This window comes from Malania oleifera, chromosome 2 (genome assembly GCF_029873635.1).
Source record: "Malania oleifera isolate guangnan ecotype guangnan chromosome 2, ASM2987363v1, whole genome shotgun sequence".
NCBI lineage: Eukaryota > Viridiplantae > Streptophyta > Magnoliopsida > Santalales > Ximeniaceae > Malania > Malania oleifera.
In genome coordinates, this window is record NC_080418.1 from 88,048,163 (window position 1) to 88,120,251 (window position 72,089).

General features: G+C 37.0%; 4 protein-coding genes across 12 annotated transcripts; 3 read left to right on the forward strand and 1 right to left on the reverse strand.

The window, feature by feature from the left end:
* Window positions 1-14,458: 14,458 nt before the first annotated feature.
* LOC131148968 (uncharacterized) lies at window positions 14,459-18,604 on the forward strand. The gene is made up of 2 exons (XM_058098959.1): window positions 14,459-14,503; window positions 15,166-18,604. Exon 2 carries the CDS (start codon window positions 15,168-15,170, stop codon window positions 16,212-16,214), a length of 1,047 nt encoding a protein of 348 aa, XP_057954942.1. The 5' UTR covers window positions 14,459-14,503; window positions 15,166-15,167; the 3' UTR covers window positions 16,215-18,604.
* Window positions 18,605-33,294: 14,690 nt separating this feature from the next.
* On the forward strand, window positions 33,295-34,050 carry LOC131148277 (uncharacterized). Its single transcript, XM_058097997.1, has 2 exons — window positions 33,295-33,676; window positions 33,899-34,050. Exons 1-2 carry the CDS (start codon window positions 33,295-33,297, stop codon window positions 34,048-34,050), a joined length of 534 nt encoding a protein of 177 aa, XP_057953980.1.
* A 10,749-nt stretch (window positions 34,051-44,799) lies between these two features.
* LOC131149392 (phosphatidylglycerophosphate phosphatase 1, chloroplastic/mitochondrial) lies at window positions 44,800-65,199 on the forward strand. Of its 9 annotated transcripts, none has more exons than XM_058099817.1 (6): window positions 44,800-45,509; window positions 45,616-45,693; window positions 45,925-45,998; window positions 46,086-46,193; window positions 49,639-49,751; window positions 64,306-65,199. In XM_058099817.1, exons 1-6 carry the CDS (start codon window positions 44,849-44,851, stop codon window positions 64,313-64,315), a joined length of 1,044 nt encoding a protein of 347 aa, XP_057955800.1. In that variant the 5' UTR covers window positions 44,800-44,848; the 3' UTR covers window positions 64,316-65,199. The 9 variants fall into 9 exon arrangements, with proteins under 9 accessions (XP_057955800.1, XP_057955794.1, XP_057955798.1 ...); XM_058099811.1 differs by lacking the exon at window positions 64,306-65,199 and adding an exon at window positions 62,981-63,412 and having other exon boundaries at window positions 46,071-46,193; XM_058099815.1 differs by lacking the exon at window positions 64,306-65,199 and adding an exon at window positions 62,977-63,412.
* On the reverse strand, window positions 62,571-64,854 carry LOC131149395 (taxadiene 5-alpha hydroxylase). The gene has a single exon (XM_058099820.1). It carries the CDS (start codon window positions 64,852-64,854, stop codon window positions 63,835-63,837), a length of 1,020 nt encoding a protein of 339 aa, XP_057955803.1. The 3' UTR covers window positions 62,571-63,834.
* Window positions 65,200-72,089: the final 6,890 nt, after the last annotated feature.

Below are 72,089 nucleotides of genomic sequence, written 5' to 3' on the forward strand. Positions count from 1 at the left end.
TATATTTTTTGTGTGCTAAGCCTATCTTGCCTCTTTTCTTATGAATCACAATACGTGTGAGAGGCACAAGTTCAAATGGCTTTTCTTTCTTAACATTCATGCATAGTTTTCTCAGTTGTTGAAACCTATGGCCATCATATTAGCCATTTAACTTAGTTCAAAAAGATGAAGCTCTAAAAGATATGACTTGATGATTTGAGAGCTTGTGAAGCGAAGATAAATAAATACTCTTTGAAAATTTAAATCACTAATGGGTAAAGAAGAGTATTTAGGATAGACAGTACATTTTTCAAAATATTTTCGTGATCATAATCATGTCCAGGCTTGAGCAAAGAGCGTCTAGGAGAGTATAAATTTTTGAGTATAGCTCTTGGACAATGGTATGTATCCTTTAGATTTAATAATAATTGTGAAGTAAGAAAACATCTGGTTAGTAAAAGGAATGTCTTATGATGAACACTCAATATATATTAGTCATTTATGATCAATAGTGCTTCAACCTATAGTGATGGCTGCTATTTTTTCAAGGCATTTAAGATCAAGGATGAGTATAGAATTAAATGATATATAGTGTGATATGGATTCCCTAAACCACAAGCTTGTGCAATGGACAATGTATGCTTAACTTAAGATGTTTACATTTAAGTATGAGTTAAGCATTTTGAATTGTTTACCAAGCAAAAATGCTTTGTCCATTTTGAAACTGGATTTTATTCAATTTTTGTTTTGGCTTGGTTATCTTATGATTCTTAGTATGGCAATAGTGTATAGTGAATACATATACTAAGATTTGAAATTTTAAGCATGCACTACTTCCTGAGCCCACAGTCATCACACTCCAAAACCTAAACGCAAAGATGAATTAAGTGATCATGTGATTCTAGTTGGAATCCATTTTTCCTTACGTTCATGCAGGGTTTTCCTTCATGATAACCCATATTATTTCTTTGTCTATACTTCTGGCATTTCTAAGTTGAATATGCCCTTTCATTTTACATGATAAGTGAAATTTATATGTATGTGACAGATTATGCTTACTTGTTTTATTTTTATTTGATGACTTATGACTGTGAAACTTATAATATGAACCCTTTTTGAAAGATTTATTTCTTTTGACTCCTAAGGGTTTAATTGAACTAATCTTCTCACTTGCAACCTTGGATGTTGATTCAAAATCATTTTCCATTTTTCCTTCTAAGCAAGTGATTTTCAAGACCTTCCTAATTTTTCTCTTTTCTAGGATGGCATGATATTCTTTTAAATCTCCTAGTTGTTTAGCCAACCTTTTGTTTTCCTTTTTCAAGAATGTCTTCTGATTAGACACCCTAACTAGAAATTTGTGCATTTTAAATAAGGTCTTTTCAGTTCTATGGAGGAAGGCATGCTTTCAACAATAAATTTAATACATGATTCGTCATAAGATATATCATAATTATTACATGAATCATTGCACGCTTTATCAACAGGATTATCACAAGGAATATCAGATGATTCACCAAACAAATTGACACAAAAATTTTCACATGAATCATTGCATGCAACAACAGTAGTATTTTCACAAAAAAATCAACAAATGATTCTCTACATGATATTTTGCAACAATCAACATAAGAATCATCAACTGCATAACAAACTAAAATAGGATGTGAATCATATTCCTCCTTGTTGATTACTAGCTCATGATTTGCCACTACCAGATCATCTGATCTTGGAGCTTCTAGAGTGGCAATCTCCTTTTCCTAAGTCTTTCCATATCTCTTTCCCAGCTCAACCCAAATCTCATGTGCACTACTACATGCCATAATCTCATGAAGAATATTAGTATCTAAAGCACAGTATAATAAATCCATGGCATATGAATTCGCATGCAATAAATTTATATCATTTTTGTTAGCTAGCATACAAATTCCTTTCACAATCACCTACCCGACCCTTTAGTCCATTGATTTTATAAATATGCTCATTCTAATTTTCTAGGCGGCGTAATCAACACCACAAAATAATGGAGGACTGGAAGGTGATCGTCCCTCTCTGAATAGGGAAACACCAAATTGAGCCATTGTGATCTTTCACAAAAACTGTTAAGCCTAGTGCAACAAGGCTCTGATACCAATTGTCAGCTTTGGTGTATTCCCAAGAGGGGGGATGAATTGGGTATTAAAAATTTCCCCTTAGGTTTGACCAATCCAACAGTAGTATTTTACAACCTAGGGTCTTTCTATATTCACATAAACCCAAATGCGCAGAAAATATGCAGAAATTAAATCATGCACGACATTCATAAAATAACATAGACGTGCAAAAAATAAATTATGAAAAAGTAAAGTGCACACACGATATATTATCGGGGTTTGGCCAACTGTGTCTATGTCCCCGCCTTGGCTTACCAGCACAAGGATTCCACTAATGCTCACTTAACGGGTGGAGCAATACCGATTACAACTAGGTCAATTAGCGAAGTTAACCTCAACCTACACCTTACCAGGATGGTGCACCTAACTTTCCTAACCGAGTCTAAGCCAATTCGGGACTATTCAATAGGGCTAGTCTCCCTCTTCAGGCCCACGCCTAGAATACAACAAATGTATAAAAATTTACAAACACGGAAATGCTTCTTACACTAAGCAGGTATGTACCACTAAGTACAATCACAAATCAATGCATACCAACCATGTAAGAACGATAAGCTCAGTGGTGTATATGTGCAATCTACACTCAATACAATTGAAATTAGGAATAGCTTCCCAAGAGGGGGGGTGAATTGGCTTTTAAAACTTTCTTCTTAGTTCTTTTTAAACTCCTTAACTTCTTTTAATATTTAACCAATTCTTTAACTTGTTTATTTATTTTGTCAATCAAACAAGAATTTGGTTTCTTTTAAATAATCAACAAGACAACTAATAAAACATTTAATCTTCAATCACACAAATAATTAAACTAGTCAAGCCAATCAACCACAATGCTCAAACCAACAACCAATTTGATTGTCAAATATAAGTTCACTGCAGCACTATAAGATTGATGATATCATTCAAGATTTAAGACTCTTGGAATATAAAAAAAATATTTATACCATCCAATCACAATCAATATAATATATGTAACTTTCATCTTTGATGCTTTCAGCCCTGTGGTGAATGTAAGTTTTGAATAAAGCCCTGTATATATGAAATTGCTTCTGCAATATAATGTTCAATATAAAATCCAATTACTGTTTCCAAACTTCAGAATTCAAATAAACTCTTAAGTTAATTTATCTTTGGGATGTTTAGCCAAGTAACGTACTCCCGTATGGTTTCCGCAAAGAATGGTTCAACCAACGTACTCCCTTTCGTTTTCCGCAACCCAAATCAAAATCAAACTTTAAGGTTTGCTTGATTTCCAAATATACGTAGTTTATATGATTTTAAATTTAAACCATCCACGTAATTTAAATATGTACTAAAAATAAAGAATAGGAAAAGAGAGAGTGAGGCAGAGATTTTTACGAGGTTCGGCTTATACCCAGCCTACATCCTCGCCTTTGGCAAACCACCAAAGGATTCACTAAACCTGTTCCGTTGATGGGTGGAAGAAAACCTTTACAAGTGATACCCCATGCTCAAACACTCCTTCACTAGGCTAGAGCCCGCCTCTCCAAACGATGTCCTCTCGTTTGGTCACTTCCCTTAATTAGGCTAGAGCCTGCCTCTCTAAGCAATATCCCCTTGCTTAGCCAATGATCCAAAAAACTCTTGGAATCATCAATCTACAAGATACAAATCAAATAGATGCGTACAAATAATGCTCACACAAAGAGCTTATTAGTACACTTTAGAAACTAATATACTTCAAATTCAAAATATTAAAAGAATGAAGTAAGAAGCTCAATATAAATATCACCGGTTTACTTCTCTTTGATGAGGATCAAGAACTTAAATCAGATACTTCAGAGAAGTTGTAAAAGTTCAGAGAAAATTCTTAGAAATTTCGCAGCAATTCAGAGCTTTAAAACAAATAGCAAGAAGCTTTGAGTGAAAGAGATCTTGAAAGAATTTTCAATGCTTGGTGTATTTTGATTCTCATAAACCATGTATTTATAGGCTTCAAAAACACTTTTATTCGTGCTCCCCAAGTTTACTTGGAGTGCCCCCAAAGTTTCCAAAAATATTAGGGTGCAAGTCAATTAGATTAGAAAAGGAGAAGTTTGAAAAATCTGCTCGTTGCCGTACTTCGGTTGCTTGAAGTGCAACCTTAGTAGCTTGAAGTGGGTTCAGGAGCCTAAATACACAGGGTCAAGCGCTTGAAGATACACTGCCTGTTTGATTTTCTTCAGCAAAAATCTTCGGTTGCCTGAGGTTTTAACCTCAGTCGCCTGGACAGTATAAAATCACTTTCCTTCTTTCTTTTTCAAAGATATTTGGTTTCTTAGCTTTCTTACTTTTGAAAAACATTTTCTGGGGTTTTAAAATAAAATCTCTAAGTCCATCTTTATCCCCTAATGAGCTTCATTTCATTCACAACGACATTTTTAATTTTGAAGTACTTACATAAAGATTTCCTAACAATATCAACATTTCTTGTTCTTTGAAACTTCATGATCCTTTTGAAGCTTTAGGTTCATTTCTTCTTCAAATGTCTTTGTGCTTCCCGGTTTGATCACTTCATGACACAACATGCACCTTTAAGCTTGTTGGTGATCTTTTGAAGCTTTGTTGAGTTTGGCTTTTTCAGATTCCTGAAAACATCATTACTTGAACACATAATGTCATTAACCTTTTCTTCATTTGTTATCATCAAAACAAGAGGTGAAAGTCTTGTTAGGCTAACAACAATGATAATCTCAAATATGTGCAAAAGTGTTCAAACAAGCTAATCTTTGAAAGACAAGTATATCAAATCTCAATATCAAATTAATGTTTCAAAGATGTTAGCAATAATATTCAAACGAACTCAAAAATATTTTCTCAAATTGTATCAAGCACAAAAGTTGTTTGAAATCAAGCTTTGTAAAATATTTTACACACAAAAGGAATGCTTAAGAAATCTTGCAATATCAATGCTAAGATCCTCAAGCTAATGAGTTTTTCCCAACACAAGATTTATCAAGTTAAATCTATGGGAAGAACCCTAGCCAAACTCTCAATACAAAAATCAAACAATACAAATTTCAATGAGAGAATAGGGCTATTTAGAATGAAACACAAATAATTTAAACACTCTCTCTAAGCTTGGATGATAAAAAGAAAAATGAAGTAGGCGAGTATTTGGGGAGTAGTATAGACAAAATAGGTTTTTCAAATTTGATAGGATTTTTTGTTAATGATCTTGCTAATCTCTTTTTAATTTTCACAAATGAGCCCCTATATATAGAAAAGGTGAAAATTATAACCATTGGGGAAATATGTCATTTTTGCAAAAGTTTAAGTGAGGTTAATAATAATAACAGCATTTTTAACCTTGGTAATTTCGAACAACCCAAGAGGACTAGTCAACCGTCTTGAGAGTTCGGTCGACCGAAGTGCTAAGTTTGGTCGACTAGGGAAAATTTGAACTATGTGTTTGGTTGGCCATTCATAAGGCAGTTCTGAATCTCTGCGATTCGGTCGACCATACTAGGTTCAGTTGACCGAACTGTGCAAACTTCGATCGACCAAGTTCTTTTGAACTTGGAGGTTTGGTTGACCAAACAGTTGGGAGATCCCTCAAGGAGGTTCGGTTGACCAGAGCATTGCAACTCATTTATGATCGATTGACCAAAAAGTCAACTTGTTGACCCCAGGGAGTTTTGGTCGACCAGGACGGTGGAGTACATTTCTAGTCAGTCGATCGAAGGTAAAAAAATGTTAACCCGGTGATGGTTCAATCGACCGAATGCTTTTGTGCATTGCAGTTCGGTCGACTAAACATGCCTTTTTCGAGCATTTCAGTCCTAGTCCCTTTATAAATTATCCCTATTCATATGATGATTGAATTTAATCCAATAGGGCATATTTTAAAGTAGACATGAGGGTCCTAAGGTCAGTCTATGTCTTTTTGAGCTTACCTATCTTATCATGCATGTAATGTAGGGATTATTATAGACCTTTTTCCTATGTTACTATTATAGACCCAATAATAGGAATTACAATAAACAAATATGTTGGGGTCTTCATTCTTCTTCAAGTTGTCGCATGCCATCAATATAATCAAGTTAGTATGATCCTGCACACAAATTTGAAAGCCATCAAATACAAAGAGTATTTGTCAATATCAAAACCGGGTAAGACCCATAGGGTCAACATATTCATTGGCGATATTCTGGTATACTCTAGGAGTTCGAAAGAGTATGAAAACCATTTGAGGTTGGTACTTCAGGTACTGCAGGAAAGGAAGTTGTATGCTAAGTTGAAGAAATACGAGTTTTGGTTTAAACAGGTCATATTTCTAGGTCATGTCCTGTCAAGAAGTGGTATCTCAGTTGATCTAGGTAAGATTGAAGCAGTGGTTGATGGGGTGAAACCGAATAGCGTGTAGGAAGTTCAGAATTTCATTGGACTGGTAGGATATTATCGTCGGTTTGTGGAGGGATTTTCTAAGTTATCTAGCCCTCTAACACGGTTAACGAGGAAGAACGTGAAATTTGCTTTGATCGATGATTGTGAGTAGAGTTTCCAAGTGTTGAAACATCGACAAGTCACTGCTCCAATTTTGACCATCCCATCCGGAGACGGTAGTTTTGTGATTTATAGCAACGCGTCTCTGAAGGGTTTGGGATGTGTTCTGATTCAACAGGGGAAAGTAATTTCTTAGGCTTCTCAGCAACTTAAGGAGTATGAGAAGAATTACCCCACGCATGATCTGGAGTTGGCGGTAGTGGTGTATGCGCTGAAGATTTAGAGACACTACTTGTACGACGAGAAGTATGAGATCTTCACGAATCATAAGAGCCTCAAATACTTTCTCAAGCAGAAGGAGTTAAACATGAGGCATAAGAGGTGGCTTAAACTGATAAAGGACTACGATTGTACCATTAGTTATCACCCAGGGAGGGCTAACGTGGTAGCTGATGCGTTGAGTCGGAAGTTAGAGCATGCGTCAGTATCTGCAGTAGTAGATCAGTATCATATCAAGAGGGACCTGGAGGGTCTTGGCATGGAATCGGTGGATGGAAATCACCAAGCTTTATTGCTAGCTTGGTGATCCAACCGACATTATTTGAAAGGATTAAAGTCGCGTAGGCAAATGATGTGGAGTTTGTGGAAACTGTGGAGAAAGTACAGCTGGGGCCGACTGTAGATTTTAGCATCTCTAATGGTGGTGTATTGAGGTTTGGAACCAGATTGTGTGTGATGAGGAGATAAAGAGGACTATTCTAGAGGAGGCACATTGTTCTTTATATACGGTACCTCTGGGTAGCACGAAGATGTATCGGGATTTGTGCGAATCGTTATGGTGGAGTGGTATGAAAAGAGAGATTGCTCAATTTTGGATCAATGTCTAACATGTCAACAGGTAAAGGCTGAACATCAGAGATCGGCAGCGCCGTTGCAGCCATTGAGCATTCCAGAGTGGAAATAGGAGCACATCCCCATGGACTTTGTCATCGGGTTATCACCAGCAGTTCACGGGCATAATGCAATTTGGATAATCGTTGACAGGTTGACTAAATCTGCTCACTTTGTGCCGATGAAGGTTAGTTATCCTTTGAGTAAGCTAGCAAACCTATATGTGCAAGAGATATTATAACGCCCCAACCTGGGTCTGCCAGGGAACACTGCATCTCTCCTCCTCCACCTAGACCAGACAACAAGGGGCGAGCCTTATCGGACTAATGACTGGCCCCACAAACCAACACGTGTCCTTTTTAGTGTGTTTTGTCCTCACTCACACACTTTCTGAGAAAACTTCCCAGGTGGTCACCCATCCCAAGATTGCTCCAAGCCAAGCACGCTTAACTATGGAGTTTTTATGGGAAAGCTCCCGAAAAGAAAGGTGCACCTTGTTGATATGGGTAGTAACATCAAATCTTCTTAAGTTTGTCATCCATGGGGTATCACAGATAGTCAGAATGCATAGGGTACCGGTGTCCATTATTTCAAATCGAGACCCAAGATTCACTTTTCAGTTCTAAAAGAGCTTATAGAAAGCACTGGGGATGAAGCTTACTTTCAGTACAGCATTCCACCCCCAGACTAATGGACAGTCAGAGAGGACAATTCAAATCTTGGAGGATATGTTACAGGCTTGTGTGTTAGGCTTTGGCAGTAGTTGGATTCAATTTCCATTGTTGGTGGAGTTCGCCTATAACAATAGCTTCCAAGCTAGTATCGGGATGGCACCATTCGTGGCATTGTACGGTCGAAGGTGTCAGTCTCTCTTATACTAGGACGAGATTGGTGAACGACAAATATTGGGTCCCAAACTTGTACAGCAGGCTTCTGAGAAAGTTAGATTGATCAGGGATAGAATTAAATTAGCTTAGAGTCGTTAGAAGAGTTATGCGGATGTGCATGGTCAGGAATTAGAATTCAAGGTGGGGGTAAGATATTCCTAAGGATCACTTCGATGAAGGAAGTGATGAGGTTCGGGGAGAAGGGCAAGCCGAGCTCGAGGTATATAGGACCATTCGAGGTACTTGAGCTAGTGGGTCTAGTGGCCTACAAGATTGCACTCCCCCCAACACTCTCTAGAATCCAAGATGTGTTCCACGTATCTATGTTGAGGAGGTACGTGTCGGATCCTTCGCATGTGATTAGTTAAGAATCTTTGGAGATTGGGGATGTTTTGTCGTATGAAGAGATACCCGTTTAGATTCTGGACCAGAAGGTTCAAAAGCTGCATACCAAGGAGATATCATTAGTGAAAGTGTTGTGGTGGAATTACACAGTTGAGGAAGCTTCTTAGGAATTAGAGATGGAAATATGCTGAAAATATCCACATTTGTTCTAAGGAATAGAGTTGCGGAGTCAGTTAGGTAGGTATATAATGTTTCTGTTAATTAGAGTAATGATGTGTGGTTAGTCTCTAGAAAAATTTTGTGATATTGTGAGCTCCCGAGACAGTGCATATGTAACCATGATATTCCTTCGCCATAAGTGAGGGTATATAATATATTTGGGAAGGGCTGCTATGTGGGTGGCCGCCAGCTCTTCCTAGAGTCAAGTATGTATTTGGGGTATATTAATAAGTTAGCGAGCGAGAGATTGCAAATTTCGAGGATGAAATTTTTGTAAGGAGGGGAGGTTGTAAGAACATGACCTGAGAAATCCAGATTAAATAAATGAGCAAAGGGAAGGGAAATTAAAAAGGAGAAAACATCAGGGCTTGTCGACGAGGCTTCTTCTTTCGTCAACAAAGTCTTTTCTGTGGCTCATTGGTGAGATTCAAAGGATCGTCGATGATTGGATACTGAGAGATTTCTGAAATTTTGGAATCTCAGGCTCGTCAACGAGGCCAACCCTGTTGTCAATAAACGCCCTTCTTCTGCTTGTTGACGAGCGCTCCATTTCATCAATGAGGCTGGCCAGGTCAAAGGTCCATAAGTTGAATTTTCATTTTCTTAATGGTTAAGAAACATAAAAATCCTCTCTCTCTCTCTCTCTCTCTCTAGAACTCGAACCGACTCTCTCTCTCTAAGATCTCGAGTCGTCTGTTACTCGAATCAACAATCCGACGTTACTATTGAATCAGAAGGAGAACCTCTACGATTGTAGCAGACCAGATCTTCATTTTGAGGATTTTTGGGTTTTATCCCGAAATTGAGGTAAGGGTCTAAGTTCATTTTTGGTCTGGTAGATATGTAGTAAATAGGATTATATCGAAGTATTGTTCTTTGATTTTTAGGTTTTGGGAACTCGGTTCACACTTTTGGAGCCGTTTAGTTCGTGTTTCAGATTTTGGGAAAAGGTAAGGGGATTTTATTTATATCAATTATTTTTTGAAATCTAAATTGGTTATACCGTGGTTTACAATGATATGGATGTTTTGGTTTCTTATTTGGAAAATTCCACCAGGGTGAAATTACGGGATTTTCGGGTTGACAGTTTTGGAAAAAATTGGGTTTCGGGTGTCATCTTAGTTTTTGTTGGAAAACCATTTATTTGAATAAAACTAACGTATGGAGATGATCATACCTTGTTCTTCTGTTAAATTGTATTTTGAATCAATTGTTGGTTATGATTGTTGATTTACCCAAATGAGTGTGGCTTGAGATGGTTTATTGAAATGATTTATGTTGTGAAATGTTGAAATGAGATATAAGAACAGGAGTTCCAAAATGTTCCAGGTTTTGTGAAAATGCCGAGTCGGAATAATACCGTAAAGGATATATCAAAGCAAGTCAGATTAAAAATCCGCAGGCTGAGATATTGAACCGAGTTGGAATAATATCGTAGGTGGCCGAGTCGGTTAACTAACGTAGGCTTAGATATCCAGTTTGAGGCCGAGGGTGTGAAATACCACCTATGATTCCGGTTTATCACCGAAGGGTGTGAGACACCAGATTTGAGCTGGTGAAATGTTGTGGAGGCTTATGCTATGCCAGGTTACCGGGGGCGTCGTGTAATGCGGTCGACTTAGGTCGAATAGTGTGACGACACTGATTGATCGATGTGATTTGTGAACTATACTGGAACTGTATTATAAAAATACTGGAATTGTGAAATTTATGTTTTACTGTTGAAATAACACTTATGTGTGCACACACTGATATAACCTAATTCTCCCTTATTGAGAAGTGTCTCACCCCAATCATACAAATGTGTTTTAGGTACTTCGAGTAGCCGACACTAGCGTTCTAGCGTTTTGGGAGCATGGTTGTTGGTTAGAATTGTATTAACACTTGTGTAAGTACTAAACTATGGTCGAGTTGTCTTTTTGGGTTATGTAGACACTAAGGGGTACGTTTTGTATTATGGGACTTGGATTTTGGTTTTGTATAGATTCTGGTATGGTGTTATGAATGTAATAGGTTGAATATTTCCGCTGCGTATATTGTGTATGTGATGGTGCATAGGGTATACATGAACCCTTTGGACCCTTATATTTTGTAGTATCATGGATGGTTGTATGATACAGGGACATGTTAGGTTACTAAATCGCACCTTGAGGCCCATTTCCGGGTTCGGGGCGTGACACATAGGCTGTGATTGAACCTTGTAAAAACAAAGGTGTTTAACTTCTTCTTCCTTACTCTTTTTACTTTCTGTAAGATATAACCTACATTCTTGAATATATTTTATTTATCATCTTGCTAAATATTGAATAGTGCTGAATGTCGAATCATATTAAATATTGAATATTGTTGAATATTAAATACTTGTGAATATTGGATACTTTCATCATCAACTTGTTGAATGTCAAAAATCAGCTAAATATCCATTCTTGTTTGTTGACTTTTTGAGTCCGATCCTTATTTTGATGCTGACAAAGTACAAGTTACTTATGTGTATATTTAGTGCTTGAACATGTTTATAATTCAACACACATAAGGGGACTAAAAATGGAAGTCTAAAGGACTTTAAGAACACATTGTCCGGCGCATTCCATGAAGAGTCAGAAGAGCAAAGAAGACTGAAGGCATGTCATTTACTTTATAATTGCATTTTGTTTCTACATTTGGTCTATAATATTTCACATGGCAAGCATGATATGAATGCCAAGCTCAAGCTTAGGATGACCGTACACTGACTTTAGGACACAAAACTCTTTCATGAAAAATCCCCTAACTAAAATGTCATATTCATACATATAGAGATACATCTTTTTAAGGTAAAAATTAGGGCATACCTTGGTTTTTAAAGGACCTCGATCGACCGACCACGATGTGTTATAAATGCCTCAGTCGATCGAACCTTCATAGCTGGGCTGTTTGCAAAGCCTCAGCTGACTGACCAAAAAATGAACACATCTTCCTCAGTCGACCGACCATTAGACTTTGCTTTTTCAGTGGTCTCAGCCAACTGGCCAAAATGACCTGAAGATAGCCTCGGGTGACCGAACCTATGAAGGTTTGGAAATTGCTTTTAGCATGGCCGATCGGCAGTGTGCTCAGCTGACCGAGCCTCGAATATATTTTGAAAATCATTGAGTGGTCATTTGACCGGCCTTTTGCTTGGCCAACCGACTCTCATGGGTTGGCTTTGATTTTCTCATGGTCAGTCGACTGACGCTAGCACCGGTTAACTGAACCTCTCGAGTTGGTCTAATTTAAAGCGCTAAAAAGCGTTTAATTTTTAATTAAATAAATTCAAAATGACCTCCGTGTCCCCAAACCCAAAACGGCCATATTTTCTAAAAAACTATAAATGCCCCCTCATTGCTCATTTTTTAAACTAATGATTCGAATATAATTCTCCCAAAATTATTTTTGTGCTTTATTGTTTTATACTCTCTCATACTAATCATTTCAAAAATCTTCTAAAGAGAGCTTTCTCTTTGGGCAATGATTTTTCATATCAAATATCTTCTACTCTCATTTACTCTTATCTTTCAAAATCATTTCTTGAGAGTAAAGTTTCAGTTTCTCCACATATTTCCTTGATAAATATCTTTGGAGAAACATATTCTTGCTTGTAAATCTTTTGCACTTCCTTTGTAAGATTCATAAGCTCATTTGTGTTTTATTGCAAAATTCTTTTTGAGTTTGAATCCTAGATCTCCTGCACTTGATCTTTAAAACATATTTTGGAGATATCATTTGAGGGTTGTTGGGATCTTTGAAAAGCATATATTTAATATCTCATTTTCATCAAAGATCATATATATTCTATTTTGGGCAAAACCTACTTGAAAGCAAGACCTTAGGTTCTTCTACATTTTCATTGAGCTATATAGTTGGAGAAATACTTTTAGGGTTAAATCTTTGAAATGCTTACCATATATATCTTTATTCAAAGATTTCAAAAATATTTTTGAGAAAAACACCCATACTCACTTGAGCTTTAATTTCATATCATGTGTGAGTGCATCTAGTGCTTAAATTTGTACATCTCTGCTTTTTGAGAAGCGTTTATTTGTACGAAAAATATTTGAATATCTTTGTAATCTAGGTGTGACCTGAAGAGAGAGACTCGTCCTGTCAAGAGTCGCAAATTGGCTCAGACTTGGTTAGGAAAACCAGAATTTGCACCATCCTGTAAAGTGTGATTATAGATTGGGCTCAACCCTGTGAATGTGAGCTGGGGTATTCCTCGCCCAGTAAGGAGAGGAGATTGTAATTGATATCGATCCACCCGTTAAGTGAACATTAGTGAAATCTTCTTACTTGTTAGCTTGAGACAGGGACATAGACAAGTTTGGTTGAACTCCGATAACATATTCCATGTCACTCTCTTCTCTATGCTCTTTAATTTCTACACTTGAATGCTTTATTTAATTTTCTGTGTATTATATATATATATATATATATGCATATTTTAATTATTGTGAATGTTTGGGAAGTACTGTGTTTTATTTATCTGTTCAATATTATATTATTAGGTAATTGGTATTTGCATAGACAAACCTTAAGTTGTGCAATACTACTTATGGTTTAACACTGAACATACCTAATTTATGAAGAATTTTTGAAATACCCAATTCACTCACCTTTTGGGAATACACTAATTACATCATTGTTGAGCATCATATTGTGCTGAAATTCTGAACTTGGTAAATACTCAGTCTTGCTAAATATTGGTTGGTTGTGATTGAACTTGTATCTGCTACATGATTGAGTTGTTGGATTAAAATTTCAGATAAACATATAACTTTGAATCTGCAAGTAATATATCTGAGGAAGATGAAGTTGTAAATTGATTCTCAGATTAAGGCATAAGAGTGATTTACAAAATATGTTTTAGAAGAAAAATTATTTGTTGATGGAAATTAGTTCTTAGTCTCTATCACATCATTGAGACATAAATTGAATCACTAAATTTATTCTTGAATACGTTATTGTTTATAGTTAGAAATCATATTCCAAACAAAGGACTTATCTGATTGTATTAATTTTTATTTTATTTTATAAATTCAGATTGTGCATTGATATTCGCATTCATACTTAGGACTTCTTACTTTTATAGCTAAACAGAAATCTTGGTTGAATTGGAAAATAATATAGTTAAGGGTTGAAGTATTTAAAATTCTGCAAATTAATTTTTAAATAACTCAACTCACCCCCTCTTGGGAATACATCCTAATTTCACAAACAATGATTTTTTTTTTTTTTTTGGTTCACTTTTTTATAATTATGTGTTAAAATAATTATGTTTTCTATTTAAATTTGGATGGATTTTACATTTATAATTGTAATTTTAAGAATAGCAATATTCTTTATTTAGTAAATATCTAATAATTTACTAACTTATAAATTTAAATACAATTTTAATAATTATGATGTGAAATAAATTATCTATCTAATTAAAAATCTGTCAACTGCCATGCATTATTGGATCCAAACCTTACTTGAATTTAGTACATATTTTATTCATCCCTCTTCCGACTTTCTCTTAAACGCACAGCCTCCAGCGTCTCTGTCGCTCCCCCACTCTGTTAGTTTCAGGTACATTTTTGTTCCATGTTAGAGTCTCGTGTTAAAGAACTCGGGCTAGGTGACGAATTTTCAGCTTCCTGCTTTTTTCTAATACCTTCTCATTTTCTATTTGTAATTCAAACCCTAGACTTGGGTGAGACATTGCTTTTCTTCTCAGTGAATTTGAGCGCTAACTGATCTGTCTCTGTTTTATTTTTATTTTTATTTTTATGGCGAAACTGATCTTTCATTGTTTTTCCTTTTTGTTTCTTTTTGGCGATCTGATCTTTTTCTCTCTGCGCTGAATTTTGTAAATTAATGCAGCATAAGTAATTTTTGCATTAATTGCAACGAACTTTCTGTTTATGCATTGCTGAGAAAATTAATTAAAGAAAATCGACTTGTGTGGCATATGTTTTCTATTGCTTTGCTTACCCTAAATACCAAATCCACTAACCAGCTAGTTGTATTAGGCAGTTGACAAATCTTCGTTTCTCAGCTCCCAAATGTCGAAAAGCATACTATTTTTGTAACTTTGAGCTTTTTTTTTAAATGATACTTAACCCTAGATTTTTGCTGAAACCAAATGGAACATTGCGGAGTTTCAGGGCATTGCAATTTATATAGTTCCATTAATTTACAACGCTTAAAAAATGATTGCAATGATTTATTTATTTATTATTTATTTTCAGTGATGCTGAGGCGTGGAAATAAATCATTGAAACCATGGCATGGACCTCAGAACCATCGGTTGACAGTTCTGACCACATTTCTGATTATACTCCTGGTTGTTTCAGCATTTTTATTTCAAAAGAAAGGGGGAAAAGCAAATTCCTCATTTAAACCGACAGAGCAAAAATGGAATAGCTTTGAATCTTCAGTTCAATTTTACCCAACCGCTGAGTTCAGGAATGGAACAGATGTCATATGGCAAATACCTGGGTCACCAAGGGCGGTTCTCTTTCTGGCACACGGGTGCAATGGCAGAGCAGTTAACTTTTGGGATAGGTCTCCCATGTGTCAAAATTGTGTTGGTTTACCTGAAGAAAGATTAATTGTTCTTCATGCTCTTGCTCGGAGATTTGCTGTTCTTACTGTGTCAAGTGCTGGGAGATGCTGGTCATTTGGGGAGGAAAGGTTAATTGTTAAAGGAATTATCAGATGGTGGATTGAGGAAAACAAGCTAGAAAAGCTTCCTCTTTTTGCTTTGGGGGCCTCCTCTGGTGGGTACTTTGTTTCTGTTCTGGCTGCTGAGTTGAGATTCAGTAGTATTGCACTTATGATAGCTGAAGGACTGTTTGATGAAATGGATGTTAGAGAGGATTACCCGCCTACCCTCTTTGTGCACATGCCCAAAGATCAGTTTAGGAAGAAAAGGATTGATGAAAATATTGATTTCTTGAGGAACAAAGGCATTGAAGCTGAAGGGATTAGATGCATGGAGTTCCCCATGTCTCCAAATTTCTTGGCTGACAGAATCCCAGCTCTTGATCAGACCACTTCATTTAAGTTGTATGAGCTATTCCATGACAAGGGTTTCGTTGACAATAATGGATATATGAGGAAGGATGGGCGTACAACAAAATGGAAAGAGGCTCTTAAGGAGAGAAATATTCTTCTTCCAGATAAACATTTGCTCAGTCATATTCAGGAGGAAATGAATCTTGCATTTGCATATCATGAGTTTACTAGCCTGCAGTCAGAGCAAATATTTAACTGGTTTGAACTTCACCTGAACTGAACAGGACTCAATGTCTCACTTCCTTTCTAGGTATGAATCTCATCTTTGTCGACCATGAGTCAGTCTTACATTCTTCTTTTCTTGGTCTTCAAAGGGTGCCGTGGAGTGTAGACTCTATAAGAGCCAGAGATCTTCAAAGACAACATAAATTATGCACAGTTCATTACCAATTTTCTGTTTAACAGCCACAGATTGGTCATGAATATGGAAAGTTGTCAAAATTATTCTCTTGAACTAATCAAAGATCTTCTAAGTTACATGAAAAAGAGAACATATGTTGAGTTGTCACTTGGGGTAAGCCATACTGCAAGTTTTCTGTTGAACAAAGTGTGCAGTGGGCGAAACTCCAGTGTCAAATTACGATTGACCGGAATGTAAACATGTTGAGTGCAAAAAGCTAAGGTTTGTTCAGTTTTAAAGTTAAATGAATCATATAGTTAAAGATCTTAACAGGATTATTTTATCCTTAGGAATTAAATCCCTTTGTTGTTTTTTTTCCTTTATCATTTCTGCCTTTACTCGATCATGTACCTGTTAGCTGCAGCAGTTTATTTGTGTAGATCTAAATGATAACTTGAGTCAAATATGCTGACTGATGAGCAGGATTTGCTAATCATGTAATCCTAGATCCACGGATATGTTAGACTCTATTGTTCCTGTATTAAAATGTAGAAGAAATTCGTAGTTATTTTGTATCATTTGTGAAAATCTGTGGCTGTGGGTGGAGGGGTTTGAGGATTTGGTGAGAGGACAGTATTTGGTTAATTTAGTATTATAGGGAGCAATTTGTAGACAAATTGTAAATTGTGTAGTTTTGGACAACTTTCTTCTAGTGTTGCAGATCATTACCTTAAATTTAAAGACCCCATTTATAGGTGTGCTGTTTGTGAGGAATCTAGGGTGGTGATTATGTTCAGAAAGGGATTGAGGGATGTTCCACATTCTTGCAGGGAGCAATTTATGGGCTGATTGTGTATTCGTAGGCAACTTTCTTCTACTGTTGCTGATTATCACCTTAAATTTAAAGACACCAGTTATAGGTGTGCTCTTTGCGAGGAACCTAGAGTGGTGATTATGTTCTAAAAAGGATTGAGGGATGAAATCTAAAATGTCTCATTACTCTTTGGAAGATGAAGGATTTCTTCAACTGCCAACCCATAACACCACTTACAGTCTTAAAGAGTTCCATTAGTCTAGTTCAATTTTTCAATGGTCACTAGGTAGCATTAGGCCCATCCAAGACGTTCAAGAGAAATGGCTTTGGAAGCTTACCACATGGTTTTGGAAGCTGAGAAATTTCTCCAGTTAACTCCAGTTACCAACCCATAAAACTACTTCCAATCTTAAAAAGTTTCATCAGTCTAGTTCAATTTCTTAATATTACGAGGTAGTCCTAGGCCCACCCAAGACGTTCGAGGGAAGACTCAAATTGTTGAGAATAAACAGTCAAATAATAGAAGTGCACATGCAAATTGTTGCATAACTAAGAATTGTGACTACATAAAGGATTTGCATATTCTTAATGTATCATTTTTTGATTCTTCAATGGACATGATCATGAATCTTCTCATCAAAATAAGGCCTTAGACTTGTCTTTAATGACCTTAAACACTGTTGGTGCCTCTAGGCCAAAGATGGACCTTGACTTGTCATCAAACTTGGTTGTTGAGACTTGCAATGAACTTGTAGATGAGTTGCCAACTACTAGGACAAATATATTTGTCATTCACATTGCTTTTTGACCACAATTTTTCATTTCTAACCCAAAGGATGAGGACCAATTGGTTGCTCCAAAGTTTGTTAAAAATTCCTTACACATCTTCTTTAACTGTATCTAGTGAAACATTGCCCATCATTCTAGAACATGGCTGAATGCATATTTGTGTGAGCTGGCTATAGATTTGGATCTTAAATTTATTTCTTGTTTGGAGGATTTATTATTTTATTAGAGAATATTGCATCCATCTATGCTACTAGCTGTTGGAGGATCTTTTAGATATTGTCAATGCAATGTTGTTCATTCCATCTCTTGATTTGCTACATGTTCAACTTTGTTCCCACTCATGGAGTTTAAGTTACCACGACATTTCAGAACTTGAGGTTGAGATTTCTGTAACAAGGGGAGTTTGATGGAGAACCTCCAATGGTGAACTTCAGTTGTTTATATTGTAGCTTGGATTTTTATTTTAATTTGTGAAAAATTCTGGTTATTTTAGAAGTCTAGTTAATTTGGGGCTATTTTTTATTTTAAGTACCTCAGTGTTATTTTGTGTATTTTAAGTACTTTGGTGTTATTTTGTAATTTCTTGTTTTACTTGAAGTTATTTTGTAAATATTTGTTGTACTTTGTTTGTAATGTATGAAATGGCTGCTTATTCGACTTTTGAGCATAGAGATCTCTTCTCTGGTTTGAGAGCTGTAGGGTTTCATCTCCTCTTCTTGATCGTGAGCAACTTTTGTTGCTGTTGTGTGGCTTATGGTAGTTTGATAATGTAAAGAGAGCCACATACTATTTCCTGTCGATTGCTGTTGCTGATTTGGTGCTCCCTTGGTTGTCAAGTGATGGTGATGTTACGAGTTGTGAGTGTTGTGATCTCCTGGTCTGCTTGCATATGCTTCTCGCCGTAGTCAGATTTTCTATTGAGTGTTTCCAATGATGTGTAAATGCTTGCAGTTCTGAGTTTTGCTCTGCTCTGTTTTGTTGGGTCAATGCCAACTTTGGCACAATTAAAAGTGACAGAATATTTATGTTTATGATTCCTCCTAAGATGCTATGACTTCAATTCTATGGTTTTGAAGTTCTGAAGTGTTGTTTTGCGTGAGTGTGTGCTGCCTGATTCTATATTGTTCCTATGCTGTTGTCATGCATGCTAGTTGTGGTGTACCGGAGGTGGTTCTGATCGCCTTTACGGAGAAACTTCTATTGACATTGTTACTATGCAAAGCACAACTATAAAATTAGTTGGACCTCCAACTACTTGTTTTGTTCCCAGCAAAGTATGACTGTATATTAACCCAAAAGGCAAGTCGAAGTACCTGCTGCATTCTCATGCATCTTTAGACACCCAAGAGTATTATGAAGATTGGATGAAAGAGAATGACATATTGATTATGTGGTTGTGGAATATAATGGAGTCATGAATTTCTGCGAATGTGACGTATCATAGGATGGTCAAAACCGTACAGGATAATCTTGGCGAAATCTTATAGAATATAAAAATCTAACCAAAGCTTTTGACTTTTTTGAGAAAATTTTCAAATATGACCAAGAAAACAGGTCCATCATAGGTCCATCAGTGAGTATTATAGCACTCTTGAGCATATGTTGGAGGATCTCGACATTGAGATGATTAAGAGGCAAGGAGTAGGGTTCTTGGATCCCAACTTTTTGTCTAGACTGACTCCCAGCTTCAACTGATCCATGATTAGATTCTTGATGGTAAATCCACGCCATATTGCATTGCCTGGCGAGAGAAGTATTGGAGGATGAGGAGGAGGTTCGGATCACAATTGTGGGAGAGGTTGTGTAAGAGGATGAGGGTGTTGTGGCAATTCTCATAGTTGCACACATTATGGGAAGGAAAACCTTGATCGTAATTGGGATTTCCATGGAAAACTGACTTGGGTCAATAAGGGATTGTTTGGAACCAGTGACGGGAAAGTTTCTGAAAAAAATGTACTGAATTTGATTAGTAATATATTATAATACATTAGAAAATAAAATATAAATATAAATATAAAATTATGTTGTCATTCTAATCAATATTTGTAATTAACGTTTTTATTGTTTTCTAATTAGCAAATTAATTAATATTTTTAACTAAAAATTTTAATAACATTTTTAATATTGTGTGGCTGACGAGTTAATTAAAATTTTAAACTAATAATTTCTAATTAAAATTTGCAATTGACATTTTTAATGTTTTCTAATTAAAAATCTAATTAATATTTATGTTTATGTTAATTAAAAATTCTAATGACATTTTAGTAGTGCCTAATTGACAATTTACTTAACATTATAAAATATTTTAATTAACATTTGAAAGTATTTTCCAATTGAAACAAATTAATTAAAATTTTTAACTATTATTTTCTAATTGATATTTATATTTAACATTTTAATATTTTCTAATTAATAGATTAACTAATACTTATGTTAATTGGTTCGACACCTTTAATACCGTTCAATTAAAAAATTAATTAATAATTTTTATTAACATCCTGAATTTACAATAATAGTTAAAAAGCGAAATTAATTAAAATGTTAATTCATTAACCACTTTTCATCTTCTTCCTCCATCTCGGCTTCTTCTTCCAAAGCTCTATTAACACTCCATTGGAGTTATAGTTGGGCTTCTTGCCTTGGTTTATTGATTGTGCTGGTGCTTGTGTGCTACCTTAACATGTAATCCTATTTTATTTTTATCCTTGAAACCCACTACACTCAAATATTACCCTTTTGTAGTGCTTTGGTTACACCAATTTCTATCAGTGGCAATATTCTCTTGTTTTTGCTCAAAATCCCTCTTTCATCTATATTATATGCGCGTAAATTTCCTTATACAATTAACTAAACCTCATAACTACTCCATAACCTTCTAATGCGAGAGCAATGACTAACTATTTTAATTCTCAAATCCAAACTCCAAAAACGAATGCGTAGGAGACCTCTAACAGGCTTGTAATGCTTGGAGAATAAGAAAACTAATTTAAGAAACCTAAATAAACTTAAATAGTAGTTTCCTAAATAATAATACCTTCTAATCTTGCTTCCTAAGTAATAATGCCCTAGAATCTTGGAGTTACGACCCTAATAAAATTTCCCTAAATAACAAAACGAAAATACAATAAAAATTAAGAAATAAAGCGACTCTCGCTGGAATTATCGATTGCCTTATACAACTCTCGTAAATTGCGAAGAATCATCCATTGCCTTGTACATGTAATGAACATCGATAATCCAAAGTGTTAGATCTCGTTCATTGTGATATATGGGGTCCTTCTCCTATAAAGTTAAATTTGCATTTTGTATACTGTGTTTTATTTGTTGACGATTTTTCTCGTTTCCCTTGGCTTTATCCATTGAAATTAAAATCTGACTTTTATGATACTTTTTTTCAATTTCAAAATTTGTGAAAAATCAACATTCTACCCATATAACAATATTTTAAAGTGATGGTGATGTAGAATTCACTAGCAACTGCTTTAAAGCACACTTCCGTACCTCTGGAATTCATCATCAACTCTTTTGTCCATACACACCCACTCAAAATGGTCACGTCGAAAGGAAACAACGTTATGTTACTAAGACAAGTCTGACCCTCCTTTTCCATTCTCACACTCCTACTCATTTATGGGTTGATGTTTTTAGCACTTATACTTGCATCATCAACCGTTTTCCAATACCGCTTCTCGGAAGTAAGTCCCCTTTTGAGCTTCTGTATGGTTCCTCTCCTGATTATGAAAACTTTCATCCCTTTGGTTGTCGTGTTTATCCTTGCTTCCGTGATTACATGACTAACAAATTTCCCCCTGTAGTCTTCCTTACATTTTTATGGGTTGCAGTTCATCTTACAAAGGGTTTCGTTGTCTTGACCCTACCACCTCTAGACTTTATATCACTCAACATGCCTAATTTGATGGGAACCACTTCCCTTTCCAACATACTTCCCAGGCCCAACCCATGTCCTCCCTCCACATCTCCAAATTTATGGAACCTAGTCTTCCATATACAGATATACCCCTACTTTCTCCTACACCACCTTCCCAACACATTCCTCAATCCGGATCCAACCCGTGTATTATTTGTTCTGATCCAATGGACGAGTCTTTGCAGGCAACTAATTCTCATGCTGGTACATCTTTGCCGCACTCGGCCCTCCGCTCGGTTTCTCCTGAGCCCAAAATTGAGTTGCCTATCATTGCTTGCACTACTATTGCAGTTGCCCCATTGGGCTCCTATCCTATGCTCACGTAAGCAAAAGCTGGTATTTTTTAAACTTGCCACCCTACGCATCTCGGTTTTGTGAAATCCTCTGGCCTTCTTTCTGCTCTTCTAGCATCCACTGAGCCAAAAGGATTCAAATTAGCTGCTATGAATCCTACTTGGCTTGTCGCCATAGATGAAAAAGTTCAAGCCCTGCAAAATAATCGTACGTGAATTTTGGTTCCTCAACCCGCCAACACCAACATTCTGGGTTCCAAATGGGTGTTTCAGACCAAATACTTACTTGATGGTTCTATCGAGCATCTTAAAGCCTGTCTTGTTGCTAAGGGCTACACATAGTTACCTAATCTTGACTACACTAACACCTTTAGTCCTATCATCAAGGCCACCACTATTTGTGTTGTTCTTTCTTGTGCTATGACAAAAAAATGGCCTCTTCGCCAACTTGATGTCAAAAATGCGTCCCTCAATGGCCTTCTCACTGAACATGCTTATATGGAACAACCCTTGGGTATATTGACCCTCGTTTTCCCAATCATGTTTGTCAGTTGAAGAAAGCTCTCTAGGGCATACAGCAAGCCCCTTACGCCTGGTTTTAGCGTTTCAGCACCTTTCTCACGCACCTTGGTTTTTATTGTAGTCATGTAGACACATCACTATTTTATTTTTCATAAGTAGTCTGACATGATATATTTGTTTCTCTATCTTGATGACATCATTATTACAGACAACAACTCCAAGCTTATTGATAGTTTTACTTGCAAGCTCAATTCTGAGTTCGCTACCAAGGATTTAGGTTCTCTCAGTTAATTCCTTGGTCTTGAAGCTACCTCCACCACTAATGGTCTTCTTATCAAACAGCTGAAATATGCATGGGACATTCTCACATGTGCTCAATTACTTGATAGTAAACCAATCCACACCCCAATGGTTGTTCCCCAGCACCTGTCTGCTGATGGTCCTCTGTTTTCAGATCCCACGCTTTACAGATCTCTCATTGGTGCTCTTCAATATCTTACTCTCACACGTCTTGATATTGCTCATGTTGTCAACTCCATTAGTCAATTTCTCCATTCTTCGACTGAAGACCATTTCCTCGTTGTCAAACATATTCTTCGCTATATTAAGGGCACACTACATTTTTGCCTCACTTTTCATCCATTTGCTGCTCCTAGTGGTCTAGTTGCTTACTCTAATGTAGACTAGGCAAGATGGCCTGATACTCGTTGTTCTATCTCTGGTTATTGTATTTATCTTGGTGGCAATTTGGTGGCTTGAAGTGCAAAGAAACAACCTACTGTTTCTCGCTCTAGTTGTGAATCTGAGTATCGTGCCTTAGCTCTCACTACTGTCGATATTATTTGGGCTCACGTATCTCCTTCGTGATCTCAAAGTCCCTCTTCTGCAGCGACCTCTCTACTTTGTGACAACAAGAGTGCGATCTTCTTTAGCTCCAATCTCGTTTCTCACAAGCGGTCTAAGCATATTGAGCTAGACTACCACTTTCTTCGTGAACTTGTTCTCTTTGGCAAACTTTGCACCCAGTATGTGCCCTTTCATTTGCAGGTTGCCGACATCTTAACCAAAAGTGTGTTAAGACCTCTCTTTGAATTCTTTCGATCCAAACTTCACGTCCATTCAAGTATGACGCTCAGCTTGTGTTGGGGGGGCGGGGGGGGGGGGGGGAAGATGTTGAGGATCATGTTGAGGATCCTCTACCTGAATTCTAGGAGCATATTCTGTATATACTTTCCATTTATTTGTTCTCCAATTAATATGTAGTTATTACATACAATCCTTAATTCAATATAAATAAACAATACTCACCACTTTACAAGTGTGGTGGTTTTCAAACCTTGTCACCCTGAACTATTTCTACGCACATATAAAGATTATATTTTCATGTCTGATTTCACCCCTTTCTTGTTTAAAGAGGTATTCTTAGCCGTCATGAATAAAGGGTAAATCTGTTGAATTCTGCAGGTATGGAGCCGCAGACAGCCGCAACAACCAGCCACCATCTTTGACACTAGAGATGGATGGCCACCTGCTCTGCAGGCTTTATTGAATTTGCTAGCCACCATATTTGATTTTTACTCCCTCTCATGTATATATATGTGTGTGTGCTGTGAGTTGTGAGATGTGTGTGAATTTTGTGAGCTGCGTGAAGAGAGGTGTACAGTGTACTGAGATTGCAGAGAGCAAAGAGCAGAGAGGTGTGAGAGTGAGAGAGAGAGTTGAGCAATGGCTCCTCCGTGTGTTATTTCTCCCAGATTATAGTGCAGTGGTGTGCTCCCGTGGACGTAGGTCAGTTTGGACCGAACCACGTAAATCCGGTGTTCATTGTGTGTGTTTGAATTTTTCTTTGTGCGTGATTATTACTCCAGGTCGGTTTATTCCCCAACAATTGGTATCAGAGCTTTGGTCGGAGTAAAAATCGCCAGATCAAGAAAAATTCTGATTTTTTGAGCCCCTGTCCAGTAGCTCAAAATTTAATTTTGAGGCTACCATCGAACTCCTCTCGCCGAGACGAAGCCAACGGCAGTAACCGGAGCTCAAACAGAGCTCAGACGAAGCCACACGCGCCTACACGCGCCGCCAACGTCCAAAGGACGTTCCCACGCGCCCACACGCGCCACCAACGTCCAAAGGACGTTCCCACGCGCCCTCACGCGCTCCCACGCGCCGACAACAGGTCGGGAGTGGTCCTCACGCGCCCCCACGCGCCGGCGAACGTCCGGCGACCAGCGGAAGGTTGAAGACGCTGACGTCAGCGTCCACGTCAGCGCTGCGTCAGCCAGGGCCCGCCACGTCAGCGCTGCTGCGTTAGCGCCTAGTCAGCATCCACGTCAGCGCCACGTCAGCCAGCATCTGCCACGTAAGCGCACCACGTCAGCTCCCTGTCAGCCGCCACGTGGAGCCAAGTAAGCTGCCACGTCAGCCCGGGTCCCACGCCACGTTGACCAGTTTTGACCAGGTTTGACCGAAAGTTTGACTTGGCTTTTTGAAGCCATTTCAGGTCCGTTTTTCGAGCGACTTAAACCATTTCTAGGGTTTTCGGCCGTTCCGAATCCAACCGTGCTGTTTGATTGAGCTAATTTCATCTCTAGATTAGCGAATCGAGATGTCAAACCAGAAATGCTCTCACATCGAGATGTTTGACGGCACGAACTTCGGTTTCTAGAAAATGCAGATCGAGGATTTCTTGTTTGGTAATGAGTTGCACTTACCACTGATGGAGAAGCCAGATTCCATGAAGGAGAGCGAGTGGGAGTTGCTTGACCGAAAAGCCCTCGGAGTTGTGAGGATGACGTTGGCAAAGTCTGTTGCCTTCAACATCAAGCACTTGACAACCACCAAGTCCCTTATGGATGTGCTATCGAACATGTATGAGCAGCCATCAGCCGCAAACAAGGTACATCTCATGAAACGACCGTTTACAATGAGCATGTCTGCAGGTGAAAGCTTCAACAGACACTTGAATAATTTCAACGAGTTGTCGGATCAACTCGCCTCGGTCGGGATTACCTTTGACAGTGAGATCCGTGCTCTATTAATTCTCAGCCAGCTGCCTGAGAGTTGGAAAGGTATTGTAACTGCGATCAGTAGTTCTGCAGGAAAATCGAAGCTGAAATACGACGAGGTTATCAGCATGATTTTGACAGAGGAGATCAGAATGCAATCGAACAATGCCTCCACTTCAAGTTCGGCTTTGAATGTGGAAAGCCGGGGAAAGGGAAGCAGCCATGAACGATCTAACAATCATGGCAGATCCAGGACCAAGAGGTCCAAATCCAGAGATCCCAGAGGTTTACAAGGCACAAAGAATGTTGAGTGTTGGAACTGTGGAAAGACCGGACACTTCAGAAACCAGTGTAGAGGTTCGAGAAAGGAATATGAGGCGAAGACAGAAGCAAATATTGCTTCCGAGAATGATGACATGTTGATTTGCTCTTTGGAGAGCAAACAGGAGTCTTGGGTCTTAGACTCCAGAGCCTCATATCATGCCACATGCTGCAGAGATTGCCTAGAGGAGTACACACCAGGTGATTTCGGTAAGGTGTACCTTGGCAACAATCAACCTTGCGACGTAATCGGCAAGGGAGTTGTGAAGATCAAAATGAACGGGTCAGTATGGAAGCTGAAGGATGTCAGACATATTCCAGACCTGAGGAAGAATTTGATCTCAGTTGGTCAGCTGGTAGATGAGGGATTCACAATGAAATTCATCGGCGATGAATGGAAAGTCTCAAAGGGTGTACTAACGATTGCACGAGGTAAGAAAAGTGGGACACTTTTTCTAACCTCCAATGCCTCCATGTCTATTTCAGTTGCTGCAGGAAATGACGACAGCAACATTTGGCACCAACGACTTGGTCACATGAGCGAGAAGGAACTCAGGGTGAAGCACTCAAAGGGAAAATTGAGTGGTCTACAGTCAGTGCAGATTGACATGTGTGAGGATTACATAGTCAGGAAACAGAGGAGAGTCAGTTTCCAGATAAACACCTGTGCCCCAAAGAAGTGTGTCGGGACACAACAGCAGAATGCCGAGAATCCTCAGGCGGAGGAACTAGTGGAGCAGATCGTCGCACCACCATCTCCTACTCCAGTACCGGAGCTTAGGAGATCTACTCGGCCTTATGTACCAGACGAAAGGTATATAGATTGCTTACTTCCTACAGATGGAGGAGAGCCTGAATGCTGTCAGGCAGAAGATGCGAGCAAGTGGGAGCTTGCAATGAAGGACGAGATGAAGTCCCTCACCTCCAACAGAACGTGGAAGTTGCCCAAAGGCCTTCACAACAAGTGGGTGTACAGAATTGAAGAGGAGCATGACGGCTCCAGAAAGTACAAGCCTCAGTTGGTAGTCAAAGGCTTTGAGCAGAAGAAAGGGATTGACTACGCCGGCATTTTTACACCACTTGTGAAGATGCCAGCCATCAGATTAGTCCGCAGAAATCTAGCAGACAGGAAGGTGGCAACGAGAGAGAAACTGAAGTTATGCTCAACTTCAGTTGGTCTTCATGATTGAAGACATACATGAGCACAACATTTGCATTTACACTGGTTGAGATGCTGTCTCCGCCTCCAAGTGGGAGATTGTTGAATTCTGCAGGTATGGAGCCGCAGACAGCCGCAACAACCAGCCACCATCTTTGACACTGGAGATGGATGGCCACCTGCTCTGCAGGCTTTGTTGAATTTGCTAGCCACCATATTTGATTTTTACTCCCTCTTATGTATATATATATATGTGCTGTGAGTTGTGAGATGTGTGTGAATTTTGTGAGCTGCGTGAAGAGAGGTGTACAGTGTACTGAGATTGCAGAGAGCAGAGAGATGTGAGAGTGAGAGAGAGAGTTGAGCAGTGGCTCCTCCGTGTGTTATTTCTCCCAGATTATAGTGCAGTGGTGTGCTCCCGTGGACGTAGGTCAGTTTGGACCGAACCACGTAAATCCGGTGTTCATTGTGTGTGTTTGAATTTTTCTTTGTGCGTGAGTATTACTCCAGGTCGGTTTATTCCCCAACAAAATCTAACTGCACTTCAAAAATTGTTGCAGGCACTATACATTTTAGGCACTCTTATATGGTCTAATAGCTGTTTGTTGTCGATGTTGCTGGGCAAATGACTTAAGAATTCTGGTAGGTACAAAGATCTTATCTCTCACATTCATCAATGTCTTGAAAATTTATCAGGAAGTTGGCACCATCAACTGCTGTAAATAATGCCGCAAAGTTAAAGGGCATTTTCAATCGTGAAAAACAGTTTCTGTTTACCATTTTTAGCTTTCCAAATAATTTTTAAAATGCCACTTTGCATTGAAAAACTAGAAATCATCTTTTCTTGTGCAAATACTAGGAAGGAAGAGAACAATGTATATCTGTTATTTTTTAATTTACCAAAGAGACAAGAGTGAACAAACAGTTTGGCATAAGAGTCCGGTTAAAGAATCATTCTATATTTCTGATATCCAAACTTGCGGTCTATCCCATTCCCATCTCTTCCATTTCACATGAATTTTTCGGAATGATGGGAATTGATCCATTCTCAAATAGCAAAGGACAGCTGAAGAGAGTTCTTGTGTTTGATAATAAAAGATTTTCCCCTTAAAACCTGTAACAAATGTTAGTAAATCCATCTTTAAAATTAAAGGTTCGGTTGGTATCACTTTTTAAAAAAGAAATTAGAAGTGAAAACTAAAAATTAGAAATGAAAACTATAAACTATAAACTAAAAACCTGCTTGGTTGTTCGTTTTCAATTTTTTTCTTAAATTGAAAATAAAAAACAAAAACTTGTTCATTGTTTATTTTCAATTTTTTTCAATCTAATTTACATTAATTGGAATAATCTAGTAGATGTAATTTAACAAAACAAAAAATTAAATTCACATTAAAATCCATATGAACCAACAGAAAGTTCCATAAATTGCAATAAATAATAAATTTTGATGGATCAAAACAATCCAAATCTAATTTAGATCTACATTTTACATTAGTTCAAATAACCTATCGTAGATCTAATTTACATTGATTCTTAATTAAAATCCACAAGAACCAACAGAAAGCTCTATTAATTGTTGTTGTCACACTTATAAGCTGGGTTTGTGCTCCAATTAAGTGAGACATCTTTTATAGGACAAACCCATGAGGTCAGTGGACCAAAGTAGACAATACCTCACTAGAGTTGGGTTTAGGATCATTACATTTGGTATTAGAGCCTCCTTGAAGGTACTATCATATGAGTGGATCCGCTTTGGGGGTACTATCATGTGAGTGGATTTGTCCTTGGGGTACTATTATGTGAGTAGATCTTATACAGAGGTGTAAACTACTTTGATGAGGGCTTCAAAGATCGGACGAGAGGGTCTGTCGTGATTTTACATCGAATGTGTATTAAGGAGATCATGTTGACAAGGATATCAGAAATCGGGCGAAAAAGCCTGTCAAGAACTCATATCGAATGTGTACGAGGGAAAGTCATGTTGAGGAGGACATCATAGATTGGATGGGAGAGTTTGTCAAGGTCCCACGTCATATGTGTATTAGAGAGTTCTTGGGCTTATAAAGAGGGTTTGGGCTCCAACTAAGTGAGACGCCCATGAAATTAGTGAGCCAAAGTAGCAATACATCACTGGAGTTGGGCGCAGGACTGTTACACTGTGGGGTGTTGGGGTCATTGTGAATGAAGGGGAAGCTGCTGCTCCTAGTGTTCGACATGCAAGAGAGGTGCCGTAGGTTGTTAGAGCTGCCACAGATTGCAACTAATGCGGGCTATCGTGGCTGCTGCAAACGTAAGGGTCTTAGAAGACTTGGATGAAATAAAATAGAGGAAGGGAGAGGGTGCCTCTTTTGAATGAAGGAGTTTTTGAAGCCCTAGATGGAAATAAAAAAGAAGGAAAAATAAAAGGCACAAAAACTGCATAAGGTTGGGAATCGAGCCCAGGACTCTTGTGTGTGATTTTAACAAATCACCACCGATCCATATTGTGCAACAAATTAAAAGTCGTTTTTTCTTTTTTGTGTTTTTTGTTTTTACAAAACAAGGGAAACGTTTCCTTTGGGTGTCTCCGGGAAAAACAAAACCAAGCATGTTTCTGAGCTTTGTTATTGCATCCTGAAAAGACACAAATATAAATTAAAAAATAATAATGATACCAAATGCACCCTGAGATTGTACACATTTGTCTGCATACAGGAATGTATATTCTAGCATATCTCTACATTAAATAAAATCCAACCTATACATCTTTATATTAAAGTCAAGTTTGAGTGGGCCAATACATGCATAAATACTAATATACTAATACATGCATACATACATACATACATATATTTACATATACTATTTACATAATACTAAATATATATACATATAAATTTATATATATATATATATATATATAACATAGGTTTACATATATTACGTAATGCGCGTGCGCACGAACGCACGATATATTGAAAAAATGCACGCGCTCACACACACACACATGCATATATTAACATATTTATAAATACATATACCTATGCATATTTCAATTCATGCATTATGCATATATATACAACATGCATCTTCACATCCATCCATGTATATCATATGTGTTGATTTTGTAACTCCAATCTTGTTTTGATAATAATAAATCAAATAATATCTTATCTGTGCATTGAAATTGTAAACAGGATCATTACTTAGCATGCGCGAACGGTAAGGAAGGCATGGAAGCCATGAGGATTAAAACATATACAACCTAACACACTTCATGAAACTAGAAAAGCTATAGGATGAAGAAGCTCTAAAGTTTTCAATTGTAATGGGTATTTAGTATTTGATTGTATTTACATATCTTGCATGATATAGTTGGAAGCTCAAAATAACAAATAGATGGACCTTAGGATACATGCATTATATGAAAATATACATTCACTTATCCTAGGTTGAATCGGGCTGAATAAGGTAGCTTGTCGATGAACCCCATAGCATCGTCGACGAACGCATGAAGGCCACTTGGCAACAAAACTTTTGTTCTCATCGACGCGAAAAATATCGAGAGCTCAAAAATCTCAGACAGCCCATTCGGTGACGAACACATGGTTTCGTTGACGAATGTATCCACTCATCGACGAAGCTCGCAGCGCAGAACAGCGATTCGCCGCAAATATGGACGAATTAAAGTTTAATCTTCATGATCCAACAGTCAGAACTTAATCAGATGGCGAGAATACTGTTTAAACATATCCAAAACCCTAAAAACATAAGAAGAAAGAGTTTTAGAGACCTATCTTTACATCTTGTGCTAAAAGCGTCTCCATTCCAAAGACTTTGCCAACACTCTACTACATTCATAATCTTTGGGTAAATCATCTCAGTTTTTCAAAAGGCATTCATCTACACATCTTGGAAGCAATCCTTGGTGTTTGAGATTTGATCAATAAGTGATTGGTTTGTGGATTCAATACATATATCAAAGGTTTTTCATCTCTCAAACTCTCATATCTAGTATTTTTATTGAGAAGAAAAATTTGTGTTTTATTACTTGAAAAGTTTATTTGAGAAAAGGTTTTCTTTTACAGTACACAGGGTGGCCTTAGAAATAATCAGATCAGGATTTTGCCCAGGTAAGGGATTGGGCAAGCACCTTCAAGGCATCCCGACTCCTTTGCTACTAGAAGGGGTGAAAGATTGGTACGACCTCGGATATACTCCCACCCATGTAGATCGAAAAAAGAAGGCGGTCGAAAAGAAAGAGCAACAAATGGAAAGGCTTATAGGGAAGGTGAACGCCAATTGGGGAACTAAATTCCCATCGATTAGCCAAACTTTCAGAAAGAGTAGCCAGGAGAATCTTAAGGTAGAAATGAGGCATTTGGACATATCAATTTTAGACTTGGAAGACTCCAAAGATGGCTCGAGTGGATGGGTTCGCCCTCTACCCACGGAAACCGAGTTGCAAAATTGGAATACTTTTGACTGTCCAATTACTTTCATGTAATGATTTTATCTTCTTTGTTTTCAATTCCCCCCCCCCTTCTTGTAATCTGCGAATAATGTCAATCCCATATAGATTTTCTCCATTAATGAAATGAATTATGCTTTTCTTGATATCATTTGCATCTTAAGTCCAATTGTTAAAAGGTTGTTTACTTTAATTTCATGCAGGAATAGGGGAGATGGTAGCACCAGTACCCATGAGTAAGAAATTGATGTTAATTTTGAAAACATAATCCAAGAAATCGAAATTGAAGAAGATGAACTGAACTTATCCCCTGAAATGGAAAGAAAGCTAAAATCCAATGAAAAACCAACCTTGACCAATAGTGACCCCACACTTACAATAAATCTGGGAACTAAGGAGGAGCCAAAGCCAGTAAAAATTAGGGCACCGTTAGGGGGTGAAGAGAAAGCCAATTAGTCAACCTTCTAAAAGAATATCGGGATGTTTTTGCGTGGTCTTACCAAGACATGTCTAGTTTGGACACAAATTTGGTAACTCATAAGATACCCACTTACCTCGATTCTAAGCCAGTAAAGCAGAAGTTGAGGAGAATGAGGCCGAAAATGTTAATCAAGATAAAGGAGAAAGTGCAAAGTAATTTGAGGCTGTGTTTTTAAAGGTAGCCCAATACCCTGAATGGATGGCCAACGTGGTTCTGATAATGAAATAGAATGGAAAAGTTTGAGTTGTGTCGACTATCGGGACTTAAATAAAGCCAGCCCAAAAGATAATTTCCCACTCTCCCACATAGATGTGTTGGTGGACAATACAACGGGGCATGCTTTACTTTCATTCATGGATGACTTTTTGGAATACAACCAAATTAAGATGGCCATAGAAGACAAAGAGAAAACCACATCCATTACCTTATGGGGGACGTTCTGTGATAAAGTTATGCCATTTGGTTTGAAGAATGCGAGGGCCACTTACCAAAGAGTCATGGTAACCTTATTTCATGACATAATGCACAAGGAGATAGAGGTGTATGTGGACGACATGATTGTCAAATCTCGAAATGAGGATAGCCATATGGTAAATTTGGAAAAGTCGTTCAAAAGGTTACGGAAATGCTAGCTGAAGTTGAATCCAGAAAAATGCACTTTTGGAATCACTTTGGGGAGGCTGTTGGGTTTCACATGAGCGAGAAGGGGAATGAAGTTGACCCCGACAAAATAAAGGCTATTCAAGAGATTCCTAGCCCTAAGATAAAGAAAGAAGTTTGGAGTTTCTTGGGCAGACTCAATTACATAGCCCGGTTCATATCCGAGTTGACCACCACTTGTGAACCCATATTTAAGCTGCTAATAAAGAATAACCCGGAAAAATGGAACAAAGAGTGTCAAGAGGCTTTTGAAATGATAAAAGAGTACTTCCTGAACCCTCTGGTGCTGGTTCCCCCAGTACCCAGGAGGCCGCTTATACTCTATTTGGCGATATCAGAGAACTTTATGGGTTGTGTATTAGGGTAGCATAATGAGTCTGGAAGAAAAGAGTGGGTCATCTATTACCTAAGCAAGAAATTCACGGAATATGAGCCTAATTAATCAGACTTGGAGAAGACTTGTTGTGCTTTGGTATGGGTGGTCAGTAGGCTGAGACAATACACATTGTATTAGTCAACTTGGTTGATCTCCAAGATGGACCTGATTAAGTATGTTTTTGAAAAACCAGCAGTGACAGGTCAGGTGACACGGTGGCATATGCTATTGACCGAATACGACATCACCTATGTGACAAGAAAAGCCATCAAGGGTAGTGTCATTGCAGAATATATGGTAGATAGAGCTGTTGAAGATTACCAACCCATGGAATTTGATTTCCCGGATAAGGATATCAATTCGATAAGCCAAGAAGGAGATCAAATAGGATGGACAATGTTATTCGACGAAGTAGTCAATGTGTGGGGGCATGGAATTGAGGCTGTGCTTATCTCACCAAAGGATAAACATTTTCCAGTCATAGCCAAACTCACCTTTCCTTGCACCAACAACATAGCCGAGTTTGAAGCGTGTATAATGGGTTTGTAGGCTACCATAGACCAGGGAATCAAGGAACTGGCAGTAAAGGGAGACTCAGGGCTCGTTATTCACCAGTTGACTTGAGAATGGGAAACCCGAGACTCTAAATTGATACCCTATCAGAAATAGGTCCAAGAGATGATTAAAGAGTTTGACCACATTAGTTTTGCCCACCTACCAAGGGAAAACAATTTGATTCCTGATGCATTGGCCACATTAGCAGTTTTATTTAAAGTTGAGCCGGGAGTAGAGATTGAACCAATTTGTATAAGGGTGCAGTCAGCGCCAGCATACTGTGCAGTGATGGAAGAGATCGATGGGAAACCATGGTCCTATGACATTAAGACCTTCATTCAAAAGAAGGAGTATTCCTAGGGAGCTTCCAATAATAATCAAAAGACAACTAGGAGGTTGGCTATGGGTTTCTTCCTGGACGGAGAAGTATTGTACAAAAGGAACCATGACATGATTCTCCTACGATGTGTGGAGATGCAAGAAGCAAGGCATATCATGCAAGAGGTCCTGAAGGAGTTTCTGGCACTCATGCTTGAGGTCACTCGCCGACTCGAAAGATTCTCAGGAGTGGATATTACTGGTTGACCATGGAGAGGGACTGCCTAGAGTATGCTCGGAAATGCCACAAGTGTCAGATTTACGGAGATCGCATACAAATTTCGCCAGCTCAGCTACAAGTCTTATCTGCACCATGGCCTTTTTCAGCATGAGGCATGGATGTGATTAGGCTAATTACCCCAAAAGCCAGCAATGGGCACCAGTTCATCTTCGTGGCCATTGATTACTTCACGAAGTGGGTAGAAGCGGCGTCAGACTCATTATGCTTCCCTAATACACAACCCATAGAGTCATTTGAAACAATATATATAAAAATATCAACCACAAAATAAGGTTTCAAAAATTTTCAACAGTATAATCAAATATCTCAAAAAATATTTTCAGAAAATCAAGCATAAGAGATATTTAGAACACAAGCTTGTCAAAAATTATTTTCTTCAAAGAAAACACAAGACAAGCTCAAGAGTCTTTGCAATAAAAATGCAAAGACTCACAAGCTAATAAAAGTTTCCCCACAAAAAAGAATTTATGAATTAAATCTATAGGAAAAAACTTTTCTGCTTAACTTTCAATAAAATTAGCAAATAATCACAACAATGAGAGTATAAGCTTATAATGTATAATCTCTAGAAACACTCCCAAAGAATATCTTGATTTAGGAATGGGTGAGAGTAGGTTTTTGAAGCTTGTATGAGAGAAATAGGTTTTTTAAATTTCAAAGAATATTTTGCTAATGATGTTTGCTAATGATTGTTAATCAAATAAAATGAGGGAGTATATATAGACACTCCAAAAAATATAACCGTTCGGGACTCATTTGGTATTTTTGAAAAATTTTAAGTATGGTTAATAAAAAAATAAACCTTGTTTTACCTCGGTAAAAATTGGGCAACGCGAGAGTTTCGGTCGACCATATTCAAGGTTCAATCGACCATATTGCTGAATTCAGTTGACCGTATTAAGGCAATTTTGAACTGTTCAAGGTTCAGTCGGCTACTTATACAATTTGGTCGATCGTGGCCAAATAGAACTAAAGATTTGGTCGACCGAGTGTACGGAGTGTCAGACACGTGGCAATTCGGTCGACCGTGGAAGGCACATTCATTTTAGAACAGTCGAGCATGAAGTCAACATGTTGACTTCTAGTCAATTCGGTCGATTGAGGCTTTAGTACTGCTTAGGGTTCGGTTGACCGAGGGAAGGTCAAAGTTTGACTCTATGTGTGAACAATGTTTCGGTCGACCGTGGTAATATTATACACAAGCGGCCGATCGACTGAGGACAATTTAACTTACAATTTTGCCCTCAATTTGACCCTAAAAATTCAACGTTGGTCGACTAAAGTCTGGTTTGGTTTCCTACAATCAGTCTATGGTCATGTTGAGCTTTTATCCCTATCATGCATGTGATGCAAATATTACAGACCATAATTATTACAGACGTAACAAATTATGAAACAAAAATGCATTTACAATTAAAACAAATATCTTCTCCTTCTTCTTTTGCTCCTCTGATTTGTCATGGAATACGCTGGATAATATGATCTTTATGTTCCTCTTGGTTTCCATCTCTTCCTTATGTGTGCGCTTAAATATTAAGCTTACTTAACCACTAAATACACACATAAGCAACATTTGATTTGTCATTATAAAAATCAAGGATCGGACTCAAAAAGTCGACAAGAACCTTCCCAGAAATTGGCGTGTCACTCACATAAAATAACAGAATAATTTTCCACTTGCATCCTATCTCCCTCTCCTCCTCTGAGACCTCCACCAAGCCCCACGTCCAATTCTTATACAGTAACTTCATCTCCTCCACTATGACACCTATCCACCTACCCTTCTCCTCCCTATGCACTGCCTCCTAAAAGGTAGTAGGATCTTTCCTGGTAGTAATGAATGCATAAGACCTCAGATGATCAAATTTATACTTGGGTGGTGACCTGATAGTGCATCTAAGCCCATTGTGATCTTGTTGGTATCCCGAGCTTGAACTCCTTGCATTATGACCAATGTCATATCTGCCTTGAGTCTGTAACTCCGCCTGCATCACAATCTCCTTTCTGCTCTATTTTATACTGTGATATTGCAAGTCTCCTAAGTAAGAACTCCCTGCACCTTTGCCCTGAGCTTTCAACTCCACCTGCTCAACATGCTCATTGCCATTGTAGCTTTCTGGTACCTATTTCTCTTCATCTACCTAAGAATGCGGCACCATGACTTTGGCACCTAAAACCATGTCTCCACCAATCACCACCCTGTTTGCCTTTGGATTACATAGCTTGAACCCATCTCTCTTATACTTTAGAAAGATATACAGTCTAGACATTACACCAAATTAGATCCCACCTCACTAGAAACGTACATGGATAGACCTCCAAACTCTCTCAAACCATAGAAGTCTACCGCATAACCTGTCTAAGATTCTTCTGCAACTCTCCCATCTAGTGATACCCTTGGTCATCAATTAATTGAAAAACCCACTATAGTCACTAACTATACCAAGAAGTTCCTTGCAAGCCTCACCATGCCATGTTTGCAAAACTCCTTGAACACCAGCGTACTCAACTCTAATATCTAACTTGAGGAACTCTCTCCTAGTATGGTACTCCACCTCAACCACAAGTTTAACATGGCAAACATCTCCAACTTATGCCGCATGAGGTACCCCCACACCTTTCGTGCAAACTCACAAAGTAACCATGTCCAACCTATGATGCTGCCCTCACTGGTCCTCAAACATCCAAAACAATGTAGTTAAGAATACCCTCATTTTGTGTGTGGTTGTGTTCCATAAAACGTTTTTGTTTGACTTAGAACTTTGAGCTGCAACTCCACCTACAACTATGTTACCCAGCAGTGCAAAGAGATTCTCTACTAACCTCTGTCCCTTTATCACCATTAAGACACATTTACACACCTTCATTATCTCACCTCTTACCTTCATATTTGTAACTATACTCATTATAATCCAAGGTGCCCAATGATGCGAATCTCAAGCGACACGCGTTGAGACCCAACAACCAATATTGGAATGCTTGCCCAAGAAAGCTAAAAATTCAGATTTTTGGATAGATATGAATGGTAGATCTCGACCCGTTGTTTACAACAAACAAGAACTTTGGTATATACGACCTCAACCCATTGTTTAGTGCGAAACACGAACCTTGGTATAAGGAAGACGCCACAAACGGTGGTGGAAAGCCGTTTGATAAGTCATTGGTGAACTCCACGGGAAATCCCGATAAGTTCGAAAAGTTCTTCAAAAGAACCAAGAAGAAACAAAGCCTCAAAGCCTTACATTTTTATTCCATTCTTTTCCTTCTTACAATGATGAGATATATATAGCTAGTATGGGAGACAAGGACATTAAACACTTAACAATTCCCACACAAACATGGGAGACAAGAACATTAAACACTTAACAATTCCCATACAAACATGAGAGACAAGGACATTAAATATACCAACTTACTAGACACATTAATAACTCTCACAACTTACTAAAAACCTATGCAAGCCAAGTTGCCTTGCAATACACCATTAAGTCAAATCCCATATTTGAATTAGCACACAATTATTAATAAGGAGATTAAAGCCATTAAGGAGGATTAGCTCAATTACAAACTTGAATTAAGTTTAGTAAGTCTTCATCTTTCTTTGGGCCATGCTTGGAGTGCCCCATTTTTGAGTAAGCCCAAATATCTTGAATCAGCCCGTGAAGTATTTCTTTGTTCTTCTTGGATCTCGCTCTGTTGATAGGCCCAACTGAAACATATAATGGATCCTTCCATGGTGCTTATTGATTCTCATCATTCCCCCACTCTTCAAAAGGATTCGACCTCGAATCCATTCCATGTAATATTAAACCAATAAGACAAGAAAATATTGTAGAAACAACGAATCAAAGGAGTAGGAAAAAAAAAAAAAATCTTTTTGCTTTCTTTTCTTTTTGACTGTCTCCTTTTTTTTTTTTTTTCTTTTCTGACGTATCTTTTTTTTTTTTTTCCAACTTACTACACATCACAAAACAAGAACAATGAAACAAAACATAAGATAAAAGATAGTAAACCTGATTTTAGAGCCTAAGCTCTGATACCAAATGATGCAAACCTCAATCGACACGCGTTGAGACCCAACAACCAATATTGGAATGCTTGCCCAAGAAAGCTAAAATTCAGATTTTTGGATAGATATGAATGGTAGACCTCGACCCGTTGTTTACGACAAACAAGAACTTTGGTATATACGACCTCAACCCGTTGTTTAATGCGAAACACAAACCTTGGTATAAGGAAGACGCCACAAACGGTGGTGGAAAGCCGTTTGATAAGTCATTGGTGAACGCCACGGGAAATCCCAAAAAGTTCGAAAAGTTCTTCAAAAGAACCAAGAAGAAACAAAGCCTCAATGCCTCACATTTTTATTCCATTCTTTTCCTTCTTACAATGGTGAGATATATATAGCTAGTATGGGAGACAAGGACATTAAACACTTAACAATTCCCACACAAACATGGGAGACAAGAACATTAAATACGTAACAATTCCCATACAAACATGGGAGACAAGGACATTAAATATACCAACTTACTAGACACATTAATGACTCTCACAACTTACTAAAAACCTATGCAAGCCAAGTTGCCTTGCAATACACCATTAAGTCAAATCCCATATTTGAATTGGCACACAATTATTAATAAGGAGATTAAAGCCAGTAAGGAGGATTAGCTCAATTACAAACTTGAATTAAGTTTAGTAAGTCTTCATCTTTCTTTGGGCCATGCTTGGAGTGCCCCATTTTTGAATAAGCCTAAATATCTTGAATCAGCCCGTGAAGTATATCTTTGATCTTCTTGGATCTCGCTCTGATGATAGGCCCAACTGAAACATATAATGGATCCTTCCATGGTGCTTATTGATTCTCATCATTCCCCCACTCTTCAAAAGGATTCGACCTCGAATCCATTCCATGTAATATTAAACCAATAAGACAAGAAAATATTGTAGAAACAACGAATCAAAGGAGTAGGAAAAAAAAAAAAAATCTTTTTGCTTTCTTTTCTTTTTGACTGTCTCCTTTTTTTTTTTTTTTTTTTTTCTTTTCTGACGTATCTTTTTTTTTTTTTCCAACTTGCTACACATCACAAAACAAGAACAATGAAACAAAACATAAGATAAAAGATAGTAAACCTGATTTTAGAGCCTAAGCTCTGATACCAAATGATGCAAACCTCAATCGACACGCGTTGAGACCCAACAACCAATATTGGAATGCTTGCCCAAGAAAGCTAAAATTCAGATTTTTGGATAGATATGAATGGTAGACCTCGACCCGTTGTTTACGACAAACAAGAACTTTGGTATATACGACCTCAACCCGTTGTTTAGTGCGAAACACAAACCTTGGTATAAGGAAGACGCTACAAACGGTGGTGGAAAGCCGTTTGATAAGTCATTGGTGAACGCCATGGGAAATCCCGATAAGTTCGAAAAGTTCTTCAAAAGAACCAAGAAGAAACAAAGCCTCAAAGCCTTACATTTTTATTCCATTCTTTTCCTTCTTACAATGATGAGATATATATAGCTAGTATGGGAGACAAGGACATTAAACACTTAACAATTCCCACACAAACATGGGAGACAAGAACATTAAACACTTAACAATTCCCATACAAACATGAGAGACAAGGACATTAAATATACCAACTTACTAGACACATTAATAACTCTCACAACTTACTAAAAACCTATGCAAGCCAAGTTGCCTTGCAATACACCATTAAGTCAAATCCCATATTTGAATTAGCACACAATTATTAATAAGGAGATTAAAGCCATTAAGGAGGATTAGCTCAATTACAAACTTGAATTAAGTTTAGTAAGTCTTCATCTTTCTTTGGGCCATGCTTGGAGTGCCCCATTTTTGAATAAGCCCAAATATCTTGAATCAGCTCGTGAAGTATTTCTTTGATCTTCTTGGATCTCGCTCTGATGATAGGCCCAACTGAAACATATAATGGATCCTTCCATGGTGCTTATTGATTCTCATCATTCCCCCACTCTTCAAAAGGATTCGACCTCGAATCCATTCCATGTAATATTAAACCAATAAGACAAGAAAATATTGTAGAAACAACGAATCAAAGGAGTAGGAAAAAAAAAAAAATCTTTTTGCTTTCTTTTCTTTTTGACTGTCTCCTTTTTTTCTTTTTTTCTTTACTGACGTATCTTTTTTTTTTTTTTTTTCCAACTTGCTACACGTCACAAAACAAGAACAATGAAACAAAACATAAGATAAAAGATAGTAAACCTGATTTTAGAGCCTAAGCTCTGATACCAAATGATGCGAACCTCAATCGACACGCGTTGAGACCCAACAACCAATATTGGAATGCTTGCCCAAGAAAGCTAAAATTCAGATTTTTGGATAGATATGAATGGTAGACCTCGACCCGTTGTTTACGACAAACAAGAACTTTGGTATATACGACCTCAACCCGTTGTTTAGTGCGAAACACAAACCTTGGTATAAGGAAGACGCCACAAACGGTGGTGGAAAGCCGTTTGATAAGTCATTGGTGAACGCCACGGGAAATCCCGATAAGTTCGAAAAGTTCTTCAAAAGAACCAAGAAGAAACAAAGCCTCAAAGCCTCACATTTTTATTTCCATTCTTTTCCTTCTTACAATGGTGAGATATATATAGCTAGTATGGGAGACAAGGACATTAAACACTTAACAATTCCCACACAAACATGGGAGACAAGAACATTAAACACTTAGCAATTCCCATACAAACATGGGAGACAAGGACATTAAATATACCAACTTACTAGACACATTAATAACTCTCACAACTTACTAAAAACCTATGCAAGCCAAGTTGCCTTGCAATACACCATTAAGTCAAATCCCATATTTGAATTAGCACACAATTATTAATAAGGAGATTAAAGCCATTAAGGAGGATTAGCTCCATCACAAACTTGAATTAAGTTTAGTAAGTCTTCATCTTTCTTTGGGCCATGCTTGGAGTGCCCCATTTTTGAATAAGCCCAAATATCTTGAATCAGCCCGTGAAGTATTTCTTTGATCTTCTTTGATCTCGTTCTGATGATAGGCCCAACTGAAACATATAATGGATCCTTCCATGGTGCTTATTGATTCTCATCATTGGGTACATGTCTTACACTATATAACCTCCTTACCATATCATCATACATCTTTATTCTGATATTCCCCATTTTGATAACATTGCATACCACATCGTTTCTCATCAGAACAGAACCAGAACTCACCAATATGTTAGTGGTGAACTAGGCTTTGTTGAGCGTCATGTGAAAAGAACATCTCGAGTCTAGGATCTGAGAATTCATGAGGCATTTTAAACCCAATGAAATAGAAAGCATATCACAAACATTGCTCCTTAAATCTCTTTCTTTCACTACGTTCGCAGATTTAGATGAACCCTATTGAGTTTTTGCATTCTCCTTCTGACTGCTACTGAGTTTTATTACCACTCAATTTATTCCTAAACTTGCATTTCCCACGATCCTGATTACCTTTTACCACGAGCCCTTCACCATATGAACCCTCTTGCTAGCCTTCTTCCTTTAATAGAACCCCGTCAATGCACTCATGATCTCCTATATGTCAAGGGTTTCTTTCCTTGAAGTCAGCATCGTAACCAAATTCTCATACGTAGGTGATGTAGGTAGGGAATTCAACATCATCAACGCTTTTTCTTCTTCCTCAAACTTCACATCAACTCGCCTCAAATCACTAATGATATGATTGAATGTGTTGATGTGCTGAGTTAAGTCCGAACCCTTTGCCATCTTAAGCCAATATAGTTTTTGCTTAAGATACAACTTGTTTGTCAATGACTTGGACATGTACCGACGCTCCAGTTTTAGCCAAACCGCTGTCGGCGATTCCTCATCCATAACGTGATACAACACGTCATCGGTCAGACATAACCTAATAGTGGACACAACTTTCGCTTCCAACTCCTTCCAACTTGCGGTGTCTATGCTTTCCGGCTTCTTTTCATATAGAGTCTTCACCAAACCTTGCTACACTAGAAAGTCCTTAACCCTCTTCGTCTAAAGCTTGAAATTTCCCATTCCATCGAACTTACCAACATCGAACCTCGTAGAAGAAATACCAGCCAGTGCGAACCAATAGCTTTGATACCAATTGTTGAAAATTGGCGCTCTAATACCAATTGTTGATTCGAATGCGTAGCGGAAACACACATAACTCGAATATGGAACAAGTAATGCAAGCACTCAGTGATGAATATATGGAAATTAACAATCAAGAAAAATGAATAAAGGAAAGCAATAAGAATTCACGACACAATAAATTACGTGGTTTTACAATTTGCCTACATCCACGGGAGCAAGCGGTTGATTTTCACTATCACAATGAAGCTTACATCAACCTTATCAAACTAGGGTTACAAAATATGATTAAATAATAATCTTATGCATACAAAAGACTTCTACTATGATTAAAACACTTTTGTAGCAATTCCCACGGAGGAAAATTCTTCAAAATCTCTCAATCTATCGATCTCCGATATGATATTCTGTGATGTGTGTGAGCGCTGTCCATGGTTTAGATCAAACTGTTGATAGTTTGAAGCTGTGAAAAATTCCTTGCATTCTGCCTAAAATCATCGGCGGTTAACTCAAACCGTCGACGATTAGCCCTCAAACTGTTGAGTAAATTGGCGACGGTTGCCTTCCTGCAAACTTTTCTCTTGTTCCTCGCTTCATGATGCTTTCCTGATGCTTGTGTTCCACTCAAAATATGATCCACAAACCCAACAATTTCAATAATGTATGTGGTTGTCATGATTTAACTAGTTAAGGAAATGTATTTGATTTCTTATCTTATATAAGATTGGATTGAATGTTTAAGAATCATAATATGTAATTAATGAATTCAACAATGAATCTCTGAAGAACATGTTGTTGTTCTTCATGTGGTTCTTGGGGTGAGAGAAGCCTTGTAACATTGACAGGTTGCTCGTTGATTGTAAGGTGGAACAGTATTTAATGACTTGGTAAATAAACTCATCAAACAAACCATGTTGATTATGAAATTGTATTATGTCACATGAATGTAATTGTGTGTATATCAACTTAAGATTGAACATGGTGATATGCGTTGTATGCTTTATGTGATAAAACTATATTTTCCAATTTCATAAAACTAAATTAATGATCCAACGACAGATCCCCAAGGAACATGTTGTAGTTCTTCATGCGGTTCTTGAGGTGAGGGAAGCCTTACAACACTGATAGGTTGCCCGATGGTTATGAGGTGGAATAATATTTAAAAGAAAGGTAACCTAAATAAATACAGATTCAAAAACCGATCTTGATTAATGTTTGAACATCTCAAATTTATCACAGTACCATTTGAAAATGATGGGTGTGTACTGTGTAGGGGGTGTCTAATACTTTCCCCTTATATAATTGAACTCCCAAACGTGGTTTTGGAACAAAGGCTAGAAACTATTGATTCCTTGGACCCTATGGTTAGGTAGAGACAAATTAATCAATAGTAATTATGTCAACTTAGCCATACTTAGGTAAAAAGGGTAAGTGGCGACTCCATGAATCTTAGAGTGCAAGATAAAGGATATATACCATATTCTTTGGGTAGCCATCCTTGTTGAGGCGTCAAATTTTGGTCCCACAACAATAAGTTCCAATGAGGCATGTGGCAAGCTTAAAATCTCTAGCCCATTGTGTGCGAACAATTCAAAATTTTGAATAATAGTTGGATAAGTTGATAGCCTTTAGAAGCTGATCGACTGTCTATGGGTGGCACCAACGATTATATTTGGAGAGAAGGCCAATCGACCAACTAGTGAAAAATTGTGCTTTTTTTTTTTTCTATCTTCATTTGAATTAAAAGTTGTTTGGTCAAAAAATATCTTTGACATCTACACTTATGCCTATATATAAACGAAAGTATCAATTATAAACATATGTACACTAATTTCACCAATATCAAAATATAAATGATTTGACACAAATTACATTTAGAAGTGGATTTTAAAACTTATTAAAATCAACCTCGTGCTCCTCAACTAGTCACAAAAAAAATTAATACAATTGTTAATGATTACCAAATTTATTTTCATTTATTAATAAAAATTATGAAAAATCTTAAATCAATTATTATATTGCTAATTTAAGAAATAAATTACAAATTATAAAAAGATTTTATGAGACAATTTTACTATAGAAGCATAGAGCATAAACTAACTCATGAAAAATAATTGACTGTAATACATGAATATTTTACTTTTAGTGTTAAATGGCTAAATGATAGTGTTGAAAACTTGACTTTATAATATCCCCATATTATACTCAAACTTTGATTTAAATTATGCAATTAATATTAATTCTTATGAATTTTAAAAAATTATGAAATGTCTATTTTTAAAGGGGCCTGGGGCCACTTCTGAACCGCAATGGTCCAAATCCATCTTCTGGATTTAAACTGGGAAGTGCAATGTTTATTCCCAAACGGAGATGTAACAAAATGAAATACTGAGAAATGTAGGTTAAAAATGCGGGCGGGCACTGTTGCTTCCTGGCCTGTTTGCTGTTACCCAAGTTCTAGCCGTCATCGTTCTAATCTGTCTTACAAGAGAACCATCATTCCTCTCTCGGCTTTCAAGATTCAAACCCAATGCAGAAACAGCTGTTACGTCACTCACACGACGGCAAATAGTTGCAGCAAGGAGCAAGGAAAGAAGAAAAAGAAGAAGAATGATTCACATCCATGTCACAAACACGTATTCTTAGAAGAACTGTACCCCTCTATTGGCGATAGCAGCCAAACAAGAAGTACCCAGGAGAAAGAAAGCGTAAAAGAAGAAGAAGAAGCAGAGAACAAGGTCCAGAACCGTGAGGTTATTTGCACAAACATGTGGTGGGCAGACTTGAGAGCAGCGTTGGGTCAGAGATTTAATTTGGAGGGAATCGTTTGTTCGGTGGGGGTGGTTGCGAGGCATCGGCATTTGGCGGTTCCCCACGTGACCGTGCCTGATATAAGGTACATTGATTGGGTTGAGCTTCGAAGAAGGGGTTTCAGGGGTGTTGTTTTTGACAAGGACAACACTATTACTGCGCCTTACGCTTTGACATTGTGGGGGCCTCTCGAATCTTCGATAGAGCAATGCAAGTCGGTGTTTGGAAATGATATCGCAGTGTTTAGTAACTCAGCAGGTAATTGCAGTCTGACCCATTTGAAAATTTTCTTGTTTTTGTTGATGCTGCGTTGTGATGTTGTTTCTTCAACTTGATGATTTATCTTTACGGTTTTATGAATCAGGGCTTCACGAGTATGATCCTGATGGCCGTAAAGCTGGAGCTCTGGAGAGGGCAATCGGAATTAAAGTAATAAGGCATAGTATGTGTGTTTCTTTTTCTTTATATGCAAATTAGGATCTGTTATTTTGAAAATCTGCAATTTATATATGTTCTGAATCAAATGGATGCTAGTTATAGTTCATGAGTGAATTGGACCTATTGCTTCATCTCACCTGGAAACCTGTGCTAGAACAGTTCAGGCTGTTATGTTTGTGGCATTTTTTTTAGTTTATCCTGCGTTTATTGTGTATATCTGTTTGTTAAATCGTAGGGGTGAAGAAGCCATCTGGAACAGCTGAAGAAATTGAGAAACACTTTGGTTGTGCATCGTCACTACTTATCATGGTATATATGACTAATAGAATGCTTAATGATCTTTTCAGATTTTGGTTTTGCATTATGAAAGGAAGAGCATAGTTATGTCTGCTGCAGGTTGGTGATCGGCACTTCACTGACATTGTTTATGGGAACCGAAATGGCTTTCTCACCATCTTGACTAAACCATTGAGCCTTGCAGAGGAGCCTTTCATTGTTAAGCAGGTTTGTTTTCCTTCGTTTAATCTCTTCTTTTTGGCAGCCTGAGGAATGTCCCAATGAAAAAGAAAGGGATAATATACATTTTTAAATATATGATATGAAGGTTGGAAGAATTGTAACTATAATAAATTAGTAATGGTACATTACACTGGAGTTTTTGATTCAGTTAGGTTGCTTTTTAAAATAAAATACTACAATAGGATTGTTTAAAAGCTTCTTACTGTAGTAGCTGTGTTGAACAAAATCGCATCTTGATAATGCGATTTCAAATTTTGAGACATCTGGGATCGGATCTTTAAGACAACCACAGCCACATGAAATCACGTCTTCACTTTTTTTTTTTTTTAATTATTATCTTTTTGAGTTTGCTGGCTTGCTCTTGGGTTGTCTCTTTTGCTTGTTGCGATGGATTGCTCTTAACACAGAGAGAGAGGAGATGTACGAGGGTCGGCCACTGCTTACAATGTGTTTACGAGTACTTGTGTCGAACAAAGTCACATCTCAAAAATGCAATTTCCAATTTTGGGACAACTAAGATTGGATATTTTAGATGACCGCAGCCACATGAAATCACATCTCAACTTTAATATTTTTTGGGTCAGTTTGGTGCCTTTCTCATGGGTTCTCTTGTGCTTGTGACAATGGATTTGCTTTTAGCATGGAGAGAGAGAGAGAGAGAGAGGGGTGGTTGGGTGTTGGCCGCTTCTTACAATGTGGCCAAGTCTCTCTTTAGTTATTAACCTTAGTTTTAAATTGCGGTAATGGGTAGCATAACGTAACGGTAATGGGTGTAACGGGAAGCGGGAGTAGCAGATGTTACATAATGGGTAGTGGGTGTAACAGTCATGAATTTTTTCAAGAACGCACAATCTTGTGCATATTAGTGCATTTGCATGTTTTAAGTTTTTAACTCTTCTTAGAAAGCGTTTTAGTATATTTTGGACCCTTTAGTTCAACTAAATTGTTTGGTAAGTGCAAGAAGTTTGCATTTGTTTTAAACCACCATTGATAGAAAAATTATGTGTGTGTGTATTTATACTTCCTCATTGTTCTTATGTGTGATAAATTCTTGTGTGTGCCAACTTAACAGATAAAACAAAATACATTATACACTCCATTCATCTATTAGACACATAAGACATATGAATAATACAAATATACAATAACTAGAAAAGAAAAAAGGTTGAAGTTGAAAAATATAGAACATAAATTTCAAATTCCTAATATTATCAAAATAAAATATTTTCCTAACAAGTTAGTATTTTCAAATTATTAATTAATTTGATTATTTAAAAAAATTGTAAATTTTGTGACATTGTCATCCTCATTATAATCTTTTCCCCCTCTTGCCACATAGTATATTGAGAATGATTTATGAAAGGGGGGGAAAACAAAAGTGAGAAGAAAAAGTAAAAAGTAAAATAAATTTTTTTGGCATTGCAGTCCTATAGCGGTTATGTAACAGCTGTAGTGGTCTACGTAATGGTTGCAGTCTATAACGGCCGCTACGACCGTGATTTTTCTTCCCTCCGATTTTGTGGTGTGTAACGGTATCAGTAACCCAAAAAACCAAGGCAATGGTGTTACGTAATGGTTGTGGTCGTTATTTAAAACCATGGGCAGTTATTGCATTGTCACTGCATCAAGCCGGAGTATTCACAAATAGGATTACTGTCATTTCTTGAAATCTGATTTCAGCAAAGTTATGGCTGTAGGTGACTTGAAATTGAGAGAGAGAGCTTGCAAGAAGTACTTATGATAAGTAATACCAAACTACTTTTAAATAAGTACTTTTCCAAGAAAGTGCTTTTCTATAAGTGGTTCCAAATGATCCCAATTCTTTAATTTCGCTTCCTCTCTCTCTCTCTCTCTCTCTCTCTCACACACACACACACACACACACACACACACATTTAAAGAAATAAAAAAATGGGGGGAAGAATGATCATGCTCTAAAACCTCTTTCTCTCATTCCCTCAGATACAGAAAATCGTTTTATTCTTGAATCTAGCTAAGCTTAATGCAGTGTGTCCAAAATACTGAAGTACTTATGATAAGTAATACCAAACTACTCTTAAATAAGTACTTTTCGAAAAAAGTCCTTTGCTCTAAGTGGTTCCAAATGATCCCAATTCTTTAATTTCCCCTCCTCTCTCTCTCTCTCTCTCTCTCTCTCACACACACACACACACACACACACACACACACATTTAAAGAAATAAAAAAATGGGGAGAAGAATGATCATGTTCTAAATCCTCTTTTTTTCATTCCCTCAGATACAGAAAATATTTTATTCTTGAATCTAGCAAAGCTTAATACAGTGTGTCCAAAATACTGAGTGCTTGGCTATTCCATATAATTTCTTCACAAACTTCAGCTTCCCTTCCCCATTATGAACTTCATAGAACTACTATTTTGGGATCAAGAATGTTTGGAGCAACACTGATAGGTTCCCCAATTGGTACTTATTGATTAAAAACCATCGTAGATATTTGATGCATCGTCTAGCTTATAGTCAAAAAAGGATGTGCATTTAATTATGGGAACATTTAAGGGCAATGTGGCTTCTGGCTGGATGAAGTTACTGATATCAATGTTAAACATTGGGTTGCTATTAAAAAAATGTTAAATATAGGGATTAGATATTCATGTCAAGATATATTTTGGGTAAAGTCAAGGCTAATTCATAATTAAATTATTTGAATTGTGATATTTTTTTATCTTATTCCTAAGAGCATTTTGAAAGTCATTCCATATGTTGCATGTGAGTTATTTATAGGATCACTTACTGGAGGACACCATTTGGGTTCTATATTAGTTTTTGGGATTAGTCCAATTCCTGCGGTGACTTAATTATTTTTACCACATGGGTTTGAGTTGCAGAAAAAGGCTGTGTACATGAACCCCACTTAGTCTCTGACCCTGCTATGGTAGGAGCCTTATCATTATTTACCTCATTTTTATTTCTCAATGACCTTTTTTTTTTATTATTATTATTTTTTTTAAATTTGATGCGCTGGTCAGGGTTAATCTAATGGCATATAATTGCCATCAAATGCTATGCTAAGTAAATTGAATTTCATTCCTGTAGCGCATCCAAATGTTTTTTTTTCCCTTTAAAATAATAAAATTTTGCACTGCTGCTACGTATGTTATAAATATTTTCATGGTTGAAGAAATTTATGAAACTCATGCAAATGTGGTCAAGTCATGTTGTGCAGAATTCTTTTTAATAAAAATTTGCACTGCTGCTTTGTATGTCATAAACGTTTTCATGGTAGAAGAAAAATTTATGGAAGTCAAGTAAATATGGTCAACCCATATTGTGCAGAATATTTTTCTATTACTTTTGGTAAAGCATTTCCTTCCATTTCATTGGCGTTGAAGGTGTGTATTCATCTTTTTCTCTTAAAATTTAATTGATTGCAATAAAACAAAATTCTACAGTTGAGGAAACTAGAAGTTTTCCTTGTGAATCAATGGTCTCAGAGAGGACTGAAGATTACCAGTCACATTCGATTGCCAGATGCCCTTCAATGTGTCAAAGATCCACCACCTCTGTAAGAAATCTTGTGCATATATGCAAAATCAGTTGTATTTGTTACAATTGATGAGCCTTTTTAATGTATCATTATCTATGTGAACACGTGAAACTTTATCTTTGTTGATTGGTGAACTATTAACTTGCAAAAAATGTGGAGTTGAACATTTTGGGAGATATATTGTGCAAAAAAACGAGAAACCAAGTAAATTTGCGTATTAACTTCCAAATTTAGATTCAACGCCTATTTCTATTGGTCCAGTGGCCAGGTAAAAATGCAACTAAGCAAGTTGCCTTCTTGATTTGATAGGCCTGATTTTGTTTTTTCCATTTTGATCAGCTACTCATATCATTATTTATTGATTTTGCATAGTGTGGCCTATTTCTCTCCTTAATATTTGGAGGATTTATAGTTAAGTTTAGTAACTTTAGTTCAATAATGTTTATTCCTAGGAATTGAGTGGTAACAAGTGATTTGATCGCTTACAAATGAAAATGTTTTTTTGTAAAACAAATAATAATACAACAATTTTATTGAGCCATAAGGAGTAGACGAAGAATCATGATTCCCAAATTTCATAGTGGGAAAATCTATTCCTATCCTATTGCATGTTGGATCGAATAACAGAAACTTTTGCACGGGTGAATTTTTTTTTAAAGTATTATATTTGTATGCAATTTTTATTCCCATTGCATTTTAGTCCATTCTATTCCTTGAATTGACATTTCAAGAACCATTCCAAGAACCAAATGTGACCTTCTTCATACACATGCACACACATACACCTGAATATATGTGTGTTTTGTGCGCACGCGCATGCACACCCCCCCTCCCCCCTCATCCCCCAGGAAGTTGGTTAAAGCTAACTGGAAAATATTTTCTCATAATTCATGATATTAGTTCTAGAGAAGACTGTAAATGACCTAGAAAAATAAATAAATAAATAAATAAAAGAATTCATGAACCACAGGTTGCTGGTTCATTGAAATAATTTGGGGGCTACAGTTCACTAATTGAAACTTTCTCCATAATGACTGAATTTCTAGAAAGTAGTAAGACTGCTTTGGGATTGAGACAGACCTCTTATCTCCAACAACTGATTTTTTTCTTTTTTTCTTTTTTTCGTGTTCATGTATCAGTTGACGAATTAGCAACTCACTGGCAGTTAATGCATGCCCTAAACCTCTTACAGAACATCTGTAACCTATGTGATATAGAACAGAAAAGAAAGGAAGAAGAGTAGTGCTGTACCTAGGGGGGAAGATGAGGGTAAGTTCTGTAGGTGGAGGGAAAGAAGAGCAGCGGGGATTCTGTATTAAAATTGATAATAAGTTCCAATATATCACCCTAATATTAAATTGTGGAATTTTTTTCATGAAATTTTGGGAGTTTTAAAAGGAAATCTGGTTTCCATTTCCATTTTGCAAACTTTTGTCTGAAATATCAGGAAACTTTAAGATTTTAGGAATATCAGCAGAAATTTGAAGCATATGGGCCGGAATTTCGAAAATTTAAAAAAAAAAAAAGAGAAAGGAGAAAATTTTGGAGTTTTCCATTTGGTTTCTAAATTATTCTTGATCATATATTTCAATATTTGCCAAAGTTTCATCCCTAATTTATTATAAGTTGTGTTTCTTTAAATTAAAATCAAAGTCTGTAGAATTTGTTGTTGAAATTTTTGTAAATTGAGACCCTTTGAATTTTTGTTAGAAATCAAAATTTTAGTCATTGCATATAGCTACCAGATGTATTTATACCTGTAGAGTTAACAAAAATACATAAATAACCCAATTGAATAGCAAGTTTACAATGAACATGAATAGCAAGTTAATAATTCAAATTACTCATGGCAAGTTTTTTCAGATATTAATAGAGGAAGGGGAGTACAAAGATATGAGAAGTCCTCACTACTAAATAAAAGCAAAACCAACTATGGGAAACCAATAACAAAGCTAAAAGGTCCAACCAATCCTTCTGAATGTCAGAGAATGCTGCATTACCAAACCACCCAGAAGCAAACAGCCACAAATGATGCCAAAAGGGCAACCCTATCCTAACTAAATCATAGCCTTTGCAAGTTTAATGGAGACCAACCTATATGTGAAGAAAGGGAATGTTATTTTGCTTAGAAGAGTACTAAATTCTTTGGTCAAGATTGAACAAGGTTGTATTCAAATAGATACGAAGAAGGTGAAAGCTATTCATATGTTGAAGGAGAACAACCTATCTTTGAAGAAAGGTAATGTTCTTTTGCTTAGAAGAGTACTAAATTCTTTGGTCATGATTGAACAAGGTTGTATCCAAATAGATATGAAGAAGGTGAAAGCTATTCAGGATTGGAAGATGCCAACAACAATCAAGGAGTAGCATTTCCTTTCTTGAACTTGCTAACTATTATTGCACGTTCGTTGAGGGGTACTCTTGGACTGCCTTATTAATTGATTTGGTGAAGAAGGGTCATAAGTGAGCTGGACACAAAAGTGCCATGAAGCCTTTGAAAACCTAAAGGAAGCCATAATAAGCTATTAGGTACTTGCTCTTCTAGACATTGTGAAGCCTTTCGAGGTGCAAGCTGATGCATCAAAAAATGTCCTTGGTGGAGTCATGTTACATAAGGGACATCTTGTTGCGTAATAGAGCCGTAAGCTTAGTGAAGCTGAGTTGAAGTATGCAACTCAATGGAAGGAGATGCTAGCATTTACTCATCTTTGAGTGTGGTGACATTACTTGCTTTGGTCTAACTTCGTGCTAGTGATGGATAACTTGGTTATCCACTTAGCAGCCTCGTTGGCAGGACTCCTACTAGAGTTTGGTTTCTTATTTGAGCACAAGGTGGGGCAGATGAACTAGGTTGCAGATGCACTAAGTAAGAAGGCCGACTTGTGGCTTGACAACCAATTACTCAACAATAAGTTACATGACCACAACAATGTGTGAGCCCATTAAGGAACCTCTTTTTTTGGGATAAAAAAGAAGGTGTATTAGATAGAGAAAAACAAGTTAAAATGAAAGAGGACAAGAAGTCCACCCCAAACAAAATAACATAAAATAAAATGAAAAAATAAAAAGTAAAAATTTACAATTAACAATTAACCAAGGAATCCCCCCTTCAATCATTTTCCTTCATAATTCACCGAACACTTCAAGTTAGCTAATTATCTTTGACCCTTTTTAGCTCTATTTTTACACCCATCGTAACACACTTCGTTCCTCCAAGATCACAAATATTTTAATCCTATTTATTCGTAAGATCTAGAACTTCTAAATCCTTCCTTGAACTTCTAAGTAAAATTGATTTTACACCTATTAATGAACCTTGTCACCAAGTTGCCCAAAGCCTTGTGAAGTTGGTGGAAGAGCGTAAAGCATGTTAGTTCTGATTAGAAGATGATTTACTATTGACACATGATAACCAGATGGTGACCTGACGATGACATTGTTGCAGGAGTTTCATGACACCATGTGTGTAGGTCGCTTAGGATGGTATCGGACTTAGGCATTGTTGAAACAGAGATATTACTCACACATGTGAGATGAGGTGGTTAAGTATATCTAGATGGTCTTATCAGCTCACAGAGCAAGGTCAAGTGGGAGAACATTGTTGGACTGTTGGAGCTTCTTCAAGTAAAAATGATACTATGAGTGTTTCACTTGACTTTATTACCAACTTGTTAGGGACTTGAGGTCCATACTTGTGGATGTAGACAATTTTTCAAAGTGTTGTACTTTCATACTAGCATAGAGAGATTCAATGGGCTGCTAGAAGAGTACTTGTGCTATTTCATTACTGCCAACCAAATGAATTGGATTTAGCTATTCGACGTTGCTCAGTTCTGTTTCAATGCCCAAAATAGCTTAACAACTAAGAAGATTCCTTTTGAGCTCATTATAGGCATCCAATTTTACCTTGCATAGTGGATCTATGAGCGTACATTTTCACCAAAGAATGGAGATAGAATGTAGAGATTGCCCAAGCCTATTGGAGAAAGCTGTTGATAAAGAAGTAGGCAAATCAAGGGAGAAGATCATTGCACTTTAAAGTCGGTGATTTTGTGCTTCTTGGCTCTATCAAGAATAGATTAAGCCACTATAGGGTTGAGATATGAGACTACTTTGCAAATATAGAGGACTAGTCCCCATCTTGGCCAAAGTTGGGAAGGTATCTTGATTGAACCTTTGGCCTCGATGAAGGTGCACCCTAAGCCATTCATGGCCGACATGGAAGATCTATCCTGAAGTTAGTTAGCTAGTGCACCACTGAAGACCTCGCAACCTGGCGCACCAAGAGTTGAAGAGATCCTTGCAAAAAACAAGTTCACGTCATCAAGACAAAAGCACAAGTTCTTACTAAGGCAGAAGGGTTTCGAAAATGAAGAAAGATGTTAGTGGAAGACGTGCAATCGTTTGTGGATAAAGTTGACGAGTAATTAGCATCAAAGTCTATGAGGGCGTTGACCACATTAAGTGGGGGAGAATTTCACGAGCCAAGCTTGTTCAAAGCCTTATGTTTGCCTGTGATTGATTGTCTTGCGCACATTGGGTAGCTAACCATTATGTGAAGACTAGTATACAATTTCTTCTTTGGGTAGAGTAATGCCTTGGAGGAAAAGGGGTTGGTCATATTGATGTTTCCTTGTGCTAAAAAAAGGTTGCATAAAAAGCTTTTTAGGGGGAGGGTGAGTGTTCATCAATCATTTAAAATTCATTAGCTATTGTAAATTTATTTAGCCTACATGTTTCCCTTGCTAAATTTGAGTTGAATGGATGTTGCTTTATGCTTCGTTGTTTGACTTGTGTTTTCTTGGTTATTGCTTCCACTTAATTTGTATCCAATGCTTGTGAACTTGTTCTTGTGGTGAATCCGCATTTTACTTTTAGATGACTAGTTAAGATTTTGTGCTACAACAATTGGCGCATGGCATTTCCTGTAGTGTGAATTGTTTGGCCCATGACACCTAGGTACAATAAAGCACAACTTGCTACAGCCATAAAGCCCCTCTTAATGCTAAGATCTAAATTAATGCATACCAGTCCACTCTTGGACATTTTGATCTTCAACCTCAAAGTCTTATAAAAAAATTCTTAACAAAATGAGGACCTTTAGGAGCTTCCCAACATTATCCTCCAAAAAGGGGACATCTTAACTTCCTATCTCTCAACTGATAAGTCTTTAATTACCCCTAATTGTTCAAAATGCGATTTCATCCTACTTAAACATGAACCAACAATGTCAGCCAAAATGGAGGCATGGAGGCAAGAGATCCCCTTTCATTAACCCCTGAGAAGCCCTAGCGCACACCTTAGGATGCCTATTCACAATGACAGGCATTTGTAGGTCTTAAGACACCCTTTTATCTAGTTCTTCCACACTGGTCCAAAATTCTTCTTACTTGCCACTTTGTCTAAAAATACCGGATTCACCATGTCATAAGCCTTTTCCAAATCCACTTTGAAAATCACTCCTTTCCTATCCTCCTCGCACCCTCAACCACCTCATTATCCACCAAACATCTAAAATTTTTCCATCTTTAGTAAAAGCAGACTGCGGCATTATCACTCCTTCATAACCTCTCTAATTCTCTTGCATAAAACTATTAGGATCTGGAGCTTTATCCTATCCATTTTAAACACTGCCATTTTTAATTTCTTTCAATTTCAACGGCCACTTTAACCATATAGCCTTATTTGCTCCCATGGGGCTCCAATCAAGTTCCTCAATCACCAATCTATTTTGATAATCCTTCGTATATAAAGCACCTTTCAGAATCTCAAATTTGTTTTTGATCCCTCACAAGACTTCCTCAATCATGCTCCAATTCCTTAATAAAAACTTTTCCTCCTGCTGTGGACTACTCTATGAAATAAACTAGAATTAAAATTCCCCTATTGGAGGACCACCTACATCTTTTAGGCTGCCCATTTGGCAAATTTATTGTAGGCATAGATTTAGGAACTTGTGTTTATATTAGACATTGAAATTAGAATAACTTTCCCAAGAAGGGGGGGGGAGGGGGGTGAATTGGATTATTTAAAAATTTAACCTCTTTTCAATTTCTTACTTGTTTTAATGCAACAACAAGAAAGTAAATCAAATAGCTTATGATCACAACCAAATCACACCACAAAGCATTGAAAAATTAAAAACACAATCCAACCAACCAAAGTATAAAAATCAATCAGTCATTCAAGAATTTCTTGCTTTTTTGTAGCAGCCCTGTAGTTGTTTGCAAACCCTGCTTTGAATGAAATTTTATTGCGCTTCTCTTAATCAAGATTTCCGCAAACTAACCAATGTACTCCCTTGTGGGTTTCCGCAAACGGATAATTAAAAAATACTTTCTAAAATCAAGAGTCTTCTTTGAATTTGGATTTTAAGCCCTGCAACCTGCACTTAGCATGCACAAAAATATATGGTGCAGAAAGTAAAGAATAAGGAAGAGAGAAGAACACCGAAATTTTACGAGGTTCGGCTTATCCATAGCCTACGTCCTTGCCTTTGGCAAACTACCAAAGGATTCCACTAGCTTAGTTCCTTTACCGGGCGGAACAACACCTTTACAACCACTCCTTCAAGTAGGCTAGAGCCCGCCTCTCCAAATGATTTTCCCTCTTCTGGTCAACGATCCAACAAGCCTGGAATCGTCCAATAATTACAAGAGAAACAGGAAGTAGATGTGTACAAAGAGTGCTCACACACAGAGCTGATTAGTACAATTCAAATCTATATACTTCAGAATTTAAATATCAAAGATGAAATACAATTCGAAGCTCAAGATTAGAATTCACCAAGTCCCTTTTTCTCCAGATAAGAAATCAGTATGTAGAACTCAAGGATTGATGATCAACACTTTCAGAATGTCAACATTTTTAGATTGCAAGTGGTTAAGCAAGTAGTGACTTTGAATGCAAGAGAGCTTAGAGCAGATTTTTTAATTCTCGGCGTGATTCAATTTGTAAAACCATGTATTTATAGGACAAAAAAGTTAGTTTCATGCTACCCAAGATTACTTGGAGTGTTTCCCAAGTTTTAGGAAAATTTGGAGCACAAGAAACCATTTTTAAAACATTTAAAAATTTAAAAAAATTGACCGTTAATAGTGTTCAGACGACTGAACCTTCGGGGTCAGTCTTCTGAAGTTCCTTAAAGCTTTGAAAATATTGAACTGAACACAGGGTCAGACGTCTGAAGTTAGGGTTTAGACTTCTGAAGTTTCAAGTTCAAACGACTGAAGTCAGAGTTCAGTCATTTGATGTGCTTCTGCCTGTTTCTGTGTTTCACCAATAAATCTTCAGATGACTGAACTTAATCTTCGGTCTTCTGAAGTAATTCTTCAGACGACTGAGCTTAAACTTCAGTCTTCCGAAGTTGACTTTTCAGTCTTTTGGGCAGTGACTTCGGTCTTCTGAACTTTCCATTTTCTGGTTTTTTCATTTTAGTTTAAAAAATATGTTTTGCTCTCTTTTTTTACTCTTTATAAAACTTTTTCTGGGGTTTTAAAATAGGTCTCTAAGTCCACGTATTTCCCCTAAAGAGCTTCAAATGATATTTCAATAGATATTCAACTTTGAAGTACTTACATTGCTCATCTTAAAACCTTATACTCTTAGCTTAAAATCTTCTATGACATGGTCACTTTAAAATCCCTTGGACTTTAGCTTGAGCTGGTTTTAGATTCCTCATGCATTGATCAATCTGGTGTTGCTTTGAGCTTCTCTTGGATCACTTGAGGAATATAGCTTGATGGTCCATAATGATCCTTATTGTCAAACCTGAAACATTATTACTCAACCATTCCAAGTTAGATTATCTTTTGTTTGTTATCACCAAAATTGATTGAGAAACTCAGTTAGGCCAACAGATATATTCGTATTGCATAATTTCTTGTTTTGTTGAGTGTTTTTCTCCTTTTTCTTCCTCCTTCCTCCTCCTTCCTTCTTCTTTCTGTCTCTTTCTGTTCTTTCTTTCTACTCTTCTTTGTTCTCTCTGCTGTCCAGCTGCCTATTTTCCTTCTCTTCTTCTTTGCTCTTCTCTTCTCTTCTCTTCTTCTCTTCTTCTAGTTTTCTCTCATAATTCTCTCTCTGTTTCTGATATTCAGTTGCTATCCTACATCAACTTGGTATCAGAGCCAAACTGATTCCCCACATTCTTCCTCTGTAATTGTATACTTCCTCTTTGATTTTTTCCTACAATCATTCTTGAAGATCAAAATCAATGCAATTCACTTCCAGTTTTTTCTGACATTGCTTTCGAACTAGATAAGTTCAGCGTCTAAGTTCAGAAATTGCTGGAAAATCTCAGAAAACTGAAGCACTGTTCATCTGCAACTTTAAAAAACTACAGTTTTTCCCCTCAATTTCAAACCCTAATTTCTAACCAACATTTCACAACACTGTCCACACCATTGAAACACCATCTCCTGAAGGTTCATTGCCATTTGATTATCAAAGGACCCATATGCACTGACTAAAAACTTTCCCGGATAACCCTTTTCAGAATCCCACATTGCTGAAGGTTTTTTTTTGACCCAACACCACCATCAGTGAAACCACCAGCCCCTGATATGCCACCAGGTGGAATTTCATCGTCAGAGGAGTCTCACCGGTGGTGCATGTGCCCCACATGCTGGCAACACATGTGAGGAAGCTTTCAGAATCTCTCTTCCTCTTTCTCGACTCATGAGAAATTGCTTTCAGCTGCAGTAATTTTTTTTTTTTTCCCCTCTGAGATTTTGAAGCTAAATAGAGGGTGACTCAAATGTTAATGTATGGTACCTGTTTTTGGAGGATACTCTCAAAGTCAACACTGGATTCAAGCCTATTTGGTGCTGTTTTAAGGCTGTTTTATGAGGATTTGAGAGATTAGGAGTTAAACAATTGTATGACTATGCTGAGAGCCTGCTAATCATTGTAATTTGTGTTCAAAACCTTCAAAGGTAACGAAACTCTCCCATTATCTTGATTAGTCCTAAAGAGCAAGCCTAAGTAAAGCTTGTGAGGGTGTGCATGCTAATTCATCTCATAAACTATAGCCAATACTTTTAAAAGAAATAAACCAATTAAAAAGATATATATAGTTTAAAAGATCATATTGGTTTAACATTTGAACTCATCAATATTTGCTTGATTCTTTAAAGTCCCCAGCATAGTAATCAAACGGTTATTATGCGTAAACTGGGATTTTATACCTTGAGCGCTATCAACAAAAAATTTAGTGTCTCTAATTTAGCACTATATAAACTCATTTAGTCAACACTTATTCCTTTTTGCCTAGGTATGTTTAAATCTACCTAATTCCTATCAAATCCTAGGTTCTAAGGAGCCAATAGTCTAAAATTTAGGTTATTTGCTTTGGCACCCATTCTTCTTTAGGTCCCAAGGGGTTGATCTTCTTAACTACTCATTCTAGCTTTCTTTCTTTGCCTTTTGCACCTCTAAAAGGGCAAGAATAATGAACGTGACCTTTCATTTCACAATACAAGCAAGTTTTGTTTGCATGTGAAGGTTTTGTCTGGTTAATCCTATTTTTACTCGATAAGACATTATTATGGGATTTAATGGAGGAACCATAAATTAAATTCTTTTTGCAAGATCTATTTCTTTGGGTTCCTAAGGGCTTATTAAAGTTTTCTTTTCCTTAAATCATTTTCCCATAATCTTCATTTTTCTTTTTCAAGAGGATATTTTCTTTTAAGGTATTTTCAAATTGAAATTTTAAATCTTCGGTATATGCAATACACTCTTCATTTTGCCTTTTCAAGGAACTATTTTCTTCTTTCAAGATGGAACAAAGACAAGGTTCCTTTTGTTTGCATTTTGACAATTTATCTTCCAAATTTTTGTTCCTTCTTTTCATCACAACTAATTTTTTGTACAACTTAGTGCATGTTATCTCTAATTCATCATAGGTAAGTTCATCGTCATCGGAACTTACCTCCTCTTGTTTGTTAGCCATGAAGCACAAGTGTGCTTCTTCCTCTACTTTATCTTCGGTGGAAACTCCATCGATGTCATCCCAAATAGTAGCATTCATGGCATTATAATCTTCTTTTCTAAATTTCCCTTTGTGTTTGATCAAGGGACAATTCGTTATTATATGCTCAGCCTTCTTGCAATTGTAGCACCTAATGTTATCATTTTTGCTTGTTTCCTCTCTTTTAGTTTGCTTACCAAACTGTGGTCTTTTTACTAGGAATTTCCTAAATTTTCTTGTGAGTGATTCTATATCATCTTCACTATCTTCATCTTCTTCTAGCATTTCTTTGTATTTTGAACTAGTTGATTTTAATGCAATACCTATATCTTTCTTAGGCTTCTCAAGATCCAAAGTCGTGTTTTTCTTAATTTCATAGGTCATAAGTGACCCAATTAACTCATCAAGTGTGACTTTGGTTAGATCTTTTGCTTTCTCAATGGCTATTGATTTTGCATGCCTTGACTCGGGTAAAGATCGGAGAGCTTTTTGTACATTACCCTCCATAGAATAAGTTCTACCGAGTGCTTTTAATCCATTTGTGATGTGTGTGAACCGAGTGAACTTGGATGTGATTTATTCTCCCTCATCCATTTTAAACATTTCATACTCATTAACTAGCATGTATATTTTGGACTTCTTAACATGAGATGTACCTTCAAATGTGATTTCAAGCTTATCCCATATTTCTTTTACGGTTTCACATCTGCAAATACGATTGTATTCATCGTCACTCAAAGAACAATAAAGAAAATTCTTGGTTTTAAAGTTAAATTGTACTAACCTTTTTTTTGTGCTTGACAACTCTTCTATTTCTTTTGGTTCCCTTTCTTCATTTTTGAAGATGTAGTCTCTCTTTGTAATGACCTGCCACATCTCAAGATTATGTGATTGAATGAAGATCGTCATTCGATTCTTCCATGTCGGGTAGTTGGAGTCGTTGAACATCGGTGGTTTGGTCACGGATTATCCTTGGGAAGAGGTGTCCACTATATACGCCATTTGATCGTTACGCTCTGGAAATTACTCCAATAATGCAAGCGCCTTGCTCTGATACCACTTGTTGGCCCTGAAGTAGAGTCTAGAGGGTGGGGGGGGTGTGAATGGACTCTTTTGGGTATTTGTGTTTTTCTCTACAAAATAAAATCTTGGCAAGATACAAGTAATTATATCACAATATATAAAATATAAATCATGCACAAGACATAAATAAAAGAGTAGGGAAGAAAAGCTTGACAAACAATTTTGATGTGATTCAGCCTCTTGCTTACGTCCACGCCTTGAGACATACTTAAGGATTTTCAATCCACTATCCAAACTCTTTCACTGGCGGAGAAGCCTTTACACAACAAGGGAACAAATCCCTTAATGCTCACTAAGAGCCTTCACGGGAACAAATCCCTTTGCGCTCACCAAGAGCCTTTAAACCATGGTTCACTAAGAACCTTTGGCAACTCGGTTCACCAAGAACCCTTTGCAACAAGAAAATGAATTACAATGACAATGCTCCTTGAATGAGTTGATATTTGATACAATAAGAACCTCACACTAATATCTCAAGTAATGAATCAATACAAGAGAAGAGAACAAGAGAGATTTTGGGCACTTGAGATGATGAACTAAATGCAAAGTGCTTGTGAATGATAATCTAATGATGTTAATCACTGAAATCATCTTTAAACAAGCTTTTGGGCTTGTATTTATAGGAAAATGGGCAAACTAGCTGTTTTATGGCCATTGGGCATTTTATATAAAAAACTATTTTGAAAACTAGCCGTTTTTCGCCCGTTGGTGTTTTGTTTCCATCTCAAACCGTCGACTGTTTTTACCTGAAAGTCTTCAATATGAAAGTTATGAGATTTTTCCTTAGCTTTTTGTAGATATCAAGATTGCCCCTTTTCAAAGTCTTCTAGCAAAAGTTATGCTCCAAATACTGAAGGATGTTCATGAAATTTGAAAGGTGCATAAACCCAACCAGAACCAAGTTTATAACACTAATATGATCTAAAACTTGTCCTATATAAAAATACATTTAAGTAAATGATATTTTTATAAAACTCTTGTTTTGACTTTGAAAGCTCATGAGTGCTGAACTTATGATTTGGTGATATCCTATGTACTCTTATGTTCTAGTATGCGTATGCAATTTGCTTAACTCTTGCTCAATAAACATGTGTGAAACAAAATTACAAGAGTTACAACAAATACTACCTCAAACACTCCTCATTACATATGTTTTTATATTAGCTTTCATTGGTATGTGCTTGAGCTCTTCCATTTGAGTGTCCTCTTGATCTTTGCCACTCGAATGTCTACTCGTTCCGATCTTTGCCTTTGATCCAGTACTTTCGTCACTTGTACCTATATTAAACATGATCTGCAAAGATAGGATACACTTGGAACTACAAATAGGTTAATATCATCAAAACACATTAAATATGATTATGTATCCACTAAGGCTATCATTGTCACGTATAAGTGGTTAAAAAGCTACCCTTCATTGCTTCTCAAAATTCACTTAAAAAGTTTTCAAAAAAAAAAAAATTGGTTCGGGAATAGCACTTTTTGCAATAAGTGCTTGTTGTAGTACAAGTCAAACATTGCTTTTATGTAGAAGTTCTTATTTTAAATGATAATTGTTTTAAGAACTTTTTTTTAGTGCTCCCAAGCAGGCTAACTTGCATCAGATCGTAAAATTGTCATTCAAAATTTAGCACTCAAGAGTGTGAATTGAACTGATTTTTCTTATCAGCACAAAATATTGGATGTAATGCTGAAGTTTTGATGGCTGTCAGATTACCACTTTACCTAAAAGTTTAAGCTGTTAGGTTGTGGACCAACAATGTATATAACAATGTATATCAAGCTTTAATACTCCCCTGCACTTGCAGCCCGACAACATGTAGAGAGATAAACACACATTAAATTTTTAAATGCCACAGAATAAATGCGAGCGACGAGGCTAGAACCCAGGACCTCCTGGTAGCCAGCTCTGATACCATGTTATATTACCACTTTACGTAAAAGCTTAAGATGTTAGGTTGTGGGCCAACAATGTATATCAAGCTTTAATAATGGCTAAGGCAGTTAAAACATTTGCTACCAATTTATTTGCATGTTTCATTTGATTGAATGGCTCATATGTACTCCTTGAAGTTAATGTGTACAGTGCAAACAACTAATCATTCTGTGTTTTTATTGATGCCTTGGAGAAATTTTTACATTCTCTTGCTTTATTGATGCTTTGGATAAATTTTAATGGGCATTCCATAGGAAGGAAATGGAAGGGGATCCATGATGATCGGCTCATCAGAGTAGATTAAGGACCAGTCATAACGGATTGCAACAAAATGCATGAAGATGAGGATATTCAACTTAGCTAGTTGATACCCTGCACACATCCTTGGTCCCCCTCCAAATGCAACAAAAACATATGGTGGAACAGACTCCTCAAACCTACTTGGATCAAAACTTTGTGGAACTGGAAAATGCTCTGCGTTGTAATGGGTTCCGTATGTTGTCCACAGTACCTGCATAAATCCCAAATAAATGTCTTAGCAAGTTGTAATTTACTAATTAGGTACTGTGTCATGGAGTCCCTGAGATGCACAATTCCATTCCAAATGTAGACTGGAATGGATGGAATCATTCTGTAAAACCCATTTGACGTTTCACTCAAATAAATAAATTACTTGCTTCTTTTAAAAAAGTACTTTTCCTTGTTAAGTTATTAAGACAAACATTAGTTATTTAACACAAGTCACATAAGTCATTTTCACATTATCCCAAACATTCCGTAATTTTAAAATATATTCCGCACCTTCCATCCCTTTGGGATGATGAACCCTTCATATTCAATGTCAGTAGTTGCTTTCCTGAATGAACCAAAGATTGGAGGGAATAGTCGCATGCTTTCACGAGCAACTTGCCAGGTATATTTCATCTTTTTCACATCTTCTAGCGTTAGATTTTTGCCTGTTTTATTGCGAACGATGTTGGCATGTTCTGTAAGGATAGGGCTAACTTTTCAAATTAGTAGGAATATGCAGACAAAAAATGCGTACTATTGCATTGTTTGATGTTAAATTGTTGTTAATGATGAGTTTGCAAAATGTGAATGCTTATATTAACTCAAATACCTTGAAGTAGGAGAGAATAGCAGTTTGGATGATCAGCCAACATTCTGAATACCATTGCAATGGCAAAAGAAGTGGTGTCATGGGCTGCAAACACTAGTAAAACCACATTATCAACAACCTCGTCCTCACTGATTTCCCCTCGAATCAGTGCTGCGATCAACCGGTAGAGCAACATCCCACCTTCTTCTTCTCCCATCCCATCTTCCATCTCCTTCCTCTTCTTTCTTACTATATCAACTAACCTCCTTTCTATCTCTTGCCGTGCTCTCTTTGCCCTTGAAAACTTGGAGCCAGGAAACCTAACAGGGGGAGCAAAAACCCCTTCCAAAACACTCTCAAACATTTCCAATGTTCCTGGCTCTACATTGATCCCTAGCAAGCACTCAAACATGACGGTAAATGTCAAAATTTTTGCAGAATGGTAGAGGCTAATCATGTTACTGTTTTGCCACTTTGTATCCAGGTGCCAATGAACTGAGTCACAGATTTTGGGCACTAAAGTCTCAAGGCCAGCGTAGTTTAGGCTTGTGGCTATAATCCCCCGAAGGCAGCGATGCTGCTCTCCTTGTTTTTCCATGATAGAGTGCTTGCCCATGAGCTGAACTGATGCTGAAGGCCATGAGCTGATCACCAACTTGAACTCATTCGACATGAAGAAGCGGTTAGCTTTGGCTCCACTGACCACTATGGTTGGAGACCCCAGTAGCCTTGTCTTAAAGATTTTTCCGTATTTAGTGATCCGGGGTTGAACAAACTCCTCAAACAATTGATTTTTACGTTGAGCTTTGTAGAACTCCATTGTTTCCCCAATCCAAGGTAGGCCCATTGCGCCTGGTGGTAGCTGCTGCTTGTTCCTGCCTTTATTCCCCTCCCTGTGCATCAAGAATAAGATGGTGACCATGGCTGCCAAGAAAGAGAACAGACAATAAAGAACACATCTCGCATCCATAGCCATTGATTGCACAAAGAATGACTTAGCAGGGAGAATTTGTGGCTTTAGCAGTTTTGTCATAACAAGTCTGCTGATTTATACGAGGGCAGGTGATGAAAGGAACAAGTTTTCACTAAGTCAGACCTAGTTAATTGTTTAAAGTCAACCATCAGATGTCAGAACAATTTTTTTTTTTTGTTCATTATATTAGCGTGTTGTTTGTTTAAATTTGTTTGCGAAATGTATTTAAGTGAAGTGTTAGGCCTGACTCCGCTTATTTTTGGGGGAAAAAAATTCCTGAACCAGGTCATGGGCCTCAGCATGTGCGAACATCCATTGATAGCCCTTCCAAAATCTAGGCATCGCCCTTGCAAAACTACATGTGCATCTGAAAGTTTTAAGGATTATAGCTTTTTCTTTTCGTCAGAGTCAATCTTCCCAAATTGTTAATTACCACAGGATCCCAACATATCTGCTGTCTTCAGTACTCTATTCGGAGATGTATCAGTTCCCACAGCAAGTCAAAGTGCGGATGATAGGATTTTAAAAATTTTAGATGGGGAATTGTCCATCAGATGTGGATCAACGCCAGAAATATATTTTTATGGATAATTTTGTTCTGGATATATATAGGCCGTTCCAATGCGAAATTTAAAAAATTAATAAGAGAAATACGAAATAAGATTTTGCCAAAGTAACTGTAATAACAATTAACAGTGATCTGCTGAGCTATGTTCAAGAGTCGAGAACAATTTTGAAATAAAAAAGTCTAGCCAAAAAAGAATGGTGAAATAAAAATGAAAAATGGGATCTGCTTTGGACGGAGTGACCAAGGGACTCTCTTGCAAGTTAATGAAGTTATTAACAGACTGTAGCTTGGAGCTTACCATGTCGGACATAGCTGTACCCAGCATACTGGTAAATTATAGTTTATTCATGTCTACCAACTCTGATAATCTAGAACTTGGAACCGAAAAAAAAACTTATATGTTAACTGTAATATACCAGAGACACGGCTCCATTTGTTGTTTCTGGCATTCCTTGTGTAGTTCATGGAGCATTTTCTTTTTAGCAGATCTTGCTTTTTCCTTTTATTTATTTATTTTTTCTTTGGATGGTGCTGGCAAGGGAGAGGTGCGACTTTCTTGGACATTGACAAAGAGTAGTGTAAGATGTGGAGGCTCTGATGGAACAGCTCATCTGTTTTATTATTAAATAAATTTCAGCTTCATCCTTGATAGTTGGTTCAACAAGCAACAATTAGAACGTAGGGTTATAAAGCTATTTTATTTTTAGGGAATTAATAGCCATAAGATAAAGATAAAGAAGTTACAGTGTACTTAGGTACATGTGAGACTAAATTGTAATTGCAACTTCTACACCTATTATTAACTTGGGTATCAAAGGATTCTTGTTGAAGTACTCTCCAACTAGATTAGTTTTAGCAAACCGCAGTTTAAAGGCTCATAAAGAGCACATCCATATGGCTTCTGAGAGAAAGGAATTAAGGATTCCCATCCCCAGGGCACATATCTCATTATGACCGAACTCATGAGCACCATGTGCTAGGGGCGACGAAAATGGTTGCCTCACAATGTCTGATCTTAATGAGGTTGAATCGGCTAATGAAATTAATGGTTTGAAATGCACTATTAGTGTTGTCATTTTCATTATGACGAGTATGATTATCTTATGTGGAGGTCTACTAGGATATCATCAACCAAGTTGGATTACAGAGCTTTCACAACCACCTTGATGTTGCATGCTGTCTTAGACACACTAATGTACCAAGCTTTTGCCTTCACTCTAAAGGCATTACACTAGATGCTTAAATTTAGTAGTTAGTTATGTCAAAGATTTTGACTAGCTGCCCAATCTATTCAAGGTGCATTTTATTAACAACAAGAATATTAGAAAGACTTCTATAGATTTGGTGGTTGTGAGGCAATAAGAGCATGGTAACATGCACAAAGATTTATTATGGAAATCTAAAATATGCACAAAGATTCGTTATGGAATATCTAAATCCTATATTTGAGCCAGGACACCAAATGGTAACATTTATGGTTGAACTAGTGATGTTAAAAGTTAACTCTCTCCAAGTCACAACCAAAGAATTTTACGAATTTTTTCTTGACAACGATTTCTAGGCTTTAGGAAGGCAAAAATCCCATATAGAAATGACATCATCACAATAAGAAGATGAAAGATAGGTTATAAGACTATGCCTTAACTTATAGGATTGCAAAATGGAAGAAGGAACTCCTGGAGCATCATATATTAGTGATTAGACTCCTTTTACCATGCATATATATAGCAAACATATTTTTGCAAATCCAAAAGAATGAATGAGCTTGCTTTCTATGAAGATGACTCGATGTAGATAATATTGATTTTATTTGTATCACTACCATGACACAACATATTTTCATTACTGAAAAAAGAGATCGAGTATCTCATTAAAAAAGAAAATGATGGTTAATAAGTTGAGTGTAGAGAGTTGGAAAATAAGTAGATAGATGGGGTCAAATTGATGTTATCCACATCATCTTAGATGGCTTGGCTATGCATGATAGCTAGATATTTTTAAGTAGTAGTTAAGATACCACTAGTAGGCAAGACTTATAGAGTTGGATCAAGAGAGTAACATATTTCCTTTTCATAATTCGACTTGACAACGTATGTACGACGGCAATAATTTGCTAGTACTTATTGTTGTAATTGTATATTGCTCCATAAAATGAATATTGGTAGATATTGTAAGTGGCTGCACAATTCTACCACATATTTGAATAGATGAAGATGAATGAAGAATGTCGAGGCAAGTCAACACCTCACTTATTTGTATAATTGGGGAAGGTGCATAACTACATGGGTTTATTGCTTTGTCACACTATAGATATGGAGCCCAAACAAATGGCTATGATGGCTAAGGATGTAACTGTGGCACATTTGGTGCGAGGATGGTCATTACCATTACTACGAACAATTATCCCGTTCCTACCTATTGTTCTAAATTCATCTTAGGGAAAAAGGTAATTCCTCTTCCCCAAACCATTTGGAGCCTTGCCATTTGCTAGTCCTCTGGATATGGTCCAGAATATTAACATGATTCCTTGAATACATCTTGAAAGTATAATTAAATTTTAATGTTTACATTTATTTCTTTTCATTTTTCTTTTGTTTGTGGTTCGGAGTGTGTGTATTTTATATTTATAATGGTTTTTAGGCTAGATCAGATTACAAAGGGGCTATAATTGAGGCGGGCTGAAAGGTACAACTTCTATGTACTGCTTTGAATCTACATTAAGTTATAAATTTTCTCCAGTTATTACCCAAATTTTTTTTTTTTTAATGAATCCCCATATTTACCCTTATAAACGGTGTGGGATCTCCACTAGACTAGATCTGTCATACCCTAATGCGGGTAGGTTTTCTTGTTATGAAGGGTAGCTCGACATGTGATAATAAACTGGCTTGGTTGAGTTGGTTGAAACCTATCACTTCCATATATTGCTTCATGATGAAGTTCCCGATTAGTAAAGAAATGGGAGTAATACATGGAGATTAACATGTTATGATGCTTCGTTGAAAGGTCTAACTAATGCTATTTTAATTGTTAATGTAGATGCTAAGGACAAGAGCCTTAGTCAAAGTGCAACGCGTTATAAAAAAGCTACTATCAATTGAACTTTATTTGGGTAATGTGCAATGAACTACTTGGATTGATTTTGAGCTTTTTTCAAACCTATATGGCCAAAGATGATTCACTTAGGAATGCCAAGGGTAGATGTTTTTGTTTGGTGAGATATCATAATGTATCATGTTGGTCTAGTTAAGTGACACTCAAGAGACGGGTGAATTGGGCGATAAAAAATGTATCAAATTTTAATTATTTCTAAAATGTAATAATAAATATGTTTTTTGGAATCAATGACGTGAAAATACCTAATTAAGCTATTGAGTGTCATTTTTTTTTTTACCTTTCAAAACAAAGACCCTTTCAAATATATGAAAAGTGGAAGCAAATGAAAAAAGGAAGAAAAAAATTGCTTGAGGTGATCGACCGGTCCCTCTGTGTGGTCGATTAACCTTCCCTTTATTATAGTTCTTGGCATCCTCTTGTAGGTGGTCAATCGACTCCTTCTCCACTCAACTAATGGCCTATAGGAGGACCTTTTTTTTCAGGAAGCATCCTAACCTTCCTTTTTTTATTTTTATTTTTAGAATGCCCCTTAAAGAATTTTGTGAGAAAAGGGATTCTAAAAAGGGGGTTTTGATTGAAAGAAGAAGGAGCTTTATTCATTCAAAGTTGTTCAAAGGCATTTGGATAGAGATTTTTTTTTTTTTTAAAAGGAAAAAATCCCTTGTTTACAGAATCAAGGAGCATCCTAAGGTCAATATCTAATCCTTCTTCGATGTAATTTCCTTCATTTTTTCATGTATGACATACATTTGTTCCTTAGAACCATGTTTGGGATTTGCATGTGATCTACTTCATTTTCTCCATGTATGTTGCCATATATTCCATTTTGTAGAGTTTTTAATGCTCTTTAAGACGTGTATGATTATATATAAGAAAAGTGCCAAAATTTGCACGAAAAAGTATATTTATACTGCAGGCGGTCGACTGGTCCATGCAGATGATCGACTGGCCTACGTAGATTTGAAGAAGGTGTTGTTAAGGCTAAAAGAGGTTGATCGTAGGCAGTGGAGTTTTATGTTGATATTGTAAGGGTGTTTATGATTTTTCCACAAGAAAATCAATTTTTTTTTTATGAAATCAAACATGATTGTTCATGTTTCTTTCAAAGCATTCAAAGTTTTTCTCACAAAGTTTTTTGCAAAACCTTTTAGTCATACACCCATGATATGATTTTTGGTTATTCTCCAAGTTTTTAGTGAGATTTCAAGTTAGGTTTGTGATTTTCCTTCCAAAAATTCATAACATTTTTCAAGTTTTTACAAAGTAAAATCATTGTCAAGACGATCTCACTCGTGACATGACTTGAGGGTGGAAAAAAAATGATTTTCTAAATATCTGTATTACAGAGAATCCTTTGAAGAATTTTTTTTTTCTAATCAAGAATTGAAGGATTTTTTAATGACGGTTCAAGGTATTCAAATGACTTGATTCCTCTTTTGAGGATATGTAGGCAATCTACTTTATAGATTCAGTTATAACAAACAAACTTAAATTTTGCTTGCAAATGTTTCATTGTTTGCATCCATGTGTATGTTTATGTATGTTATTTGTTTTGTTTTTTGCTTTTTGTTTATTTGACGTCTAAGTAGTAGGGCTTTCATGAGGCTTAGACCTCTGCATAAGTCCTACAAAAGTTTTTTCAAAAGGAGTGAAGGTTATGCATTTTCTAAAATGAACCACACACACACACACACACACACACGCGTGCGCGCACACACACACACATTCATAAGTAGTAGGGCTTCATGAGGCTTAGACCTCTGCATAAGTCCTACAAAAGTTTTTTCCAATTTATGCTTTTTCTAGAATGAACCATTCAATGCAACTAGTGTTTTAGGGTGCTAACTTTTTGAATTCTCAAAAAATAGAATTTAAAGTATTGCCTGTGCTATGCATAATTGTACTCTTGAACCTAATATCTTCAAAAGGATTTCCTTTATTTTGCCTTTTCAAAAAAAAAAAATAAAGTGACAACTCCATTCTCAACGATAAAAAGAAGACAAGTTAGATGTACCAATGGTTTGGTAGTCTATACTTGTTTATTTTAAAATAGTTACCAAATGTTGGCAACCCAAACGAGTTCTCAAAACCCAATGTTGACAGCTTTGGTGACTTCAATAGGGACATTTGAGAGTCAAGCCACCTTTCGTGTGATTGTGTGTGAGTTTTGTTTATGTGGTTATATGTGATTATATATGTGTTCATGTTATGTATGTTAAATTGAGATGATATGTCATGTCTTATATGTCTTGCCATGTTCATGAATTTTGTGCATATTCATGAGTGCTCCTATTCAAACACTCTCACTACATCGCATGAGTTGTATACCTAGACTTCCAAGCTTGTAGGATATAGGAGAATGAAGAAGTAATGAGGTCTTTTATTGGGCTTTGTCTCCCGTATAGACCTTGTGAAAATTCCTTCACTCGATTTGTTCCTTTTAAAGACAATTCGAGAGCCTTTAGAGTTGTGTAATGTAGTGCCTTACCATGTAGTAGATAACTTTCATCCTTACTATAGGATAGACAATTTACTCATTGTATGAAGTTAAACACAAATGCTAGGACACATGGAGTCATAAACATGATCCCTAAGAACACACTAACATGCCATACCATTTTGCATACAATAACAACTATTAGGCCAACATCAGCATGATACCTTATGATGCACTTTATGGTAGGAGGTGTCGTTCTCCTCTATACTGGGATGAGATAGGTGAGAAGCGAGTGTTGGGACCAGAAATAGTGCAGCAAACCTACAACAAAGTCTGGCTCATTAAAGAAAGAATCTGTACAGCTCAGAGTCGGCAGAAGAGCTACACCGATACGTGCCGCTGGAAGTTGGAATTTGAAGTTGGGGACCATGTGTTTTTGAAGATAGCACCATTGAAGGGAGTTATGAGGTTTGGGAGGAAGGGTAAGTTGAGTTTTAGGTTCTTTGGCCATTTCGAGATACTTGAAAGAGTGGGGTCAGTTGCCTACCAGCTAACTTTACCACCAGCTTTGTTCAGAATGCATGATGTATTTCATGTTTCCATGCCGAGGAAATACTTCCCACGCCGAGGAAATACTTCCCACATCCCTCCCATGTGATCAGTTATGCAGAGTTAGAGCTCAGAGATTCAATGGCTTAGGAGGAGATACTAGTGTAGGTTTTGGATAGAAAAGAATAGGAATTACGTAGTAAGAAAATTCCTTTAGTAAAAGTTCGGTGGAGAAATCATGTGGTAGAAGAAGCCTTTTGGGAGTTGGAAGAAAAAATACGACAGAAATACCCACACTTATTCAGTGGAGATCAGCACTAGGTATACGAGTAAAGTAATATAATATGGTTTAATGTTATGAAAAGCAAGATGATATATGTGTGAGTAGTATTGTAGGTTATAGAATAAGTAGTATTTTGGTTTTGGGAAAATTTTAGTTTATATATTTGTAATCTCCCAGGACCCTCAATGTAATCACGATATTCCTTTGTCACAAGTGAAGGTAAATAATAAAATAAGTAGCTCATTTTCTTTAAAGGATGATGTCAATTTAGATAGGAAATTTTGAGGATGAAATTTTTATAAGGAGGGGAGAATGTAGAGACCCGAAGAATTATAGTAATT

What these genes read in the sequence shown, in the direction of transcription:
- LOC131148277 (XM_058097997.1), top strand. Translation starts at nt 33,295, where the DNA reads ATGGACCTGATTAAGTATGTTTTTGAAAAACCAGCAGTGACAGGTCAG. An exon ending in GTTTGAAGCGTGTATAATGG is followed by an intron (nt 33,677 to 33,898) that starts GTTTGTAGGCTA and finishes CCACATTAGCAG; the next exon opens with TTTTATTTAAAGTTGAGCCG.
- LOC131149392 (XM_058099811.1), top strand. Translation starts at nt 44,849, where the DNA reads ATGCGGGCGGGCACTGTTGCTTCCTGGCCTGTTTGCTGTTACCCAAGT. An exon ending in AGTGTTTAGTAACTCAGCAG is followed by an intron (nt 45,510 to 45,615) that starts GTAATTGCAGTC and finishes TTTATGAATCAG; the next exon opens with GGCTTCACGAGTATGATCCT. An exon ending in AGCCTTTCATTGTTAAGCAG is followed by an intron (nt 46,194 to 49,638) that starts GTTTGTTTTCCT and finishes AAAATTCTACAG; the next exon opens with TTGAGGAAACTAGAAGTTTT.
- LOC131149395 (XM_058099820.1), bottom strand. Translation starts at nt 64,854, where the DNA reads ATGACAAAACTGCTAAAGCCACAAATTCTCCCTGCTAAGTCATTCTTT.
- LOC131148968 (XM_058098959.1), top strand. Translation starts at nt 15,168, where the DNA reads ATGCTGAGGCGTGGAAATAAATCATTGAAACCATGGCATGGACCTCAG.